This window comes from Pinus tabuliformis, chromosome X (assembly GCF_031772625.1).
Source record: "Pinus tabuliformis cultivar Carrire ecotype Pingquan chromosome X, CPIR1, whole genome shotgun sequence".
NCBI lineage: Eukaryota > Viridiplantae > Streptophyta > Pinopsida > Pinales > Pinaceae > Pinus > Pinus tabuliformis.
In genome coordinates this window covers 415,081,981-415,154,069 of record NC_142308.1, presented here as the reverse complement: position 1 = coordinate 415,154,069, position 72,089 = coordinate 415,081,981, and the positions used below count along the sequence as shown (strand labels likewise).

Here is a 72,089-nt window from a genome sequence, read left to right as displayed (position 1 = left end):
TGGTTAGCCGGCTAATCCTCATCAAAGCCATACTGCAATCTATGCCTCTTTATCTGTTCTCTATCTTAGTAGCGCCCAAATGGGTCCTCAAAAAAATCAAAAATCTCCAAAGGAACTTTCTATGGGGTTCGGCGGGACAGAATCGCAAATGGGCTCTGGTCAAGTGGGATACCATTTGCCTCCCAAAAAACCTTGGGGGAATCGGTCTTCAGGACCCTCAACATAGTAACGCAGTCATGGGCGCTAGAATCTGGTGGAAGTGGCTTTCAGCCCCGCACACACCTTGGGCGATCCTTTGGAGAGAAAAGTATGCCAATCACAGATCGAATGATGAACTAATTAGGCTTACAGACACAGATAAAGGCTCCCTAATCTGGGACTTGGCTAGAATGCACAGAAATATGATTCACCAGCACAGCTTTTGGGAAATCAAGGATGGCAATCATGCTCGTTTCTGGAAGGACTCCTAGCAGCAAAGACCCAATCTCCACAGCTTAATCTCACCTCCACCAACAGAGGAGGAGGAAGCACATAGCTGGGAAATGGTCAACCAATACTGGCTTCCCACCCTAGATCAGGGATACAGACAATGGCGCAAAGCAGAATACATTATCAGGAATGGCACAGAAATAATGTATAAGGAATTGAACACAGAGTTAACCAATAGGCGGATCAGATACTCTGAAGAAAAGGACATACTACGCTGGGGATACAAACCATGTGGCACCTTTACCACACAAGAGGCATACAATCTAATAATCAATCCTCCAGCCAATAAGGACCCTCTTTGGGATAAAGTGTGGCACCCCAAAATTTGGCCCAAAATCTCAACCTTTCTTTGGTTACTCTGCCATAAAAGAATTCTCACCTGGGACAACTTAAGGAAAAGAAACTTCCATGGCCCCTCAAGATGTCCCAACTGTGAGCAACAGGAGGAAACTATACTGCATCTCATGGATTCTTGCACACTAGCTAACAAACTTTGGGAGAAAACAATTTTCAGATGTCAAAAAGATGGCAGAGATAGAGGAGACACCACCAATACCATTCGACATTGGGCCAAAAACCCATACAAGAGTCCCCTGCTCAATGCACTATGGAGAATAGTACCAGGCCTCATCATGTGGACAATCTGGAAGGAGAGGAATCGGCGTATATTCAGGAATCAAACCACTCCCACATAAATAATATGGAATAATCTGTGCAACAACCTTCAAGAAACCCTAGCACTACAATCTTGGAGTAAGGAGGACTTCCCCACTGAACCGCAAGAATGAAATATATGGATGAATTGGAATCTCAGGCCCATCTAGGTTCAGGATCCACTCACCAAGTCCATCTCTGCCCATCAATCTCCCAGCAAGTGGTGCCCTCCACCTGCAAGACTCACCCAACTCAACTTTGATGGCGCTTCTAAAGGCAATCCAGGTCAAGCCGGGTACGGAGGAATTTTCAGGGATCATTCTGGAAATCCTTTACTACTTTATCTGGGCACTTCAGGATGGGACACCAACAACTCAGCGGAATTGGAGGGATTGTGGCAAGGTCTTATTCTCGCACAGCAGCATAGCTACTTTCCCTTAATCATAGAAGGAGACTCTCAAATCCTCATCAACATGGCTCAACAAATCATACAGGGAACTCTAGTTAACAAACTATCCTGCAGCTGGTGACTTGCAGCTCGACTACAACACATTGAGCAAGTGCTTGCAACTAATAAAGCAATCACTTTCAAACACATTAAGAGAAATGGCAACAAAGTGGCTGACCACTTAGCCAATCTTGGGGTGATGAGCGATAGAACTATCCACAAAGGTTTGCTCGAAATTATAAAAGATGCCTCACACCAACAGGAATACACCATGTTGGTGCAAATGGATGCAGCACCCCCGGATGCGGGTGGTAGATAAGAATTTAATGCTCATTGGTCGCCGGACAAGCAGGTGGCTAATCCGTATGACTATCTGCACTTTCACTTGTGTGATCTTATGGCAAGTCCTTGCTCTCAGGCCGGTGCCATTAACCAAATTGGATAATCAAGATATTCCATACAATTCCAGAAATATGGAGCAGAGCCACCCTCATTCCCCTATTTGGCCTCTCAATTTCTCCTGCCATGCCACAACAATAGAGCCGAGCCTTCGAACTACCACTGGAAGACGTTGCAGACTCTTCTATTGTGTCGACCTGGGAAATGGTAACCATTTCTCTTAGTCCTTACTCTACCACCTACGTTTTGAGGTCTCGGCCACTTCCTCTGATCCAGATGTGAATTCCCCTGCTCCCCTATTCATTCCTTCTGTCACTCTTGGCCTTCCTCCTGACCCTGCTTTTCACCACTCATAGCAGCCTTCCAATCAAAGAACCATGCACCATCGTAATAGAATGAGGAGCAGGCGTGGTGGCAGTCGAGGAGGCCCCACTCGCCCTCTGTCCCATCCCCCTTCTATCTCAACCTCCTCGTCTGTCTACCCTCCCCCAATCCCCTCTAATTCCCACTTCCTTGGCAGGTATCCGGACACTCGTAGCAGCCTAGGAAGATTGGGCTCCAGTGAGGTTTGTAGTTCAGTAGGATTAACCCAACACATCGCTTCTGTTGCTCACTCCCAGCAAGCACGATTCCAGTTCCGTTGCACCATGGACAAGCCGCTCATAATTGCCACCGTCACGGTGGATCTCAGAGAGGTCCCTGCCTCCTGTCCCGTACCAACGATCAACCGGGAAATTAACCAGGATCCTCCATTCGACATCTTTCCAGGGGAGCCGAGCTCCAACTACCTGCCAAGAGACTTGGACAACTCGTCTAACAACAAACAACAAACACTGGGAGGCGAAGTCACCTGTAAGGACAAAGGCATTCAAACGGGGGACACTGCAGGTGGCGGCGATGCAAAGGACATGGGTTCTAAAGAATTTGGCTAGTGTCAGATCATGGAGGAAGAGCCAACATAAGCCACCTTGCAGCTGCATGCCAGGTTACGTGGCAGGCCCTGAGTCTGATTGTGATTAGTTTTGTTCATGTCAATTTTGAACTTCGTTTAATGTTGGGTCAATTTCTGAATTTTGTTTCAAACTTGGGTTACGAGAATTTTGAATTTTGTTTCCACTGCCGTTAAACTGTGGAACATTATGAGTTAAGTTGTAGATGTATTAGTGTAATTTACATTCTTTTGGTTACAATTTTTGAATTTTGGAACTGTCGCCCCTACGAGGGTAGAATGAAATTCCCTAATTTCATTCTTGGACTGGTTTCCCCATCTGGGGTAGTCGCGATTTCAAGGTTTGATGCGCAAAATGGTCACACAATTGACCCAGTACCGCTGAGGCCAGAGCCTCTTTGTACATTATGTCTTTATAAATAGATCAGTTTTACTTAGAAAAAAAACAACACTATTGTTTACATATTCATTTATAAGGAAGTAAGAAAATGGAGGAAAATAGACATGAATGGGAGGTAATTATCAAAGGCACCAAGCAAGTGTTCACTTGTCTTGTTGGTGGCTGTGTGGGGATCTTGAGTTGATCTAAGCTATCTAGCCTTAATCACCATCGCGCTATCATGCACAATCTCCCACCAATTCCTCCACGTCAAAGAGGTCAAGTAAGAGATGCAAATGCTAAATGGGCTGTCAAATCAACAAGTGCAGTTAAAAGGCAAAATGCAAAAATACAATATGATTTAGATGCAAGGCTATGTCGTGCACGACAACAAGCATATAAAAGATTTGTCAATGAAGAAATTCTTTCAGCTGTAAGTATTTATTAGTATTTATTTGTATATGTTTTTTATTAATATTGTCAATGAAGAAATTCTTTCAGTTGTAAGTATTTATTAGTATTTATTTGTATATGTTTTTTATTAATATGAATTTATTGTTGTGGACTAAATTCATTGAAACTTGTTTTCACAGTCAGTTGTTACATTTGATCAGCTCAATGATACTTCAAAGCAAAAAATTTGTGAAAAAATTCAACGTTGGGATCAGAGTCTACCTCGTAGACGTATGGAAACAATGAAGCGCATAGATATTTCTTTAAAAGAGAAAGTAAGGATTGAGGTTCCTGATGATGTGGGGGAAGAAGGATTAGATGGGCACAACCATATATTAAACTTTGATGAAACTAATCATGACAATGACAACACAGTTGAGTCCATTTTTTTGCATATATTAATTTTTTAGACATTTTAACATTAAATAATATTTATATTTATTATAATTGTATACTAATTTCTCATTGTTATTGATATGCATAGCCTAATCAACAAAATTCCCTAAATTCAAGCTACCAACTATTACGACGCTCGCCTAGATTTCAAGGGTTTCAAGGGGTTATTGGGCCAGTAAGTTTTTAATCCATATAACCTATTCCACAAAAAACATTAATATATAAATTGTTATGTTTTACCATAATGATGGGATGAGAAATGGATGTTCTATATTCTGTATTGTTATCCTTGATTTTTTTTTATTATATGTGTGTGTGTGTGTGTGTTATTTATTATTGATGGCGCAGGTGTTCCCTTTGGAACCATTGCAATCAATGAAAACCCCTAAAGATTGTCGAAGCCTTAAGAAGAATGGAAATGAAATGGTTCAAATTCTACAACCATCTTCACATCCAATGTCACAATGCAAAGTAAGATTATATTTATTTATACTCTTATAATTTTATCATATTTTTACATTTAATTCTATTTGAGTCACATACTTATATCTATGTATAATCTAATGTTCAGAGTAATGAATATACATCTCCTAAAACACTTTTGCACATGTATGATGGTGGACATGATAGTCAACAAAAATCACATTCTCCTCAACCATTGCGACATTCATCTAGACTTCAAGATAATTTAAGAGAGGTAAGTTATATACCATATATCTTAGCTCATAATAACATTGACATATTTTTTTATGACTAGTTAATGCATTGTCTTTTCATATTCGTTACATGTTCCCCATATTTTCATTATATCTATATGGATTTTGATATTTATTGATAGCTAGTTAATGCATTGTCTTTTCATATTCGTTACATGGTCCCCATATTTTCATTATATCTATGTGGATTTTGATATTTATTGATAATGTTGTAATTTCCACAGAAAACAAAAAAGATAAATGTTGATGCTATGGTTAAAAGGACCAAAATCATGCCAAAGGACTTGAAAGCACGTGGGTTCAAGTCACACAAACAATACATAGAGCAACATTGCTCTCACTAAACCCACTAGGTTTGCTACTTTGAAGCCTAAACATTCCAACAAGTTTAAATGACTTAGGCTACAATAATAGAACTTTAGCCATTGTTTTGTCTATAAAGGGGCTACAAGGACAGTTTCAATATATTAACTTTCTTTTATTTTGTTTTAAATGTTTTGAATACCAATACTTTTGGCACCTAAAACACGAAAGATACATTTTGTTTAATGAGAACTCGTTTTATTTAGATATATAAAGTATGAGTTTTTGTTTGTGGAATATTACATGTGCTCCCTCCAACTAGGCATATATCTTTATCATTTTTTAACATCAAAAGTTTTGACAAAATCTTGCTAAATTTGATCTTGGGTTAAGTAAAATTTGTTTTATAACAAATGTTATTTAAAAGGTTATCAATCTTTGGAATATTATATATAGTTTAGTCACATTTTTTGTTGGTATTTCTATGCACTATGGATGGGTAGAAATCTATGATATTCAAGATAGAATTTGATTCATTGAAGAGCTAGTGATAAAAAATGCAAAAAGATATGACTTTTATTTACGAAATATTATATACAATTCATGTATTTAAAGATGCATATATTTCTTGAATGCATTACTTTACATAAAAAGTGTTAATAATTGTTCAATTAAATTTATATGTTAATACATGAAAAATATTTTTATCTTTAGATTATAAAATTTCCTTATAATTATGATTATAAAGATAAAAATGTATCCATTTTTTTATTTATTTGAATGTAAACTTTATATATAAAAATGATTGTTATTTTTTTCAAAAGTGTTATAAATAAAATGAACTATCATCTTTAGAAATTTCATATGAATTGAATTTCACCTTAAACCTTCTATTAAATAGAAATTTTTATTATTTTTATGTTTATATTAAGTTTTTTATTATGTTATTTTATTCCAACATATAAAGATGAATCATTTTAGAATAATTTTGGTAGTTTATCTTTACCACTCCAACTAAATACAACCAAGTAGCTTTTTTTAATATAAATACTTAAATATCAAACCAAATTAAAAATTGATAAATAAATAGGAATACATAAATGTATAATATTATACTATAAATTTTATATAATGGTAATTATTGTTAAAACATTAATGAATTACACAATTACGTCCCTATTATCAATATTTTTATTAATATAAAGTATGTGTATGCATAGTTAATAATTTATTATTTATTATCAATATATTATCAAATATAAATAAATTTTTATTATAATGTTAATATATAAAGGGAATATATGAAGTAATCATGTGAGTGTTGAAAAAATTGATATAAATTCATTCTATTTATATAATTTTTTATGGGGGAAATATCTTCCAAATCCATTCAAAAGAACAAGAAATATTCATCATATAAATGCTTAGTAAGAAAAAATTATATGGAATGAATTTAACCATTCACCATATAGCTATAACAAACCACTTATATAAGACTTTACCTATTCTCAAAAAATCATAGTAGATCAAATAACAAATCCTAGTGAACTAGAGTAGTGCATATATTACCACAATGCTGACATTGAAATTCGAACAAGAATGAAATTTCAAAAAAAAAAATCATTCCATTTCATTGGAAAATTGTTTAAAAAAAATAATTTTAATGTTTGTAGGCCTTGAAGCTATTCTCTCCTAAGTTTTCTGCCTGCTTCCCTATCAAAAACATCTACACATTGTCAAATGGTTGACTCCATCATCCATAAAATCTAGAGAGTCTCATAAATTGTAGGGCAAAGATTCATTTCTATTTAAATTTTAAAAGTCTCATAAAAAATTGTGGGGTGGAGATTCATTTCTAATTAAATTTTAAAAATAGCACGGTTGTTTATACTCAATTTTCAAAGTTTTTATTAAATTATATTTTAAAATTTCTTCCAAATTTAAAATAAAAATTTATTATAAAACTATTTTTTCTAGCCTTTTTTAACCTTTTAATAATTTAATTTTTAAAGACTCTTTGGGAGAGCTCAATTGAAGTTTTGGGTTCAAATATTGTGCTATCGGCGGATTGGGGTGAGAAGTTGGACATGATGAAGATATAATCCAACCAAGCTTACCAAAAAAAATTGTAAAATTTTAATTTTAATTTATATAAATTTCTATGGAATTATTATATATAATAATTATTTTCATCTATCCAATATTATACATTTAAAATTTGTAATAAAAATTATATATAAATATAAAATAAAAATTATATAATCAAACCTATATAATTAATATAATATATATAACTTACAATTAAATCAAACATATATAAAATTTAAGATATGTTATTAATATTAATTTAGATATTATATGTAATCAAAATTGTATGTACTCTAAATAAAATCTACTTTTGCATCTCATATATAATATTAAAATAAAAAGTACTATTCATATTATTTATTAAAATGAATATTCCAAAATATGTATATTACATTATTTATTGATTTCAATACAATTTTATTTATTTATTTATTTATTTATTTTTCACATGTGGTTCACAGATACCCATGGTCACTGGGTAGCCACTACATCCACGGTTCAACACTAAGGACACTAGGGTGGATCCCACCTGAAGGCGATCACACCCCTCTGCCTATTTACTGACCTGACTCTAAGAGCTTTCAGGAATTGACCTTGTGACCTCCCGATTGGTGAGGCACTGGTTTGACAGATTGAGCTAACTCTTGGGGCTCAATACAAATATTATATGGTGTTGATGTTCAATTTAAAAATAAAATAGAGAAATTTTATTTAATTTATGCTTTAAAGTTTTTAACATTCTTCTCAACTTTTAAAAACATTTTAACTATTTATTCATTATAATGATTATGGAATTTTAATTAAGCTTTGTGTATATTTAGATGAAAGTCTTGTATATAGACATGGTTTTTATTTTTGAAATATTGTATATAATATATGTATTTGATGCAGGAGCATCCGACCAGGCATTGGCTTAGTGACTTGTTTTTAAGAGTTGCCATCCGACCACCCTTAATCAAAAGTCAAAGTCAAAGCTATGGAGGAGGAGACGTGGACAATCATGTAAACTGGGAGCAAATTTCTGTTAAAAACGAGCTAATTTGATGGAATTGATAAGTCTCGAGAAGACTTAATTTAATGTAATTATCTACCATGTATGTGTGTTGAGAGATTTAGGGATTGTTTGAACGATTTTAGGAGAAGATCATGGATCTGGAATGATCCATGATTCTATAGTTATTTCTATATATTATGAACCTGCGTGTTCTGATGGGGAGCATAGACAGAGAGGGTGGATTCAATGTAGTCGAGAGGAGAATTTGTGACTAAGACTGAAATGCCTTAGAATGTAATCTAATTCTGTGTATAATATAAGATATACGTGTTATGTGGATTTCTGTATGCCTGTGTATAATTTACATATATATTCTTTACTGTGAGTTAAATTCTGTGTCACGAGATTGTTGATCGACCATCGATCACTGTAAGGATCGATGGCGATCCAATGTTAACTCGTTAACTATTGTATGAGTGTTGTGAGTGTTTAAACAAAGTGTGGCAGAGTGAATCTGGGTGGAAAGGTGAATTCCATCGTAAGCAAACAAGCACAAAGGGAGCCATCGCATAGTTTAGATCGATGGATATTAACGGCGGAGGAATAGACCGCGGGGGATAGGCGTGTACGGGTGTCTTGATCGCAGTTGAAGGCCCGCACTCAATCACAACCGTCGATCTAAATTTCAAATGCTTATGTCACAGTCAACTACGGGGGTTGAGCTGTTGGTAAGCCGCGTGCTAGTTGAAGGGCCACAGACCATCAGATTGAATGTAATATCAATGGCGGAGATTGAAGCCGATAGGGCTTGGGCCTGAGCGGACCCGAGAAGTGTATGGACGCAAGTTTTATTTTATTTGAGATCTGGTCTTATGCATTCAGGTGGGACCGACGTTAGTTGACAGATTATGTGTTATATCGTTGTTAGAAGATTGGTGGGGTTTTTTTGTTTAAACCCACAATGTAACGCTTCTGATTGGTATAGATGGGCCATAACCCACAGGTTCACGGTAAGGTGATTATGAAAACCAGGGAAATTTCCTTTTGGTGGTTTTTCCTGCGTCAATATTTAAAGATGTATATTTTGTTTGATGTACTTGTTTGATATAAAAAGTATTAATAATTGTTAATTTAAATCTAAATGTCAATACATGAAAAAAGTTTTTATCTCTAGAATATAAAATATTCTTATAATATTGATCATCTATATTATTTGCTCCCTGTTTATAATCAAAGTTTCAAAGTTTTACACATCTCATCCATGGTTGGTTGTAATATCAATTACATTTTAGATATTATATAATCTCCATGTTGAGTGGTGAAGGTTACACATCATCTTTCTACGAAAAAGTAGAAGTAGCACATATGGATGAAATTAAAATATTTTAGTGCGAGTTACATTATCTATCTAATTATGTTATCTACGATGGGCATTGAAGTATTTTGTTTATAGGTGATATTGAAATGGTTTTTTTTATTATTATTAATATTTATGTTCAATATTGAATAATTTCCATTATTAAATTTTTTATGTAATTATTATTTTATTTATCTTAATGTAACATTACATGACGAAAGCAATAATTAATATTAATATTAATACTTAAAAAAAAAATTACTATATAAAATAAATATATAAAGTAATCACATTAATGTGTAGGTAAAATAGATTCTTTTTATATTGATCTTTTAAGTGGGAGGGGGGGAATATCTTCCATATCTATTGAAAAGAACTAGTAATTTTCAACATATAATTGTTTAATAATAAAAATTTACATGAAATGAATTTTCTATTCGTCTTAAATAGATAACAAACCAAAGAACAAACCATAATACCATTTGACATCAATGTTGAGATTAAAAGTACACCAATATTTAGTACAAGAACTGAATTTTAAAACTAGGCCTCCTCTAAGAATAGTTCATTACATTTCATTGGAAAAATAGTTCATTTCATTTCAAAAAATAGTTCATTACATTTCATTGGAAATTTTGTTTCAAAACTAAAGACACTAATACTTTGTAAATGGCTCATAGGCCTCTGAATTTATTCTCATCGAAGTTTATTCCCACTCCCCTATCAAAAACATCAGCCTTGCTGCATCTTCAATGTCCAGAACTGCATGACAATAAAAACATTAACAAAGAAAATATTTAGCATTGTTAAAAAAAAATCTAAATATTACTAAGAAAAAATTAATTCCCACATATTATGAGTGTAAGATCAATCGAACCCATATATGAATTTAAGATATGTTATTAATTTGAATTCAAATATTATAGAAAATGATAACAAAAGGAGTAACATTTTTCCCCAACTAACATCATGTAAGTGTGGTTAGAGGAATCTGACATTTGTCCATGATTATTCTATCCTTGCACTAGAATTATTAACTTCGATATTAAATTTACCTTTCATCAAACTTCACATGTTCAAATCTGGAATCAATAGGCTTGTCGGCATGTTTGTGCCAATTTCTTGAATTGCTACATAATTTGATTGATATTTTATCAGAAACCACGTCCTAAAAAAATAAAGTTAGAGTTGATTGCATGACATAGTGCACTAAATATTTAATTAGAGAAGAATTCATTCAATTATATAAATAAACAACAATAATTTATAAATGTGTACCTGTTGAACCCTCAACAATATCATCAGAAAATAATTGTCGAACATGACTTTGTTGATTCTGAGATGTAGATCCCTCAATATTTCCATGTTTTTTTAAAGAAAGTAATTTCATTTGTTTTTCCATGCTCTTCCTTGACTTTGAGCGAACTCGCCCAACCTTTTCAAATTGTGGTTTTTCCTTCCTTGAATTTCTTTCATGACCACGTCGTATCTTTTTACTTTGTGGGCTCAAAAAACTATGTTTTCTCTTAGTCATAATTCTTGATGGAGACATCACAATAGCAAAATTTTTATTTGTCTCTTCACTAAATGTGCTACACATCTCATCAATGCCATTATCAATTTCTTCTAAACTCTCCAATTTTGTAGGCAAATTGTTTAATATATCCATTAGCTTTTTGTTGATTGATGCACGTACAACTTTTGATCTTTCAATCTCAGAGATTGAATTTGTGAGTGGCGTAGTTGCAAAATCAATAGGTTCTGATAAAATAGGCACATGGTGAATGCTTGATTGGTCTTCTGACAACGAGCTCATTGTACCTGGTTGATTTAAATCAACTAAAAATCTATGACTTTCGGTAATTGGACTAGAAAAATTTGGCAACATGTTAAAGTCCAAACCATGTTCATTGGCCCACATTTGAACTTTGAAGATAAGATTACAAAAATTTCCATTCAATGCCCAATCACAACTACAAAAATTAAACTCGGACCCTGTGCATCTGACATTATACTAGGTATGAGGAGTATCCTTATTTTGGCTACGAACCATAAATTCATTTATACTCTTAGGGTCATGCAGACAATCTTCATCTCATATCTGATTTGCTCTAGACTTTGAGAGAGTCTCTTGTTTCTTACACTTTGTAGGCCTTATAACTCCTTCTTTTAAACATTGATTGTGAATATAATATAGTTCAACTTTTTTCAACAACACAAATATTAGCCAATCCACATGTTTGTGGCAAGCATTATTTGCCTCATATAAGTACCTATACTTTAGATGCATATGGTAGGACTCAATTGAATTATTTGTGTCTTGATTAGAATGTGGAAACTTTCGATAAGCTTTTGCCCACATATCTGCAAAAGGTAATGACCACAAATTATTATCAACTATAAGATAATGACTGAAAACATTCAATTACAGACTAATAGTCATGATATGATGTTGCATAACACTTACATATTTTATCATTAGATATACAAGCGGTGTCAAAATATTTCAAAAAATGTTCCTCTTCACTAATTTCAGAAAATATTCCTTCAACAAATTTTCGTACTGACTCATCATCCTTGCATGAGTGCATGATTTTCCCTAAAGAATGTAAAATGTTGACTTTGTTTTCTTTGCGTTTAACTTTGCTTCCAACATTTTTCACCCATGCTCGATGGACGTGCCATACACATAATAGGATGGAGGAATTAGTTAGACACCTGAATGGTACAACATTAGAATAGAGTAAATTATGAATGAAATATGTTTTTCATGTTTCTTTTGTAAAAAAAGAATATGGTACCTTAATGCTTGAATCTTAGCAGCAACATCATCTATGATAAATGCTTTTACATTCCAATCTTGACGCTCTTTCATTCCCATTGCAAATAAAGCTGCCAACCATTTTTTAATATCATCTATGGTATTGCGTGAAGAAATCACCCAAGCCACCGGGACACCATTACGATGTTTGTCAAATACCATTAAGGTATAGAGTTGATACTACATTCAAAACACATTATTATAAGTATTATGTTAAAAAAAAGACTTCTTTTTTATCACTATAGGAATCAAAAGATTGATAATACGCACCCCATACATATTTGTGCTAAATGTAGAATCCATTGACATAACATTGTTTTGTGAATATGTCACCATCATGGAACGCATCCAATGTGTTTGTATGCCTATAATAAATGGTATGTTTTGCACAACATCCTGTTTTTGATAGAAAAAGAAACTATCTGGAAATTGATTGTACCAACACTCGACACTTGTTAGATCATTGTCATCCTTCATATATTCCTTTTGTCTAATATTATTGTAAATGTTAGAAATATCCATCCTAGTCATTAAAGTGTCCCGACCCACCCCTGTAAATAGCTCGCCAGATTGGTTCTCCACATCAGACATTAATTTGTCCCAAATCATTGTGACATTAAAACCATCTTCAACCATACTGCACACACTAGCTCGTAAATCGAAGGATACATGTGGCGCATACTTGAACATTTGAGGTCTTCCCACTGCACTCTTTCCATGACAGAAAGCACCAGATTTATCAAAATGTCTACACTCAGTGTATGTTATAATAGCATCATTTGGACGCACATAAAGGCGATGCATGATGAAGTGACATCTACAACCAACTTTTATGCTTTGGTGTGGACTCCATTTTTTTGTTGTTGATCCTTTTCAATTCTTTGTATTTTCATCATGTACATATCTAGATGTTGACTCAGGACCATATGCACACCAATAACTAAATAAAAACAATGATAAGAAATTAGAAAACATGTCTACACATTTTGACTTCATTTGAACTTGAATTAGATGTATCTAATCAATTGAACAAATAAAGACTCACATGGTATATTCAATATATGTGTTAATGCGAGCACATATAACATCCTCCACCTTTTTAGATCGATTTGTACTAACAACAAATTGAGTGGGAGCATCTTCATCTAATTTCTCTCCATTTATAAAATCATCCAGTCGACTATAAGGAATAATAGCTATTTGATCCCCTTCAATTTCATTCCATGTTAGATCTTTAGCAGAAAATTCTATCATATCTTCTGGGTTTTCAGTGTCCAACTCCATAATTTCATCCCACTTTCCCATTTATAGAGTACCTATAAAAATTTGAAGTATTAGGAGAACAAAAAATATGACAATAAGCTTTTATAAATATTTTCCTATATGTGCTTCCTCATCTACATGTGTGGCTTCTAGATATGCATGTTGATATATCTTTGTGCAATTACAAAAGTCACACATATAGAAAAGTCAAAAGTGCATTTATAAAATTTAATTTCTCTATATATGTTTGTGTATCTATTTGCATATACAGAAGCACTTGCATATACATATGGCTTCTTGCATTGAAAATAATTGATTTTGGGGGAATTGTTTTATAAAATAAAGGAAAATAGGAGAAAAAGAAGGTGAAAGGTTAGATTGCATGAGGAGAAAATTGAAGGAAAAATAGAGGAAAATGAAGAAAACAGAGGCCTCAATGATAAAAAGGACTCTGAGGAGCAGTTCACAACCTTTTATCAGTTCAGTTTTGGAGCTCTCTATCTATTCTCTCATTAAACTCTTGCACACCTAGAGTTTTCTTGCAGCACTCTTGGAGCTTCTTGGCATACTTTGGATTTGGGGAAAGAAGGCAAAGGAAGGTAGGAAAGCATCAGGGAACAGGTGGATCAACAACTACAGTTGGATTGTTTTCCATGTAACAGGTTGCATGTATGCTTTTCTTAATGCATGGTAAATGCATGTGGTTTCTTGGTTATGATATGTCATTGACATGGAGGATTTCCTAGATAAATAGTGGTTTTAGCGTTTCCTTTCCATTTCGTGGATAACCATGGTGTTGTGGGTTTTCCCATTTGTTATTTCAGATTGGTGCTCATGTTCCTTATGGTTGTAGGTTGAGTTACTAGTTAAATGTGGGAGGAGTCGTTACATAGGTTGTACGATAGGATGAATAGGGACAAGGATGCTCCTAATAAGTATGTGCATACCAGAAACATTGCTCCCATTCGAAATTGTATGGGGGTTAGAACTAAGCAGAGGGTTCCAACCAAAGGGTCCTATTATAGACAAGGTTGCCATTGAATCTCAGGTTAAATGTGAGGAAACATAGTAGGAATCATATCGACTTGTGTTGTCTTCGTCAGCAAAGGTGGCTAAAAAATTTAATTTAAGTCTTGACCACATTCTTCATAGCATACATGTATATTTTCCACTCAGGACCATGTCGACTGAGGAGTAAGTAGTGGCTCCAACACCCCGCGTGGTGATGTATGATGTAACGATGTGTCTTCGAACTTTCACTTAATTTGGAAGCTTGCTCACAGGCCAGCACATTTTCAACATGTATTGTAACTGTTGTAAGACTAATATTTAACAGAGTTGGGAATTCTCCCAACTGACTTGAGACTCACTCCCACCCTCTCCCTCTACGGTGAAAGAATCATTAACACAAGAGATACTTATAATCACCAAGCACGCGAACCTCACTTCTCGCAAGACAAAGAAGACCACTCTCCTGTGCTGACAAGCAAGAGTTGAGGAAAGTATTTAAGATAACAGCAACCAAACCATCATACCAGATGGGACTCCCACACCAAACTGTGTGAGGTCTATTTGGGACTTCATACCGGTGTGATCTCGTAAATGTTGGTGGGTCCAACACCGTCAACACATACAAAACCCGTATAAATTTTGAAGGATTTCCATTTAATTTCTTTTATTAATTAAAAGAGAAAGGCACTGACGAATATGTTTATTTATCTTTGTAAAGGGTTTGGTTTCTTTTATCGGACTAATTATTTCGAATAGAGAGATAATGTAGTAACTGTCAAAAAGTTTGTTCCTCAACTGATTTTGTTTTAATAGTTAGTTTAGTTAGGCTAGGCAGCAGAAATAAAAATCCAGGAATAAGATTTTGGGGGGTTCCAGAATTTTGTCCCTCAGAGGAAAATACAATATTGTACTTTCACTTTTCATGTGTTGATGAATAAATTTTTCACAGTGATTCCAGAATTTGTTGGGGATGATAAGTGTTTCCTGTTTCATCTTGTGTTAATTTTTCTTCTTAGAAAAGAGTAATGAAGTTGTTGGGATTTGATTTTACAGTGTTGTGAGTTTGAGTTTTTGTGAATTAAAGTTAAAAACCCTTAATGATGCGCTCCTATTTTCTAAATTTCATTACACGCTAGTCATATTTATTCCAAAGTTGAAGATAAAAGATTATGTGAAAAGAAACTTGTTATTTAAAACTTTCTACCATCACTTCTTTCTTCTCTTTCTTCATTTGTATTCAACATCAGAAGGCCACTTTGGAAACATTGTTCACATATGGAAAGTTAAAGGATTTTAATCAAATTTTTGGGGTTTTATGAAATGATGGGAAAATCAATTAATTCTTTTACAGTCCTGAGATAATTGTAAAAATAAATATATCACGTACATAAAACAAAGCAAAAATTAAATGATTACTTTCCATTTAACTTTAGACTATGTGATCAATCAAACAAAAAAATGGTTTTCATTTGTTTTTGCGTAAGAATAAAGATCCTATGAATACCTATTCGTCTTTCCACTCTAAAAGTAACGGGGCCTTGCGAATATATCTTCTGATGGGTACTAGGGAAACGTCCCAAAAGAACTAGTGACACCTTCCAGCAGCCAAACAATTGACCAAGGTAACAGATGAGGCTTTGGTGCTGCCTGCACGTCCACCTATAGGGATGGAAGCCCTAGATTTTGGCCACTAAAGTACCTTTGTCCCATGTGAGCATTCGATTCTTTAGCTTCTTGGTAGTCAATTACCAGTACCAAGCACTAGATGGGTCGGGTAGCCCCAAATAGTACTGCACGCACTGGACCTAAGCCAAACCCCCTCTGAATCGGGTCTCTGCCATGCTCAGGTATTCTTTTCTATGGGATGATTGAAGGATTTTAAGCTCCCTAAAAATTCAACTGCTATGTTTCAAAGATGTAATATGACCATGGCAGCTTATGGAATACCTACCACTGATGGTCCTAACCTGAACTATAAATTCTTTAGTGGCCACTGTGTGGAATTTAGTTGGTTAAATTTATGGTAGTTTTTAAGGTCTTACATTTCTTTAGGGTGTGAGATGTAGGCTAAAATAAAATAAGTATCAAAAGCTCCAAAAACTGGATGCCTTCTAATACAAAGATTATAGAAGCTTAGTGTGTGATGTGTAATTCTGTGCAAGTGATCATATGAGCGTGAAAAGTGTGAAAAGATGTGGATATTTGATGATCCGTTACAGTATCTTCCTAATTACACTATATTTCAATTGTTCCTTGCATGCAAAAGAAATGATGTGCAGATAATGGGCCGCTTACTCTTTCTCCTACTACAATATGTGTGACTAAAGGGAGGTGAAAAACACAAGTGTGTTAAGAAGACTTTCATATGCTAGCCCAGGTTCGCCTACAAAACGCAAGGGAAGCAAAGATTACTTGCTTTTTGTAGTGACACTTGGCCTTAGTCCCAAAACTAATTAAATGAATAAATTTTTTGGTTAGTGACAAGATTTGTGGATGATAGGCCACTTACTCTTTTACTAGTTAAGCTATGTTATTTGTAAAAACTAGAAAAATAGATTGAAAAATATGTGTTGAATTTGGCCACTTACGTTTCTCCCTAATTAAGATATGTGAGAATTTGCAAATAAAAATAAAAATAAAGATAATCTAATTTCTAATACAAAACTTACAGAAGCTTAGTGTGTGATGTGTAATTGCATGCAAGTGATCATGTGAGCATGAAAAGTTTGATAAGATGTGGATATTCGGTGATCCATTACAGGATCTTCCTAATTACACTATATTTCAATTGTTCCTTGAATGAAAAATAAATGATGTGCGGATAATGGGTCGCTTACTTTTTCTCCTACTACATTATGTGTGACTAAAGGGAGGTGGAAAACACAAGTGTGCTAAGAAGACTTTCATATGCTAGCCCAGGTTTGCCTACTAGACACAAGGGAAGCAAAGATTACTTGCTTTCTGTAGTGACACTTGGCCTTAGTCCCAAAACTAATTAAATGAATAAATTTTTTGGTTAGTGACAAGATTTGTGGATGATAAGCCACTTCCTCTTTTACTAGTTAAGCTATGTTATTTGTAAAAACTAGAATTTAGAAAAATATGTGTTGAATTTGGCCACTTACGTTTCTCCCTAATTAAGATATGTGAAAATTTGCAAATAAAAATAAAATAAAGATCATCTAATTTCTAATACAAAACTTACAAAAGCTTAGTGTGTGATGTGTAATTGCATGCAAGTGATCATGTGAGCATGAAAAGTGTGATAAGATGTGGATATTCTGTGATCCATTACAAGATCTTCCTAATTACACTATATTTCAATTGTTCCTTGCATGAAAAAGAAATGATGTGCGGATAATGGGCCGCTTACTCTTTCTCCTACTACATTATGTGTGACTAAAGGGAGGTGGAAAACACAAGTGTGCTAAGAAGACTTTCATATGCTAGCCTAGGTTCGCCTACAAGACGCAAGGGAAGCAGAGATTACTTCTGTATATGCACATCTCTTTCGTATATGCGCAACTTTCGTATATGCACATCTATTGTATATGCGCATCTATTATAAATGTGAAACTTCCAAATATGAACATATACGGAAGAAATGAACATATACTAAATAAGTGCATATATGTGCATATCTTCCGTATATACACGTCTTTTATGTATCTGCATCGTATATGCATATATGGAAATTGTGCATATACGGAAGATATGCGCATATCTTCGGTATATCTATAACTTTCTTATATGTGCATATCTTCTGTATATGCACGTCATTTATGTATCTGCATCGTATATGCGCAAATTCCATATACAAAAATTGTGCATATATGGAAATTGTGCATATACAGAAGATATGCGCATCTCTTCCGTATATACATAAATTTCGTATATGCGCAAATTCCATATACATAAATTGCGCATATACGGAAATTTTGCATATATGCAATATATGCACGTCATTTATGTATCTGCATCGTATATGCGCAAATTCCATATACAAAAATTGTGCATATATGGAAATTGTGCATATACAGAAGATATGCGCATCTCTTCCGTATATACATAAATTTCGTATATGCGCAAATTCCATATACAGAAATTGCGCATATACGGAAATTGTGCATATACGCAATATATGCACATATCTTTTGTATATGTGCATCTACCATATATGCGCAACTTCCGTATATTTGCATATCTTCCGTATATGCGTAAATTTCTTATATGTGCATATCTTCCGTGTATGCACGTCTTTTATATATGTGCATCTACCATATATGCGCAACTTCCATATACAAAAATTGCACATATACGGAAATTGTGCATATACAGAAGATATGTGCATATCTTCCGTATATGCGTAACTTTCTTATATATGCATATCTTCCATATATGTACATATTTTATGTATGTGCATCTACTGTACATGTGCAACTTCCATATATGGAAATTTTTCATATACGGAAATTGTGCATATACGGAAGATATGCGCATATCTTTTGTATATGCGAAATTTTTCTATATGCACATATCTTCCAGGTATATGTGCAACTTCCGTATATACACATAACCTCCATGTATGTGAAACTTTAGTATATATAACTTTTGTATATATGCATCTTTTGTATATGCGCAACTTTCATATATGCACATATCTTCCGTATATGTGTAACTTTCTTATATGTGTATATCTTCCGTATATGCATGTCTTTTATATATGTGAATCTACAGTATATGCACAACTTCCATATACAGAAATTGCACGTATACGAAAATGTGCACATATAAGAAAATTATGTATATATGGAAGATATGCACATATCTTCCATATATGCACAATTTCCGTATATGCGCAATTTCCATATACAGAAATTGCGCATATACAGAAATTGTGCATATACGGAAGATATGCACATATCTTCGGTATATCCCTAACTTTCTTATATGTGCATATCTTCCGTATATGCACGTCGTTTATGTATCTGCATCGTATATGCGCAAATTCCATATACAAAAATTGCACATATACGGAAATTGTGCATATACGGAAGATATGTGCATATCTTCCATATATACATAATTTTCGTATATGCACAAATTCCATATACAGAAATTGTGCATATACGGAAATTGTGCATATACGGAAGATATGTGCATATCTTCTGTATATACATAACTTTTTTATATGTGCATATCTTCCGTATATGCACGTCTTTTATGTATGTGCATCTACCGTATATACGCAAATTCCATATACAGAAATTGCACATATACGGAAATTGTGCATATATGCAATATATGCACATATTTTTCATATATGTCCATCTTTTGTATATGTGCATCTACCGTAAATGCACAACTTCTTTTTATGCGCATATATTCCGTATATGCCTAAATTTTTTATATGTCCATATCTTTCGTATATGCACCTCTTTTATATATGTGCATCTATTGTATATGTGCAACTTCCATACACAAAAATTGTGCATATATGGAAGATATTTGCATATCTTCCGTATATGCATAACTTTCTTATATGTGAATATCTTCCATATATGTACGTCTTTTATGTATGTGCATCTACTGTACATGTGCAACTTCCATATATGGAAATTTTGCATATACGAAAATCGTGCATATACGGAAGATATGCGCATATCTTCTGTATATGCGAAACTTTTCTATATGCACATATCTTCCAGGTATATGTGCAACTTCTGTATATACACATAAACTTCTGTATATGCATGTTTTTTATATATGTGAATCTACAGTATATGCACAACTTCCATATACATAAATTACGCGTATATGGAAATGTGCATGGTTCTCTTGGGTGTATAGGAGGGTAATCAAGTCACTTTTTCATGATTTTACAAGTAAAACCCCTAAACAACTTTACTTGAGCATTCATCTAGGCCAAAGGTCATAAGATGACCTTGAAATAGTTTTAAAACATAACATAATACCAAAAATAACTAAAACGTGTTGGAGAAGAATGGTCTCCACCATGACATCATCCTCCAAAGTAGGCAATAATGCATCAAGGAACTGATGCAAAGGTACAAGAGTGATCCTAACTCCAATAAAGTCCCAAAGTGCATGTGTACATCTCCAAAAGGTGCCTCCTTCATTGTGGCATCATCCAAAAAAGGCCCTACATCACCCTTTTCATGCATGCGGGAGCAACGTGGCTACAATGAAACTTCAAAGGTATATAGAATCTATGTGCCTGGTAAAAGAGAAGTGGAGTGTCATTATAACAAAACTCAACTTGAGTGAAGGCTTTATCCCACTGCTTGGGATGACCTCCAACCAAACTATGCAAAATATTACCTAAAATTTTATTCACCACTTCAGTTTTACCACCCATTTGTGGGTAGTATGCTAAACTAAAGTTCAATTATGTGCCCAGTTTCCTCCACAACCTTCTTCAGAAATGTCCCAAAAATTTGATGTCTTGATCAAAGACGATACTTTTTGGAATTCCATGTAATCTTACAACTTCCTGAAAGAATAGATTAGCAACAGGAGTGGCATTACTAGTTTTAGCAATGTAAAAATTTCCTTAAATTGTAGCAACTATAAATTTATTCTTCTGGCTAATTAAATTATGCAGCTTATTTTGTTACGAAAAAATAACGAATAAATCACACCGCAAATTTTCACACATAAAGTACGTTGCGGAAATAAACTGGACATTGAGAAAATGATAGCACACACAATAAAATTGACACATTATTTTTGGACAGTTGTCCATAGAAGAACCCAATGCGGGAAAACTAGTCCAACAACTGAGGGTTTTATTATTATGCAACAATGAAATTATGACTACAACCTCTAGATGCCCAAAACTAACAATCCTCTACATGATAAACTAGCCACAAAAATTAGTGAGACAAATATTGCCTCACCCAACACTGATCCAGCTCCAAATCTGGCACAAATTGGGCTGCTCGAAACCCCTACATCAACCTCTGTGCCAATGTTGTGTAGCCCCTCACATGCACTACCTAGAAGATCCTCTTATCAAGACGTCCAACCCAACTCAACTTCCAAGAATTACTTGTTGGCCCTTATAAAATTTCTCCTGGCCTCCAGCAACTAACGTGACCCTCACTCCAGTTGAATCGAACTCCTTCTTTGAAGCTGCTTACGAAGTCCCTACGCAACCTCACTGAGGAAAACTCGGCCCTCTTATAAATGACTCTCCAGAACTGGAATCTCCTCTAGAATCACTGTCTTTTCCCCTCACTGAATTTGTGTCCCCTCTTTGACTCGAACTTCCCCCTGCTCAATCACTATAATTGGGAAACTCGATCTCTGCCAAGGAAATCATCCTTGCTTGTGTTCCTCCTCAACCCCATCAACCTCCTCTTATAATCTCCAGTTGGATCACGGATGACCACGATTAAGTCCTTATAGAATAATATCATTTATGAGTTGATTCATGTGAGTTTTTAGACAAATCCCACCTTTATCAATTAATTACTATTAATTAATCATTTTCCCTAAGTTAGACGTAGGAAAAATTAATTACTGACCAATTAACTTAATTTTGTTGCTTCTAGGTGGATTTTCCAAAAACGATTTCTAGGTTTTAGATTTATAGTGTTTCTTAACCTGTCTAACCAAAGTCAAGAGTCGGACACCATTTGATGCTGCAAAAATTAACACTTCCTCTTAGACAAGAAGGTGTTCACCCAATCTCCATAACATACTCCATACACACTTCTGATGACTGACAACTGTGACAACCTGTCACTTCCCACCAACTACTACGTAACTCTGAGAATACTACTTTCCATTCTCTCCTCCACTACCTCCCTCCACTCCACTCTCTTCCCTCCTCTCACATTATTCCTGCTAACATCTTCATCCCTCCCTTGCTCACTTAAAATCATTTGAAATACTTATAATACATTATACTATTAAATTATTTATGACATGTTATACTATTACATTAAAATAAAATTTACAGCAATTTAATCAAAATATTAATTTATTATTACTTTTAACAATTTAAAATTAAAAAAATTCTAATTAACTTTATATTACAGTTATTATTTAGTTAATTACTTAAAAAAAATACCAATAACATAATTATATAGAAAACAGCCATATTTTTTAAATTTTCAAATATTAAAAATTAAAATAATATTAGGATGAAAATGTTGATATTACAGTTTTTTAATTATATAAATAAATAGACATATTCAAGCCTATCATATTAGTAAGTGTGCATAAATAAACTATATTTACATTATAATAATATTATAATAATTAAAATAGCAATAAATAAATTATATTTTTATGATAATAATAATAATTTTAGTAACTAAAATAATTTAATATTATATTAAATAATAGAAAAATATATCTATTCAATAGAATAAATACATATTTTAATAATTAAAATAATAATAAATAATATATATATATATATATATATATATATATATATATATATATATATATATATTAATAATATTTAATAATAAATAAACTCTTATTCTAATGAGATATTTTACTTTTTGAAAAATTCCTACCCTAATTGGATTTAGATTTAAGCAATAAAAAATTTACAACTCAAATTTATTCTAGCTAATCCAATTTTAGAAAAATTCAATCCAACAATAATATCCAACAAAAAAGGCTCCTAACATACAATAGTTACACTACGGCTCTTCTCGAATTGAGAATTGAGTGGACCTGACATAACTGAAATTACAAAATATCACCACACCACACCAAAATTACAAATTATAAACTTAACACCACACATATCAATAATACATACTATTATCCAATATATTCTAGCAACCCAAATAAAAATATTATATTTTTTATTTCCCATAATTTTTTAATATACAATTCAACTTATCTCTCTTTTATGCAATTGCAAGGTATGTTTCACAATTATTTACCATAAAGTCCATATGTTTTTCTTCTCCCACAATTATCTTCATCTCTTATCCTTCACATTCTTATTTGGAACATCTTTTTATTAAGACGAGAGGCTCATTCTACAACCGAGTGTGATGTGTAACATTATCCATCGGTTATCAAAGTTGAGTGTGATGTGTAACGTTATCCATCCGTTATCAAAGTTGAAATTTTTCTGGTAGACCCAAATATAAATTAAAAAAAAAAAAAAAAAAAACTATACAAAATATTTAATGTAAATTTAAAAAAGAAAATATTTAAAAATAGTTGAAAAAAAAAACTATACAAAATATTTAAATAATGTCCGTTCATAAAAAAAATTTACACTAGAAGAAATTGAATCCCTCGTTAAAAAAATTTGCACTTAAAGAAATTGGACTTAAAGAAATTGGATCCCTCTCCGCTCATGCTATGATGGTTATTAAAATTTTTCAATATTCAAGTAGAAGATAGTCTAGTGTAAAAGTGATATAATACCTAAAACATCATAAAAATAATAAAGTAATCTTGATAACTCATACATTAATACATCCATTCTCTACCACGAATATCTTTAATTAAATTTAATCCAAAAGCCTATATCTTTTGCTGGTTAAATAAATCATTAACCAAGTGAAATTCACACTTAAAAATCTATTAAATTTCTTAAAGAGAAATCTACCCTGGACAATGTATTGGATTTTTCTCGAGAAACACAGATTTAAAACCTCAACTTCATCCTATCGTTCATTAAGATCAGTCATGTATTCCACAAATTAGATTTAAAACAAACTTATCACATTGTTGTTAAACGCCAACCAGGTCTTCCACAAATTTGATCTACAACCATACTTCTATAGACTATGACAATGGTCAAGTGCCTATCTTCTACCAGAATTGCTCAACCCATAAGAACTTGCTAACAAGCTCTTCCTTTTTCGAACTCTGATAATTTATAGAAACGCAAGAATTCAAATTGTTTTGAGAGTTGAATCCTTGCAACTACTCCATGCAACTCCTAAGCTTAAATGTTCTATTTCCTCATAAATGAATTGGGTTGCGCAATAGATAGCTTCGCATCTTCTCTTGTGTATAGATGACTCGAACAATCATATGGCTTACAGAAATGCACTGAGATGGACTTCAAATATCTATAACTTTTCATTTACGCGAGGTTTCGTTGCAATGTTTCAATTTAAAGTTAATTTGAGTTGAGTTTATAGTGATTATAGATTTGATATATCTAATAAATATTTTGTTTAATGGTTTGAGACATGTTTTAGGCAAATATTACATCTAAATTTATTTGTCTATGAGTTTGGAATCAGTAAATGTAAATGTGGTTGGTTTTGAAACCAACAAATATGATTCATCATTAAAACAAAATTTTTTAATTATTTATAATTTAATTTACTGAGTTTGGAACCAGTAAATGTAAATGTGGTTGGTTTTGAAACCAACAAATATGATTCATCATTAAAACAAAAATTGTTTAATTATTTATAATTTAATATTTTAATTCAATTTACTTAAATTTGTATTGATTATACATTTCAATATTAAAAAAACATTTACTTTGTAACTAGTAATCCATAATAATTAACCCATGATACTTGAATTCCTACATTTTCTCTATGACCCCTGATCGCTGAATTCTTAAAATCATCAATCCATATCGTTGAATTCTTAAAAGTCTGCAATTGATTTAAGGATGTTTGTTACTTTTGAAATGAAACCAAAAACGTTTGTCAATTTTGGAATGAAACCATAATGCACTAGGCATGGTATTTCGTTCAAGTCCTCGACTGCAACACTACAGCCTCTACTTTCGAGCTACAATCACTGTCTGGGAATCTAAAACGCTCTCCGCAACTAAACATTTAAATAAGACAATCGAAATTCTAACAGAAAATGGTTTTGACAATCGAAATTCTAACAGAAAATGGTTTTGATTGATGCCGCTAACTTTGACTCCAGAGATGGTAATATTTGCTTTGCAACTTGCAGCAATTAACCACAGAAAAATCATACAACACCAGCCTATAACTACCATGCTGACCAAAATGGCTTGCCACAAAGAAAACTGGAAATAAAATAACAGAAACCATGATAAAAACACTGTCAAGTTGATGGCTCAAAACTGGAAATAAGATTACAGAAACCATGATAAAGACACTGTCAAGCTGATGGCTCAGAATCTGGGCAAAGACCAAAAACAAGTCACTACAGACCATGGTAATGTTGTATGGAGTAATAATGGCAGACGAAGTATCCAGTTGATTTCAGGACTGATTGGGACCGGGCATCTAATAACGATTTTCACGGTAAAACAGCAAATCAAATCAGAGGAGGTCCGCAGTTTCTTGCCATTCAAGCAAAAGGCTTAACAGCGCTTAACGCGCAATAATCATTCAGAAGTCCAACGACTGATGACCGCGTGCATTTCAAAGGAGATCGAGGGAGAGGGCGAAGGCGAGGGCGAGGGCGAGGGCGAGGCTCCGTTATGATCATCAATGCATCAATAATTCTGCGACTAAGGCTACCAAATGCAAGGCACTCGAATGTGGCGAATGATCAGTGAGTGCTTTAGATTTGACTGTTTCTCGTGTTATATAAGCCTGGCATCACCAATTCAACTGGGCAAAGACTAAAAACAAGTCACTACAGGGCAGGCTTCATTTTGAAGGAATCATATTTCGGCAAAGGAATCATATTTCGGCAGAAACTTACCTGTGAATTTGGAGCAACAAAGAGCAACCTCCAGGCACAGGAATGAAATCGAAAAGTCTGGTGTCCACTTTCTTGATCTCGAACGAATTCTGCTTCTCCACCTGAACAATTCGGGAATTCTCTCTCCACCACGCAGGGGAACAATATGCGAACAAGCAGGGGAACAATATGCGGACAAGCGAACAATATGCGGACAAGCGACAGCGACCATCATAGTTAAGTTGGGTTGGTGGTTCATTTAAGATTTTATTTAAAGCAGCATGAATAAGTACCCTCGAATAAATGGATCTCCATGGATCTCATTAATAGAGCTGCAGCAGAGACAAGCAAGCGTCGAATTGTACCACAGAGACGGCCAATTACATCAATCACGCTTTCAGAAAACTTATACTCGTGACTGGATTTTTTTTGGGAATAGCCTGCCATAGCATGCATGCCTGATGGACGTATTCCGTCACTAGACAATCATTGCCTTAGTGACTAGTTTTCAATCTTTGCCCATATACATCAGTGTCAGGTCATATTGATCCCTCAAAACTCAGGTGTGTTGGGCATATGTATTGCAGCAGCGTCGGTGCAGGAGAACTTTGCAGGGCCGAACGGCCACACGACAAGAGTCATCAAGGTCATGAGTTTCCACGGCCGTGGGTTTCTATGTGTTCCCACGAAAGGCGATACATCATACAGATGGCCACAATCCTCTTCCAATGTCGTCACTCTCGGAGGCAAAGGATTTACAGTAGTTTAGCTTGCAGCTATTATAAACTAAGGAGAGATCGAGGGACCAATCGCAGGAGGTTCAAGACCGTGGGTCAACGCACAGTTGTTTGAGCGTCATTCATACGTAACGCTGGGTTGCATATGTCGAAAGCATATGCACGCTGACATGACTAGTGCGAAGGATAAGTGTCATATTGAAGATTAAGGACCGAGAGAGCCATTGCGTCGAAGAATGCGATGTTGAGAGGATAGAACTATCAGTACCAAGAATCGGAGGCTAAACAGTCTGGCTGTGAGGCCAAGAAGCCATCGGCGCTAAGGATCATCGTGAGTGAAAAGAGGTAAACTGATCTCGCCACATCAAGATCGGTCACACATCACTCATCATGGCGGAGCCATCGTTTTTTATTTTTGTTTTGAACTATTAAGCAAATCTGTCGCACCACTCAGCAAAGGTCGATTTTGATATTTTTTTTTTTAAAGGAATCGGGTAAACTATATTTTATCAAAATTCAAAACATTTCTGGTGGTTGGGACAATCAAGTTATTTTTTTTGGACTTTTCAGTGTTGGAATTTGGTTAAAAATTTTGAAGTGAAATCTTGATTTGTGTTATTTAAACTGGTTTTTTGACTGTATATATGGATTTGGCACCCTCAAAAATCCCCAAAGCACTTGGATTGTGCCGAAGTTACTAATCAATGTTGTGATTTCAATCAATTCTTGCAAATTTCAGAAATATTACACTTGAAAAAAACTTCTAAAAAATCTCAAACAACTCAAATAAATTAATATCATGCCATTTTGTTATAGTATGATGCATCTCATGGTTATTTGGTTTGAGAAATGTATTAAGTGCCTTTTCCTACCTCCATATAAAATAAATAAAAGTGCTTATCCTAGTTTTACATAAAATAGAATGAGATAAAAAGTTGGGTGTAAAATAGCTGAGAAGATCTTTGTCATATTTTTTTGTCCCAACCCTTAGTGCCATAGCACATTGATGCTTCAAAATAATTGGAGTGAGTCCCAGGAACAAATTGTTACCTTTAGGAGTTTAATGGGTGAGATTATATTCAAAGGCCAAACCATAAGTGGTAAGAATGCTGATTTAAGCTAAGCATTGCTATTTTAACATGATTGATCTTAAATATTTATTACATGGTAATTATTTGACATAATGTTTGTATGAAAAAATGTTTGATGTAATCTAACTATAAAGAAGTAGTGTTTTGGTATCTTACAATATCTTGTATATGGAAAGATGAGCTTTGAAGAGTCCTTAGAAAACGCCAAAAACATTCTTGATGAACTAGAGAAAAGATGGGGTCTTTAGGCAACAATACCTCCTTAGAAAAAAAAGAAAAAGTCAAAGTAGTAGACCCTTCTCAAAAATAGTCCATGCTATTTTGCAACAAAAGCACTAGTGGGAGATGAAGGAAGGACCCAGAAGAGGGAATAAGATTTTCACACTTGGATCCTAGTGGCAACGAACAAAATGAGTAATAGTCCACCATAAATTGGAGGATTTAGACACATTTTTATCCAAGGTGCAGCAACTAGAATGGAAGAAGCTAAATTGGGCTCTGAAGTCGTCCATGCTTGCTCTGAAGTCGTCCAAATTCTAGGAGCATCCTTGTGAAGAGATCAAGCTCACAGTTGCCTCCTGTCTAAGGAAGATCATAGCTATTACATCGCCGCTACCACCTTACAATAACGATATTATAAGGGAGATATTGCAGTTGATGGTAGAAACCCTTTAAGGATTGGACGACTTGAGATCCAAATTGTTGGCCATTTGGAGAAAGAAACTAATTGTATCACCATATGTCTATGATCTAGGTGAGAAATTGGTCAGGTGAAACATAAAATTGCTCACAAGGGAGTTGACCAAGAAGGAGTTGATGAGGATTGATGGAGAAAGCAAGAACAAAGGAAGTAAAACTAACAACAAGAATGAGCTAAGAAGGAAAGGACTATGCTTTATCTACAAGGGATCTTGGGCACCTAACCATTCATGCCCAAGTAATAGGAGGGAAGCAACAGGGGAAGAACAGGAGGATATTCCTTCTGATCATGGGGATTCTTCTATATTTTGGTTTGTTGATCTTCAAGAAAGCACACATGAAGAATCTGAGTAGTCAAGTCTAGATGGTGAGCAACAACATGATGTTATTCAAAGAGACTTGCAAGATAAGCCAATAATAATTAGCCAGCATGACAAGCACTTAGAAGTGCATGGAGAAGGGAAGGAGGAAATTCTTCCTAATAGTATTGATGAGGTAGACTGGTCCACAATAGAGTCCATAGAATTCTAAGAGGATGTCAATGAACAATCAAGTGTAGATAGCAATCCACTAGTGCATCTGTGTTCAACAACTAGAGAGGACAGACAACAGATAGTCTCCACAGATGGAGAAGGTGAGGAAGAAGAAATTCAAGGAGACTTGAGTGAGGAGTCAACAATAGTCAACTGACATGATGAGCATGAACATGAGGAGGAGCATGGCAAACATAGTGTGCAGGAGCAGCCATTTCCAGAGACTCGTGGGTCAAAGGCTCAAGTTTGGGCTATGATAGTGAGGTCTCTGGTGCAGACAATTATAGAGGCATTCAACAGGGCACCATAATTTCCAGTAGAGGAATTCTAGGGGAAGATTAAGCATTTCAAGACAAATCTTATGATGTTGAAGCATAAAATCTAGAGAGTCTGAGGCATGGTCTTATAAGAGAACATGAAAATTGAGGAACTCATAGGGCTATGTGCCGAGTCAATGACTAAGTTGTCTAGCATTGAGGAACGACTCAAGTCCCTCACAAGGTAGCAAGAGGGATATACTAGGGAGTGAAAAAGTAACCCTCTTATGGGATACATCGACAGGGCTTGGAAATCTATCAACACACCTATGTACATTTGGAAAAAAGGGGAAAATTTCTCTAAATGGATCTTATGGGAGCCCTCTAGATGTATTTCATAGGTGGGCCAAGACTGAGCAACGATTCAAAAACTTAGGAGCATTGCAATTATAATCGGAGTAGCACATCTTCAACATGATGGGATTGTTTCTCATACGTACAAATAAGAGATTATGAGTTGGTACTTGGTTGATGAGATGATTGCTGGGAGGATATTCATAGTTGGGGACATATTATAGTTAGAGCCATGGCACATGGGCTATGAAGTTGGGTTATGGTGGTGTTGGGATTTAGGAGGATAGAATGAAAGCAAGTTGAGTCAGTGTTTGGATTGGGATCTAGGTGGAAGTTCACACACTAGTGGATATATTGATGGGCAGTGGACTTGAAGGTTGATATGGGATCTAGTCATTAGGAGATCTATCCTTTAATGGGTGATACAATGGCATATTGTGGTGATTCAGTGGTTCATATGGGACCCCGATATTGGTACTCAGCTACTTTAGACAACCATATTGACAGAAAATTGTGACTTGCTTGAGGGAAAGCAATCTCAGGGAGGGAGGATTTGTAATATTCCTTTTTTTGATATGGTCAAAATGGGTGATATTTGACCATGGTATTTGCCTTCGTATTTTAGGGAAAATAATAAAAAAGGCTTCTAGAGAGTCCATCAAGCCTATAAAAGGGTAGAGGAGCAAGGCATTTGGGCATCTTGAGTTTGTCTATCCTATTGACTTTTTGTTGAGAACTTGGTGTGGCTAGTTCGACTTTGATCCCTAGGATGAAAACCTTGTGGTGTACTTTGTTTGGTCGATCCATTTAGGGTCCACATGTGTGCTTTAGTTGGTTCAATCATTTGATGAGAAACTGTACATGTCATTGGCAGGGGCTTCAGTGTAAATTTTACGGGCATGTATCTTTGTTTTCAATTATTAATATAAATAAGAGGTTGCATTTCAGACCCCTTTTGTGTTCAGTATTTTTTATTGCAAACATTTTAATTAGAACACTAAAGTGTGCCATATCTATTAAAATTTTTTATGTTTAGGATCTTACAAGCATGTATCTTTGTTTTCAATTATTAATATAAATAAGAGGTTACATTTCAGACCCCTTTTGTGTATTTTTTATTGCAAACATTTTAATTAGAACACTAAAGTGTGGCATATCTATTAAAAAAATTTATGCTTAGGATCTTACAATTTACCCTAATGGGTTTTTTAATAGAGCCTCTGTGAGTGGTTTGTGTGGGTGTGGTGCTATTGTCATCCTCTAACCATATGAGGCCTACCATTTCTTTTGGTTTGCAGGTTTTGGCACCAATGTTAGAGTAGAGGAGTTAGCTTTATGGGGGGTGATGCATTGTGCATCATGACATGTTGTAGAAGAGTTCTCGATTGTTGGGGACTCGAAGGCAGTCATTGACTCGGCCAAGGGGCATTTCTCTCTTCTAGTGCCATCTTTATTTCACTGGTTGGAGAAAATAAAATCCATGATGGCATATTATAATTCCATGTCCTTTTGCCACTCTTCAAGGAGCAAAATTCTTTGGCATATCAACTTTCCAAGCGAGGGGCCTCTGTCTTGCTCAGGAAGATTAGGTGCGAATGCCTACGCAATGACTTAATCATTAGCTCGGGGGCATTCTTTTCCTAGCAATGGCTTTGTTTTTTGTTTCTTTTTTCATACATGCCCTTTTGGATTGGTCCTGCGGGCATTTACATAGGCACAATTAGGGATGCAAGGCACTTTTCTATGTTTTTTGAAGATTGTTATTTTTCTCTGTTTTGGATATTTTTTATTAGTTTCCAGCCTCTATAAGCTCAAATTCAATAGAAATTTTAGTAAGTGTCGATAGCTAAACAAACTTGAGGTAAAAATACTTTTAATTCTTTTGGTTTATTAGGGATGAAGGAAATCTATTTGCAACTTCTCATATGCTTGTAATTATTTCCCCTATTTGATTTCATTTTACCATTGCTATAACATTTCCTATCCATCATATGACCATAGCATGAGAAATAGACACATCAACTCAAGAACGTGATTCTTATCTTCTACTCACTGGATTTCATTTCTCTGAAATGAGTGGAGCAAGATGTCAAAACCATGAACACAAGCAATAAAAGATATATCTACAAGAAGCTATGCAAGATAACAGAGTAAGGACTTAGTTTGGAAAAATCTAGCATGGAGAATAGAGGGGTGAAATCAAAGCTAGCCTAGGCATTGAACTATTAAGAAGTTGCAAAAGTGCTTTTGCTCGGGACAACAAATGAAAGTTGTGGGAGGAGAATGAGTTTTGTGCCTTTGGGATGGATGATTATAAGAACAATATATCGAAGATTCGCAGGTGATTGAGTGGATCCCAAGTTCCAGGTTAACCAAGCTTCTAAAGGTGGGGAATCTATGGAATATTGTAGACCTCAGGTTTATACTGATGAATATGAGATAGAAGACGCAAATGGAGACCAATGTGAATATGCTAGATGAGGTCCAAGCTCTGAAAGATAAGTTAGCCAAGAAAGTTGATGGGGTGGAAGTGCTACGAAAGTAGATTGCATACTAACAAAACTACGTTCAAATTTTGTATAGTAGTCTAAGTGAATCCAATACTGCAAGTTGGAAGAGTGAACAAATGTCCAGACCTCAATAAGCCACCAGAGAAAAATGATGATGATTTCAAAAGATATATGCATTGTTGTAATTTTTTTCTTTTATTAGGAAGTTATTTTTGGATATATACCTATAAAAATGTAATAAATTTTGTAAAAATCCATAGTCCCTTTAATGTTTACATAAGAGAAAGAATGAAAAAATGTAATAGATTTCTTAAATAAATGTTGTGACTAAACATAAATTTAATGAAATATTTGTAATAGATTTCTTAAATAAATGTTGTGACTAAACATAAACTTAATGAAATATATTTACTCATTATTATATCTATATCTATAACTATATTTATAACTATATCTATATATATAATTTATTTATTTTTAATTAAAAACAAAAAAACAAAAAATGAAAAACATTCAAATTTAAATTTAAATATTCAAAAATATTATTATTGTTAAAAAATTTAAAATTTTAATTCCTAATTGCGATAAATATTGATATGCTTTAACTTTTCAAAAATTTAATAATCATTTTTCTTTGATTCTACCATTTTAATATTTAAATTTATAAAAATATTATTATTATTCAAAAATAATAAAATTTTAAATTTAATTTCTAATTATGATAAATATCAATATTATGTAACTTTTCAAAATAAAAACATTTTCCAAAAATTTAATATTCATTTTTGTTTGATTCTACAATTTTAATCTTTAATTTTATAAAAACAAAACCATTCAATTTTAAAATTTCAATATTATTATTATTTAAAAAAAAATGAAAATATAATTTTGATTTTTTATTATTATACATCTTCTGAATTACATAATTTAAACATTCGTTTATAATAATAATAATAATAAAATTTAAATTTTCCACCAATCCAATTTTAATTAAATAACAAGTCAAATTTTGAATTATCAATTTAATAACAAGTCCAAGTCCAAGTCTCCATAGCAGTAACAATGCTTCAAATTTATGACATTTTAATTTATCTTTCAAAATTATAACAATTTCTTTCACTGTTCTTTCTGCAATGTATCGAGTGCACGGAAATCAATCTAATAAGCAGATGCCATCATAACTATCCACCACACAAGCTGTAATAAACTTCAGAAAAATTCAAATATTACAGTAACTGTATGTACGTTACACTCGTATTAAACTTACGACTTCCTCTATCCCATTTAATTACCAATCACTTTAATCACACATCTCAGACTCTCTCCTTTAATCATGTAATCAAATGCCTTATTGATATCGGCAAATGAAACCTCATGTGTGATAAATTTCTCCAATTCAAGCTTCTGCAAAATATAAAACAGGAAAGGATGTTAGACTAAAAACCTAATTACAGACTAGTGGTTAAGTAGGCGGAAAGGAAATGAGCAGGCATGGTGTGTGAGAGATATTTTTATCAGAAAATCTAAGCAGATAAAAAGATCACGATGGAATTCATAAAAAGTGATTAAGTGATTATTTTTGGAGTTACTTTCACAGTAGTTATTTTTGAGATGATGTTTTGAGTCTACAACAAGATTCATTATCAGGAATTTGTCCCAATGATGAGATTTACTATGAGGAATTTATCCGGATGATGAGTCTTGTGTAAACTCAAAACATCTACTCAAAAACAAGACTTAAAACATCTACTCGAAAACAAGACTCATTATCAGGAATTTGTCCCAATGATGAGACTCATTATGAGAAACTTATCAAGAATTTGTTCCAATGATAAGACTCATTATAAGAAACTTATCCGGATGATGAGTCTTCTTGTAAACTTGAAACATCTACTCAAATTATTATAGAATTAATTCCGAACTCCCAATATAATCAAAATACTCACCACACAAATTTTAAAACGATCAAATCTTACTCTATCAATTACAATTCTACAAGGCCTGGCAAATGAGAAAAAGCTTTATAGTTTCTGGAAAAATTCCTTGCCCTAAATAAATAATATACCAGTTTTACCTTATTCAAATACATTTCTACAAGCCCTGGTAAATGAGAAAGGGGTTTATAGTTTCCAAAAAATGTTCCTTTCAATGTCCTCTCAGAGAGAAAATTCAAAGGATTCGTTGCAAAGACTGCGTCTGAAGAAGGGAACCCTGAAAAGTAGAACGTTTATGATACCAAATTCAGTTTTACTGAGCAGTACAAGCATTTGCGTGTATTTGGTGAAAAGAAATGAATGAGCTTATATTTACAAAACTACGTTTCAGGGGAGGGAAGGTAGAGGAAGTACAATATGGCAGGATTCGAAGGCTTGAATCATGGCCTTAACATTCCCTGTGCATTCGATGCTGTAGTCCACCCCTCCATCAGTTTTCTCAGCTATAACCTGTGAAAGAATTTAATAAAACAAGTTTTCATAAAATCAAAAATCTAATTAACATTAGATTGATAGATCTGTTAAATATTGAGAGGTAACAAAAGAATTTAATGATACAAACTTCAAAGTTTACGTGCAAGATTGGAGAGATGTGTGAAGTGCAGAGTAAAAATGAATAAATATTGAATGGTTTAAACACATGTTAATTTAAACTTAAAAATTGGTTAATATTATGTTATCTTTTTAATATTATTAAACCAAATTTTAATGGATTTATTTTATGGTTTTAGTGGAAAATAAAATAGATGTGTTTTTTAATCACTAAGTTATATATATATATATATATATATATATATATATTGGGTGGGGAGAATTACTAATTAAAATGTAATATTATTTTTAATTTTATAGTTGAGTTTGTTTACTTTTAAATTTCAAAAATAAAGAAAAATTACAATAAAAAGTGGACGAGTTGAGGGGAAATATTAAATAAAATGTAATATTATAGTATTATGATTTACCCAATGTTTCTCTAGTAAAAAGTGGATGAAGGTAGCCAGAAATATAAGATAAAATGTAATAATTACATTGTACCTAATATTTCCCCCACCTGCTCCCCTCACCCTAGTTCACTTTCATAGTTAAGCTTATTCATTTATAAACTTACTAACCTACATCCATCCGGGCTCAATTTCTGTAGCACATTATTACACATAAAAATAAGAGAATATATTACATATATTATATTAAAGTGATTATCAAAAAATAAATAAGAATAGCATACCTTTACAATAATGAGTTGGTTTATTTATACTTTATTTTCTCTAAAAATCAGCAAATATTTGTTGGAATTGCAAGTTTAAGCTATATACAATCTATTAAGCACTAAGCATCCAAAAAGATCAAATATCTTGAAATGCAAATATTTTTTCAAGTTTTACACTATTAAAATGGCTTGCACCTCAAAATATTTGATCTCTCAGCACCTAATAGATCTATAGTTAATATGGGTTTATATTGGTATAGAATAATTGTGTATGTTGTAATGTCAATAAATGATGAGTGTAAACATTTAAATGTCAATTATATTTAAATAATAATAATAATAATAAATTGGTTCAATTTGTTATATTCTAATGTTTTTTTATTAATAAAATTACTAACGATCTTTTCCAAAAAAATAATATTCATATCACATTAAAATAAATTTAAATAATAAGTATTCACATTCATAATCATGATATTTCATAACATATAAGTAATAAACTTATAAAACATAATAGCTTTAACTAATAAACCTATAACTAGCTTAGATCTATCTTAATTCCACATCTACCATGTACCCAGAGAGATCAAATCTCTTTTCACTCTAAAAGAAGTTTGCATATCAAGAGATTCGATCCCTCTCCGCCCTTTGTAGATCTGGAGTTAAGATGGATCTAAGTTGGTTTTGTAAAAAAATGCTGCCAATATTCATCCTATTTCAATGTAACAGGTCACTGCCAATCAGACCTGGAATTTTGTTTGTCAAATGAAAATTTGATGACAATCATTTCTTTTTTATGCTTGTCATTATACACTTTTATGTAAATTTGCAAGCTTCTAATTTTGATGTGTTGTTATATATAATTTTTTTATAACAATAAGAAAGTAGACTTTAATGTAGTTATCCACAATAACTCACTAAGATATGAAAGGTAAGTCAACCATGGCCAAATAGACAACTACTTTAAGCTTTCTAACATTTCTCATTCTTCCTTTTATTGTCTATAAGAATCTCATTTGCAGCCAATCTCCAAAAATGTGGTGACAAAAAATAAGTGTTTTAACTAAATAGAGAGTCAAACTTAGCTTTGGTCTATATCACTCCTTAAAATTTATGATGAGAAATTTAAAAATTTAAACATCAAACTGACAGTTTCGAAATATTTGTACCAATCAAGAATGACATTTCAAAATCTTTTATCCACCTCAAATACTTTTAAAAACAAAAAAAACATTGGCATGTTGTCAATATTTTGGTGGTGACAGCCGCCAATAAGGATGGAATTTGACGAACAAAATCCTATTACAGAGTGATTCACTCGTAAAAAACAGTCAAAACAAATTTCCAGACCGTCAACACTAGCTATATTAAAATGTTTGAAACAGGAATTAGAATTCCTGAAACCATCGGGTTTGAAATTTCTAACCTGACAGCAAATATTCATCCCATTACAAAGCATTTAATGCTGCAGTGTAGCAGGTGCTGTGGAAGTCATTAGATTTGGAACCATCTGACGGACTTTGTACCACCCCGCTGTAATGCTGTGTGACAAGGCTGGCACATCGGGGAAAGAGCTAACCAGCCATATATTGGGTATTTAATGCAGAAATATATGTGCGCAAGTTAGCCCGATAACACGGGAGCGGGAAAATATTATTTAATGCCGAAATTGCCTGCTCCCGTGTTATCGCGTTAACTTGTGCGCATATATTTCGGCATTAAATACCCAATATATGGATGGTTAGCTCTTTCTGCACATCAGGCTGAGTGTTCGTGGCATCTGCCCGGACGAAGGACGTCAGGCCGCAGCACTGCCACCACATGGGTAAAGCTGGGGCGTACAGAGAAGAGGACGCTAGAGGCTAAAAAAGGAAAAGTAAAGGGTTAAGGTGGCACATTGCAAAGCCATTTTCGTCCATAAGGAGGGTCAGGCTTGGAATTTGTATTTTGGATTTCAGAAAGTATTTGATAGTTGCTGATAGTTGTTGGAAATTTTTCATCATCGGATTTGAAGTGTGTTATGATAGATAAACTGTCAAAATGACTTTCAATCTCAAAGTTAAACGGTCAAAATCCATAATATTTTAAATGCGAGTAAAGATAGCCTACAATAAAATATTATGATACCTCATTCCACAAAACGATTGGTACAAATTACATTACATTAACTTTATGTCAATAGATTGGTGAGAACATCAAATGCTGACATTTTAACACTGTATTTATGCTCCTATTTATTAGGATACCAAACCCCTATGAACGGAAAATGGTTGGTATATGTCTGTAATTAGTATTATTTTTCCCTTTTTGTTATCAGATTCTCATTCTGAACTTTTGGGGTTCAAGAGCTTGTTTAGTTTTTTTCAAGACGAAAAAGCATGATGTATTTATATAAGAAATATAAACAGGGATGAAAGTACATTCATTTGGAGTATCATCTGACTCATATAGCCCATATAGTGTTATTCCCTCCACAGAAAATAAAATATAGATCATATAGGTCTGACACATTAAGTCATGGAGGGATAAGACCAAAAAAGGCAATATAATGCCATGAAAACAACAGAAAATTAAGCTAATAGCCATCATCAAAACTCATTAAGAGGCAGAGGAGAGACATTGAAGGATAATCCTGCAACCACAAAAACAAAACGAAGAGACAACATCATATGTACATAAAACCGATAGATTGAAGTCCAGAATGAGAAACCAAAGAGATCAGAGGGACCAAAAGCGAACTAGAAGTCTGGAGGATAAAATTCCTGAATGGAAAGGAATTTCTCCCCATCAGCCACCTGCAAAGACCAGAGACCTGGAGCCACCTGAAGACCCTTTTTAGATAGAACATCTGCTTGTTGGTTGAGTGCCCTGTTGATATGATGAATAGAACCACCCGCCAATCTATTCCACAGAAACCTTATCCTGTCTAACCACCCAACAAGCTGAGGCTTGAGAATTTTATTTTTCCCAAGGACATAATCCACCATAACTCTAGAGTCTCCAAAGATTGAGACATTCTGTAAATTAAGAAAGAGACAGAAACTTAGAAGGCCAGCTAGGGCCATAGCCTCAGCTTTACTGTTGGAACCCCTTCCCCCATTCCAGTGAATAAGAAAATGATTGTTTTCATTTGCAAAGATGTGCACCCCACAGCTGCAAATTCCGTCCTGTTCAGCTCCATCGAAAAAGGCTCTTGGCATAAGAGAAAGCTCCCGAGGGGGCTCGATGCATACCTGTTTCATTTGCTTAGGAGGCTTCTGCGGGATCGATTCATAAAGAAGAGTGATGTTGGAGAAAATATCCAAAAAAGGGACTGATTTTCCGTTGAAAATGTAACTATTGCGCCATTTCCATATGAACCAAAAGGTGATAATGAAAACCGTTCTCCAAGACTCCTTTTGCATACTGCACCATAGAAACGCTTCGCTAATAGACACATGGAGCATATGTTGTATCCCATAGAAATCCGCCAGGGACTTCCATAGCTGCTGAGATATATTGCAGTTAAGAAAAAGGTGGAAATTATTTTCCTCTGCTAACTTGCAGATGGGGCAAATGCCTGGACCCTGCCATCCTCGCTTCCTTAAATTTTCCCAAGAGAGATTTCTATTGTGAAAAGACAACCATGAAAATAAAATCATTTTGGATGGGCACCCGGATTTCCAAAAGATGAGAGGAAAGGAAGGGCTGAGAGGAGCTTTCCTTAAACCACACAGATTCTGGTATATGTCTTTAACTCGAATAAAGTTTATCCCTTTTGAGTTCCTCCATATAAGACTGTCATAATGCACCGAGCGAAAAATCCCACAGTTTCTGAGACGTGTTCTGATAAGTTCCCATTGCCGAGCGAGATCACCTTGTAAGCCCAAACATCCTGCTTCCTTCCAGATAGGAATCGGACCCTGCCAACCTGCAATTAAGCTGTCCCAATAGAAAAATCCTTTTCTGTGGAGGAAAGACAGTAATGATTCAGGAACGTCGATAACCTCAGCACCACTCAGAAAATGGTCTTTCCCAATAAGAATCTTTTTGCCAGAATGGAACCGCCAGACTAAGTTCTCCAGGAAATAACTTTCAATCTTGCGAAGGCTTAACCATATTGAAGATCCAAATGGAGAGTCGATCCTTCCTTTCCTGAACCAGAAAGATATGTCTTTCTTACGCATATATTTCTTTTGAATTATGTTGCTCCATGGCCCTTCTTCATAAATCCCTCTCCACAGGGTCCTACATAACAGAGCCTTCCCGAATGTCCTCAAATCTAAGAGGCCCCATCCTCCCATGTTCTTCGGCAGAGAAATGTTTGATAATTTCGAAAGGTGATATTTCCTTTTTCCTGCTTGACCACCCCAGATAAAGTTAGCAGTAAGCTTATTCATTGACTGGATAATGCTCGCTGGAAGGAAAAATAAATGAGACCAGTAAACTGCTAGCTGATTTAGGACAGATTGAGCCAAGATCACCCTTCCTGCCAGTGAGAGGCATCTATACTCCCATACAGATATCCTCTTATAAAATCTATCTGTAATCCACTGCCAGTCCACCTTTGAATATCCATTTGCTCTTAACTGGTAGCCCGGGTATTTAATTCCATGACTGAAAGATTGCGCCTCAATGCCAAAGAGAGCCGATAACCATTCAACCTCCTCCTGGCAAATATCATTGTGATAGATGATTGATTTTGTACTGTTTATCTGTAAACCTTGCTTTCTGAAAATTGAAAAGGATTTCAAAAAAACATAACCAAGTGTATCTACATAGTATTCCAAACATTATAATATCATCAAAAAATAAATTATGAGAGATAGAAATGTTCCTGCAGATTTTTAGCGGCTGACACCTGTTTTCTATGACTGCCTTGTTGATATGTAAGCTGAGGGAATTCATGGCCAAAATGAATAAGAGCGGAGAAAGAGGACAGCCTTGACGAAGACCTCTGGAAGCAGAGAAAAAGGGAGATGGGATTCCATTAATGATGACCGCATACTGTACCTTCTCCACACAGGCCATGATCCAATTTATCATGCTTGCTCTTAAGCCAACCTTCGCAAGTAAACATCGAATGAATCCCCATTCAAGGCAGTCATATGCCTTACGAAGGTCAATCTTTAGAATGATTGCGTCCCTTTTTTTGGAATGCAAGGCAAAAAGACCTTCCTGTGCAATAGCAACCGCATCCAAGATGTTTCTTCCTTGCAAAAAGGCATGCTGGTCTTTTGATAAGCAATTAGACAGAGTTTCTTTTATTCTTTCTGCAACAATCTTTGAGATAATTTTGTAAGAGATATTGCACAATGAGATCGGTCGAAATTCCCCAAAAGTCTCTGCCTTTCCTTTCTTTGGAATAAGTGCAATATTTGTGGAGGACGTCTTCTGATTGATACTACCTGCTATCCTGGTAGCTTCTACCATCTTTAACAGATCGACTTTGATGATGTCGAAAAAGTGAATGAAGAACTCTATAGTCCAGCCATCCGGCCCTGGACACTTGTCTCTCTTGAAGGACTTCATTGATTTTAGCAACTCCTCCTCAGTTACTGGCTGGAAGATTTGATCATTTGTGTCCTCGTCAAACATCTGAGGAAACACTTCAATGCCCCACATAATATCCTGAAAGCTACATACTTCAGATCTTTTATACTAATTTGCGAAAAAACTCACCGCCTCATTTGTTATTTCCTGTTGAGAGTATAGAAAACCTCCTCTTCCATCACTAATTTTCCATATGGAGTTCTTCTCCCTCCTGGAGTTTGCGAAATTATGGAAAAATTTTGTATTCTTGTCTCCTGCTTTTAGCCATATCGCCCTGCTTTTCAACCTCCAGAAAGATTCCTCCTGTTCTAAAATTTTAATTTTCTTCTTCTGAAGCTGCTTAATGTGACACCTCTCTTTGAAGGATAGGCGATGAACAGACATGGCTTCCGAAGCTCTGTCCAATTCTTTTTGAATTTTGTTAAGATCATTTTTATTGGACTGCCTTTTCTTAAATTGCCAGTCTTTTACCACCTTTCGCATATGTTCCATTTTATCTCTAAAAGTCATCAAAAGCGGAAAGGGACTAGAGGACACCATCTCGCTCCATGCTTTCTTTATATGGTCATTGAAAGTTGGATCTTCCAGGGCTGTTCTGTTGAATTTGAAACAATATCCTTTCCTAAAGCCTTTTTCCTTCCAGCCTAATAAGATCGGTCTATGATCCGAAATGAAGACATTCTCGATCGTTGAGAAAGGCATGCCCATCTTGTCAATCAAACTGGCGTGAAGAATAAATCTGTCAAGTCTCTTTGCTATGTAGGCATTTTCAATTCTTCCATTTTCCCACGTCGGGTGCATTTGGGGAGGGAGGATGTCAATATAATTCCTCCGCAGCAGTAGTTCATTTTTTATTTTTTCAGCAAGGGGGTCCTTCTTCTTGTTGATGCCCCATATTTCCTCCATATTAAGAGTGACGTTTAGATCCCCTGCGATCAATAAATACTCAACATCAAAAATTTCAGAGGCAAAAAGTTTCTCCCAAAATTGCAGTCTATTCCTGTAGGGAGCATATACATTCAAGATGTTAATTGGGAAGTTGAGTCCCCTCATATGCGCCGAGATCAAAATTCCCGCCAAACAGCTATAAGTTTTTGCCTTGATCCAGTTCGGATCCCACAAGACTGCTAACCCCCCCGAAAGACCATTGGCTTCCACAGCAGATATATGCCAGGAAGGAAACATCTTCCTGAAGTATGAGATTGCTACAGAAGAGGCGTGCATAGTTTCCTGGATGAGAATAATTTTGGGGCTTGCAGAGAGAAAAAAATCCTTTAATGCCAAAAAAATTTGGTCTACCCCCAGCCCCCTTATGTTCATGGATATGATGAAATTCATTTTGGAATCTTTTCGGCCATGCTTGCTCTAAGGGGCCATTCTTCAGTCATGTCTATGATAGGAACATCTATAAGGGACAAATTGCGGGCTCCTCTGCCTGCACCTTCACCTCTCCCCCTAAAATGCCTACTTCCCCTGTTGTTCTTCCTCCTTACTGTAATATTACTTGCGGAGTTTGGACTTATTTGCGGGGATTTTTGGACTCCAGGTTTATGAATAGTGAGAGCCCTGAGCTCCAGAGATTTCTTGCTCAGTAAATAATCCAAATCGCTGCCTATTGAATTTGAAGGCGAAGATGTTGGAGAATTTGCAGGGGTGGCTGATATCATTATCTCTTTTCCTTTACCGAGGGGAGAACTGATCTTCTTTGGGGAAGACGAGGAGGAGTGAATGATGTGGACTTCCTCATTGAAATTTTTGTAGGGATGCGGGATCGGAGGAGGATTTGGAACCTCATGATCAGAGGCCGGCTCCAAAAGGGGCTTAGCAGGAGATAAATCAGGATAAGGAGCCTCGTAGTCAGATGCCGGCTCCAAGGGTGGCATTGAAGGAGATATAGGCTCCGCGGGAGCTGGGGATTTACGCTGCAGAGAAGGCTGTTGATGGGTATCATAGTAAAACTTTGCCGAAACCCCTGACCCTGGGGGAGACTGATTCTCTGAGGACGGAGACTTCACCTGTTCCGGGAAAGAAGATTTTATTTTGAAAGACTTTGCCGCAGACTGATGGGGACCATGAAGCTTTCAGAGATTAAGATGCCGAGAGCAATTTTTTATTAGATGCCCAATACGATGGCAAGCTGAGCATCTAAAGGATACCTCCTAGAAATCCAGTCTTTGCCTAATTTTTTATCCCTCCAGAATATGTCGATATGATCCGGAAATCCTCCCCTGAAGGCTTTATCTATTATAATCCACGCAATTCGTTTATCTTTTTCTCCTAAACACCAAGGATCAACATAGATGCATCTTCCAATGGCATTGCCAATATCCTCTAAAGTTTCCTTTTACCATAATTCTAATGGTAGACCGGGAAGCTTGACCCAAATGAAGTTGTTAGATGGGATATTCTTTAAAGGGTTATAGCCTAGATACCATCTATGCAAAGCCATAAAGCTTCTTTTGTACACCCATTGATGCTTCAGAATGATTTCCAGGTCACTAGAATTTTGGAAATGAAAACGATACCATTCCTTTACCAATCTGGCAATAATAGGAACATATCCTATTAATGGTTTCCACTGTTGCTCAAGCCAAGCCCTCATCTTCGAGTCTTCCAATTCCGGAAAATGCCACCGACCGACCAGGGCATTACCCTGGAGACTTACAATGCGCTCTGCCAGATGGGAACTATCAATTTTAATGGCAGCAGGAGGGGGGGCTATCTTTACAGGTTTCTGTGTTTTCAGAGAATATCCTTCCTCCCGAGCCTTTTCTATGATATCTTTATCATTTTGGTCGATAGGGCGGAAAGGTTTTTCCTTTGACCGGACAAAACCATCCAAAACTTCTTGTGGGGCCACGGGATGAATCAACATTTCCTCCAAGGTGGACTGCCATTCACTTGACAGTTTGGCACTTCCATGGGTCGATTCAGCTTGGATGGCCGCTTGTATCATAGCCTCCATGGCAGATGTGTCAGATTGAAGATCCATGCTATTAACCTGCCACCTAACTTTTAGCTCCCAAGTACCATACAATCCACATAAAGATCTATGACGGACACTACGGTCAATGGTAGCAGAAGATTTCTGAACAAGATGCCTAGAGAAAAGGGATTTGAATTTTAAAATCTGACAGTAGTACTAACAAATGAAGCCTCGGAAAGAAAACCGGTCCTTTTTCCCAGGAGCTAAGGAGATTAAATTTATGCCATTTGTCCCTTAGGTTAAAAGGGGTAGCTATGTTGTGAGCTGGGATCTGACAAACAACAAAGATTTTTGAAATATGACGGCTTTGCTTAATTCAGAAACTAGTACCCCGTCCCTAAGGAAATTTAATTTCCACGGCTCACATTACTTGACTCTGCTCGAGAAAGTCCTGAACAGATGGGTGAAATTAAGGCTTGTACTGATGGTCATAGACCGGCTCCCGGACAAAAAATCCGGCCCGGAAAAACCAGAAGGACTCAATGGGTGACAGACAGTGAGCTATGAGCTCCATCGCGTTCCGAATGTTTCACCATAGCAAAACTTCATGAAGTTTCTTCTGGGCAAACTATACAATAGCAGAAGACCTCACAGACACACCACCAAGGACCTAACTTAAACCGGAAATCCGAACAAGGCTTGGTAATAACAATGAAATTCGAAACCTTGAGCATCGATATCCATGACCCGCTTAAAAAAGATTTTCCAGGCATGAGAACTCCACAGAAGTTCGACAAGAATGCTTTAAAGGATAATGACTCTTTTATGCTAAATCAATCTAACTTCAATATCATACTATCCATTTTCTTTGTTCTTTACAAGATTCAGAATTCATTCCAATCTTCATATTGCACTATTCAAAAAGAGAGTGATTGCTTCAAAACTACCTGGAAACATTCCTTTAAGAAGCCATTTTTGATAAGAGAAACAGAAAACAACATAAAGTATTCAATCCATAGAAACTACTAACCTGAAGAAACGCAGGCGAGCCATGAGCAGAGTGCAAGAGGAGGAAGAAAAAGCGAAAATAACCAGAGAAAAGCCCTTATCTAAATGCACAGAATTGTGAAGCTAGGTTGGTCCTTCTTCGCAAAAGAGATAATCATCACACAGCATAATCGAAGGAAATTCGAGGAGCAGAATTGCAGGAGGCAATTCTGAAGCAGGAAGAAAAGACCATGGAAAGAAAACCAGCCAGAGTGCTAGCCGGAGGAAAATGAAAAGAGTTAAGCTAACAAACTGCAAGGCTAAGCTCCGACAAGTGTCATGGACGAGCCGGAAGTCATGAGAGTGCAGGTGTATTTTAGAGACTGCTTCAGAACAGATGACCGGATGGCTCAGAAAAAAGCATGCTCAACAAGAACGTGGCCGACATGCAGCAAAACTACGCACCTGAGTTTAGCTTATTGGCCACATCTCCATCGCGTTCTCTGGTTGGACGCCCCTACCTGCAAACGCCACATGGCTACTGTGCTCCTCAATAGTTCGCTTGTTTAGTTATCATCAACTAATATTGGATTTCAATTTGATCTGGAATGTGCACAGAAGTAGTAAGTTCACAGTTCCATCCTTCTATGCATCCTTGCCACCTTGCGCAGGAAATGGGCTGCTGAAGAAAGCTTATGAGCTCTCTGTGCTCTGCGATGCTAAAGTGGGACTTTTAATTTTCTCCTCAATAGGTAAGTTATACGAATTCACTAATCCCAAGTGTGTGCTAGATGAGTATTTTCCCAAACTATTAGATTTCCATCATGCATAATTCTTTGGAATGTTTGACTTCCCTTTTATTCACTAGACTATTAATGTGTATTTCCTTAGACTGAATGTTTGATTTCTCTTTATTATTTCTCAGCCTCTATTTACATAAAGTAATGAAAGCATTTTAGGGATAATTGTAAAAGGATATACTCTTGGAAAGTCTCGGCCATTATTTTGGATATAACATGAATGACATGTTTGATTATCGTTAGATATATTTTTGATTATCATTTCACAATTCCGCATAAATGGTTCATTGTTCGACTCAAGAGAAAATTTTGGGCTTAACTGTCTAGTGTTGATTGGTTAAAGGTCAAAGGCATTAGCTTTTGTTATGGACTTGTAAAGCTTTAGGTTGATGATACTTCAGAATTGAAATAAACATTTGGCAATTTATAATTATGTGGCCATTGGGCCAAGTTCCAATGGTTTCTATGCCGAAGAAGGCTTTCCTTGCCCTATAACTCGAATAGATTTATACTGGGGTTTCAAAGCAATAGAAATTGATAACTCCTTTGTATCTATTTATTTAATTTCTCGATTAGCAATGTGTGTGGGGAAAATATTCAATGCGCTCAACATCTGTGAAAACGAGGTATTTCTCTTAACTGAACAGAGGTTGTAGTTTTTAGTTGGTAGAGGCCGCAGTTTTTAGTTGGCATCTTGCATTTTATGAAACAGTTTGGAAAGTGGTTGTCTAATTAGGGAGGTTGACATTTCCAAATTTACTTAGAACGTAAAATGAAAGGCATAGAAAATGTAAAAACGTCATGAAATTTTTGTTTGACGGGCAAAAGGGATTTGAAATTCCAGGCCTGCCACTCACTAAGCCTTTCAATCAGAGGATTTTTATTTCATTATAAAATTAATATTATATTTTTTTAATGATTTAAAATATTATGAGTTTGGAGTATGTTTTAAAATTGTTTTTGGTTACTTAAGAGTGTGTTTGATCTGAAAAGAAGAGCTTGTCTTGTTCGGATAAGGATCTGAAAGGAAACATGTTAAAAGTCTTTGCTTGAGTAAAAGCTTGTCTTTTTAGGAAGTAAGGAGGCAGGTTAAAAGTCCAAGACCTAGAGATATCTAGCAAGAGTAAAACCCCGCCCCCTTATAGACCACTAGTGAGTTATTCCAGGTGACCCCGTTTTCCTTGAATAACTATAATGAGTTAACGTGCATTAGGTGATAACAGCCAAAAATAATTCTCCTACTGATTTAACAACTAAATTATAATAAATTTTCCCAGGGTATAAAAAAGATATAATTCAAAACACCCTCAGGAAAAAAACAAGTTAACAGTCCAAGACCTAGAGACATCTAGCAAGAGTAAAACCCTGCCCCCTTTATAGACCACCAGTAAGTTATTCCAAGTGACCCAATTTTCCTTAAATAACTATAATAAATCAACATGCATCATACATCGGCTGATAACAACAAAAAATAATTCTCATACTAATTTAATAACTAAATTATAAAAACAAATATAATTCAAAACACCCTCAATAAAAAAACCATAAACCATACGAATCCAGATCACCACTTCCCAATCCAGATTACACATACTTCACACTTCCAAGATTATATAATAATAATAATAATACATATGGATATAAATCGAAGTACTCTTCCGCGCATAAAAGCATGTACGGCTTAATAAACTTTGTAATCTTCTTTCCCTAATGCCAAATCCTATATAATAACCATAAATATTGACATTACCAGTTGTTGCACGCAGCTCTGATAAACTATATCATTTAATAAAACAGGTATTCGGATCTGAAAAATAGAAATGGAAGAACATTGTTGGAAGCTCAACCAACCTGTTGAATAGATTTCTCGTAGTCCAGAGGGTTTAGAGATTCTGTTACACCGAAGAGTTTTGCTGAAATGATTCACACAACCAATTCTACAGTCAACATATATACACAGGTTATATCCAATAATGGAATAACATATATACACAGATTATATACACATAATGGAAATAACATACATACACAGATTATATCCAATAATATAATGGAAATAACATATATAGACAGGTTATATTCAATAATGGAAATAACATATATACACAGATTATATACACATAATGGAAATAACATATATACACAGGTTATATCCAATAATGGAGATGGGCAATGTACTACCTCTTTCAAATTTGCCACTGTTTAAATCGATTCCAATTATTCGAGAAGTTGTTGGGTATTTTTCAATGGGAAAATACCAAAACCAAACAAACATTAACACCACAGAGGCAATGCTCTGTTTTCACTGTTCCAGGATCTTTGTGCACAGGGAAGCTTTTAATAAAAATTCTCAGAACAGAGTATTATACAGCCATAAAACATTTCTATTAATTAAAATATAAAGCCTGAAACAAAATTCATCCTCTTTCACTCAGAGGGATTTACCAAAAATACATTCAGCCAACTCTGATACATGTTCATCCTCTTTGCTGAGAGGGATTCACCAAAATTACTTTCACCTACCAAAAACAAAAACTATGTCTCCACTTGAGAATTCACTGTGCTGGGTTTACTGCAGTAAAACCCCTTTTACATTTACTGGTGTAAAACTATTTTTACACATACTCAGTAAAAATTTCATTTCATTCACCATTTAAAAAAAAACTTGTGCGTTCTTTTCTCCTGCATTTCAATGCATACCCAATACATAAAAAAATCTATGCACTGCTGTGCAATATCTTCCCCTGCTTCACGTGCTGGTCTTCATTCTGAGCTCTCCCTGCTCTTTCACTGCTGCACCTTACGCCTCTCTCGTGTGCAACAATAACATTACTTCTCATATTCGCTCCACTTCTGCTCTTTTTCATGCACTACTGTGCACACACTTCTTTCGCTCCCCCAAAGCTCTCATATTACAAAAAAAATGGTCGACGCATGTTACAACACTACGCAGCCATCACACACCATTACAATACAAAATGTGCGCAGGCACAATACCCATATATCAAAAAACTGTTGCACGTTGACCACAATAACAATATATAAAAATATAAAAAACACAACGTATGTACTATGGAACACATATGCCCATAACCAAAATTTAATGGGATCCACCTAAATCTACGAACCAACATTAACTCTTTCACCTACGGCGGTCAACCAAAAATCGAACACTCCACGCAAACTTTGAATTGACGCAGGCCCGTGCACCTTCAAGAGATCGACGGCTGACAACATGCAACCAGATCGGACGACTGTGATGAATATCGGAAGCCACTTTAATGCTGAGCTTTAGCACCCGAGAAAATTACGTTGGCTGATGTCAGGTGAGAAACACGTGGCGCCACCACAGTCCATCGGGTTCAATTGCCGGATTATTCCTTCGTCGGAAAGCTGGTCCGAGAAGTTTCAGGCGGGTATGTTGAACGGTTCCAGGCGCTGTGGTATGGGCTTTGTATTCCTGATGCCGCCATTGTCCACCCTGCATCCACGAACTTTGCTGCAGTTGGAATTAATATTCCAACAGTCCCCTTTAATTTCAACTGCTGGGCATTCAATCTTACCCAAACACTTCCTCACATAGAGGGATTCACTAATTGTTGTTACAAGAATATCTTCCTCACATAGAGGGATTCACCAACTGCTTCTGATGCAATTCATAAACAAACAAAGTTGTCTTCCTCTTAATAGAGGGATTAACCTGAAACTGTGCTTAAGAGCACCTTCCTCATGACAGAGGGATTCACCATAACAATGTGCTGAAGAGCACCTTCCTCTTGACAGAGGGATTCACCTGTGACTATGCTGAAAAGCATCATCCTCTTGATAGAGGGATTTACCACACTATGCTGAAAAGCATCTTCCTCTTGACTGAGGGATTCACCATGACACTGTGCTGAAAAGCACCTTCCTCTTGACAGAGGGATTCACCAAGAACTTCACTTCCTCTCACGGAGGGATTACTCCCAAACACTGCTTTAGATGCAGTTTCAAATCAAAACATTCATTGCACTGTTGTGCATACTCATTACATTGTTCTTTTATGCTGCTGCATATTCTCTGCTGCACTGTTGTGCCATCTTCTTTGCTGCGTCTACCCCACACTGCTGTGTCTGCTCCACGCTACTGCGTCTACACCTGCACTGTTGTGCGTTTCACTACTTGCTATTGTGTTGCTGCATTTCTTTGCAAACTCTGCATTGCTGTGCATTCTTCAAAGACAGAATACTTTGTCTTTTTTGGAACAATTACTCTGTCCCACCTTACAAATTTACACTGTTGTGTGTAAATATTTCTTACATTCACTGCTGTTGCATATATTGCATTTCAATTCAATGAACAACACATTCATTGCAGTTACATTTACTGCTGTAAAGAAAAAATTTCTTTTACATGTGCTGTTGTCCATTACCTTTCATTTCTTCAACAAAACTTCATGCTGCTGCATTTTCTTATTTGCATTGTTGTGTGCTTCTCCTTCTTGCCATCATGCTGCTGTCCATAACTTCTTGTTGCTGCATTTTTCATATTCACTGTTGTCCATACCCATAACCATAGACTGTCATCCCTGGGTTTTTATTTGCTGCTGTGTTGCCTCTGCAATTTGCACTGTGGCTGCCTTTTGTTTCATCATACTGCTGTGTGCCCATACACTAACTCTTTACTCTCCATTACTTGCACATAGAGAGAAATCATCCTCACGCTGTTTTGCGCTGCATTCTCCACACAACAAAAAAAAATTAACACTGGCTGGTGCCTTTTCTTTTTACACCCTTGCTTCACACAATCTTAGTCTTCGTTCATTTTTTTTATTTACACAATGCACTGCTGTACATTTCCTTTCATTTTTTTTGCTGCCACACATTATCATTCACCATTGTGCATTAAAAATCTGTTGTCCCTGTTTTTCTTTAGGCATTTCTGTGCATGTTGCATTGCATACAAAAAAATATTACATTTTTCACTGTTGTGTGAAAAATTTCATTGCATTCTCAGCCACTGGGCATTTACGCTCTACTGCATTTTGCCTTCTTCTCATTTTCTTCTCACTGCTTTGCATTTTCATTCCCAATACAAAACATTTCCATCTGCTGTGTATTATACTCACTCTGCTGTGAGTATATTCTCTCATATTACATAAAAGGAAAACTACATTCCATTGCTATGTATTCCAATGCATGTGCTCCATAACAAAAAATTTCAAACTGATGTTTTATGTTTTGTCTTCCCACTGCTGTGAGGGTCTTCTTGCTTTGCATACTTCTTATTGCGCTGCTGCACTTTACATTTGAGCGCTGCCCCTTTTTCTTCTCTGCTTTTATGGCAGATTTGATTTCATGTCTTTCCTTTATGAAAAGGTCTTCATCAAAGAGTGACTGTTAATACAGTTCAACAAAAAAAATTACAAGCTCCCCTTTAGTGTATGCTTTATCTTCTTTCAGCAAGGTTTTCTCAAAAGAGACTTAGATCAGCTAAGGAGCTCAAAGGGCTTTCAGGCTATATTTCTTTCTTTCTCCATACTTGTGTAACTTTCTTCTTTTGCATGGGTCTAGCTTGTGTAAGAGCCCATGTCAAGTTACAGTCACGTGCCATATGCCCAATGTTATGACACTTGAAACATTCAACATTATTCATGAATAAGAATTCATGATTTCTTCTTGTGAAATTATTTCTTGGAGATTGTCGGGGACCACAACATCTATCTCCATGAAATGCTCTACAGTCTTTTGCCATATGACCAAAGTTTGAACAAACATAACAATAACCAAAAAATGAACTTTGGTACCTGGGAGATGGAGGTTTCCTTGATGTACTTCTGAAGCCTTGCTGCCTTGAGATCCTTTGATGATAACCATTCCCTCTTGCCTCTTTAACATCAGCTGCATTTCTTCTTGGAGCTGGCTTTCTTCTTGGAGTAGGATTTCTTCTATTGCAGCCTTCATTTTTCTCCTTGCCTTTGCTGGAACTAGGAGCATCACCATCTCTTTCTGGCTTCTTCACATCTCCTTTTCTTAAAGCATCCTCATGCTTGTTTGAGGGTTCACCTACATACCCAAGTCCTGATTTATCAGATGGAGATCTGTGATAGCTGAGCATGTCATCCAAAGCTTGAGAGCTCTTCATGATCTTGTTCATCCCTTCAACCTTCTTCCTGAGGAGGACAATCTCTTCTTCCAACTTTTCACATACATTATTTTTCTTTGCTAGTTGTCCCTTAGTTTCTTCCTTGCTTCGAGTAGCATCAGCTGCTACTATTTTGAAGGAGATAATATCAGACTTCATTTTGGAGATTTCTGCTTGACAGCTCTCCATTTTCTTTTCAGCTCCTTGTGCCTGCTTCCTGGCTTCTTGTAGTTCAGACTTAAGGGAGGAGACCTCTACCTTGTACTGTCCAATCTCTTCTACAAGCTTGTTCACTCTCTTGTGCCTTTGTTCATGTTGACTTGACAAGGCGTCTTCCTGCTTCTTTGCTTCATTCAGCTGATTTGTCATGGATATGACTTCTTCATGATGTTTCTTCTTGCATTGGTCAAGCTCCTTCTTAAGCTTGGCAAGCTCTTCATCCCTTTCTCTTACTTGAAGCTTGATGAGGTCAAGCTTCTCATTCTCAGCTTCTATGATGGGTTCATAACTTTCTTCTTCACTGATGGTCATGGTCAGTGTTCCCTTCGCATGAAGCTCATGCAGTCTGTCCCATATATCCTTTGTTGATGTATATTTTCCAATATTCCTCTTCACAGAATCAGGCAGTCCATCCAAGAGAGTATTTGCTGCTTGTGCATCATACTCCATGGATTCTTTATCCTTCTTGCTATCATCAATCACTGATTCCCAGATTTCAATCCCCTCAGACATTAGGAAAGCCCTCATCATTATTTCCCATACATCAAAGTTTCCATCAAACTTTGGGGTTTCAAATAGAATGTATTCTAATGGATTGCCTTCTAGTTTAGTAGAGGGGGGAGACACATTTTTAACAGCCCTGGAGGCTTTCTTCTTTGACCTTGCCATTCTTATCTAGGCTTTAGATACTTGACTGTGTTTTCTTTTAAATCATTGATTGTTCCTCTAATAATAACTCAAAAACTTGAGAAATACCTGAATCCCTTTGGATGAGTCTTCACACTGCTGGAGAAGTTTTACTGCTGCTGCAACAAGAGTCTTTCCTTCAGCTTCTTTGACACTTTTAAAGAGCCTGAACCAGCTCTGTCACCATCAAAGAGCCTGGACTAGCTCCGATACCACTGTTGGGTATTTTTCAATGGGAAAATACCAAAACCAAACAAACATTAACACCACAGAGGCAATGCTCTGTTTTCACTGTTCCAGGATCTTTGTGCACAGGGAAGCTTTTAATAAAAATTCTCAGAACAGAGTATTATACAGCCATAAAACATTTCTATTAATTAAAATATAAAGCCTGAAACAACATTCATCCTCTTTCACTCAGAGGGATTTACCAAAAATACATTCAGCCAACTCTGATACATGTTCATCCTCTTTGCTGAGAGGGATTCACCAAAATTACTTTCACCTACCAAAAACAAAAACTATGTCTCCACCTGAGAATTCACTGTGCTGGGTTTACTGCAGTAAAACCCCTTTTACATTTACTGGTGTAAAACTATTTTTACACATACTTAGTAAAAATTTCATTACATTCACCATTTAAAAAAAAACTTGTGCGTTCTTTTCTCCTGCATTTCAATGCATACCCAATACATAAAAAAATCTATGCACTGTTGTGCAATATCTTCCCCTGCTTCACGTGCTGGTCTTCATTCTGAGCTCTCCCTGCTCTTTCACTGCTGCACCTTACGCCTCTCTCGTGTGCAACAATAACATTACTTCTCATATTCGCTCCACTTCTGCTCTTTTTCATGCACTGCTGTGCACACACTTCTTTCGCTCCCCCAAAGCTCTCATATTACAAAAAAAATGGTCGACGCATGTTACAACACTACGCAGCCATCACACACCATTACAATACAAAATGTGCGCAGGCACAATACCCATATATCAAAAAACTGTTGCACGTTGACCACAATAACAATATATAAAAATATAAAAAACACAACGTATGTACTATGGAACACATATGCCCATAACCAAAATTTAATGGGATCCACCTAAATCTACAAACCAACATTAACTCTTTCACCTACGGCGGTCAACCAAAAAATCGAACACTCCACGCAAACTTTAAATTGACGCAGGCCCGTGCACCTTTAAGAGATCGACGGCTGACAACAGGCAACCAGATCGGACGACTGTGATGAATATCGGAAGCCACTTTAATGCTGAGCTTTAGCACCCGAGAAAATTACGTTGGCTGATGTCAGGTGAGAAACACGTGGCGCCACCACAATCCATCGGGTTCAATTGCCGGATTATTCCTTCGTCGGAAAGCTGGTCCGAGAATTTTCAGGCGGGTATGTTGAATGGTTTCAGGCGCTGTGGTATGGGCTTTGTATTCCTGATGCCGCCGTTGTCCACCCTGCATCCACGAACTTTGCTGCAGTTGGAATTAATATTCCAACAGTCCCCTTTAATTTCAACTGCTGGGCATTCAATCTTACCCAAACACTTCCTCACATAGAGGGATTCACTAACTGCTGTTACAAGAATATCTTCCTCACATAGAGGGATTCACCAACTGCTTCTGATGCAATTCATAAACAAACAAATTTGTCTTCCTCTTAATAGAGGGAATAACCTGAAACTGTGCTTAAGAGCACCTTCCTCATGACAGAGGGATTCACCATAACAATGTGCTGAAGAGCACCTTCCTCTTGACAGAGGGATTCACCTGTGACTATGCTGAAAAGCATCTTCCTCTTGACTGAGGGATTCACCATGACACTGTGCTGAAAAGCACCTTCCTCTTGACAGAGGGATTTACCAAGAACTTCACTTCCTCTCACGGAGGGATTACTCCCAAACACTGCTTTAGATGCAATTTCAAAACAAAACATTCATTGCACTGTTGTGCATACTCATTACATTGTTCTTTTATGCTGCTGCATATTCTCTGCTGCACTGTTGTGCCATTTTCTTTGATGCGTCTACCCCACACTGCTGTGTCTGCTCCACGCTACTGCGTCTACACCTGCACTGCTGTGCGTTTCACTACTTGCTATTGTGTTGCTGCATTTCTTTGCAAACTCTGCATCGCTGTGCATTCTTCAAAGACAGAATACTCTGTCTTTTCTGGAACAATTACTCTGTCCCACCTTACAAATTTACACTGTTGTGTGTAAATATTTCTTACATTCACTGCTGTTGCATATATTGCATTTCAATTCAATGAACAACACATTCATTACAGTTACATTTACTGCTGTAAAGAAAAAATTTCTTTTACATGTGCTGTTGTCCATTACCTTTCATTTCTTCAACAAAACTTCATGCTGCTGCATTTTCTTATTTGCATTGCTGTGTGCTTCTCCTTCTTGCCATCATGCTGTTGTCCATAACTTCTTGTTGCTGCATTTTTCATATTCACTGCTGTCCATACCCATAACCATAGATTGTCATCCCTGGGTTTTTATTTGCTGCTGCGTTGCCTCTGCAATTTGCACTGTGGCTGCCTTTTGTTTCATCATACTGCTGCGTGCCCATACACTAACTCTTTACTCTCCATTACTTGCACATAGAGAGAAATCATCCTCACGCTGTTTTGCGCTGCATTCTCCACACAACAAAAAAAAATTAACACGGGCTGGTGCCTTTTCTTTTTACACCCTTGCTTCACACAATCTTAGTCTTCATTCATTTTTTTTATTTACACAATGCACTGCTGTACATTTCCTTTCATTTTTTTTGCTGCCACACATTATCATTCACCATTGTGCATTAAAAATCTGTTGTCCCTGTTTTTCTTTAGGCATTTCTGTGCATGTTGCATTGCATACAAAAAAATATTACATTTTTCACTGTTGTGTGAAAAATTTCATTGCATTTTCAGCCACTGGGCATTTACGCTCTACTGCATTTTGCCTTCTTCTCATTTTCTTCTCACTGCTTTGCATTTTCATTCCCAATACAAAACATTTCCATCTGCTGTGTATTATACTCACTCTGCTGTGAGTATATTCTCTCATATTACATAAAAGGAAAGCTACATTCCATTGCTATGTATTCCAATGCATGTGCTCCATAACAAAAAATTTCAAACTGCTATTTTATGTTTTGTCTTCCCACTGCTGTGAGGGTCTTCTTGCTTTGCATACTTCTTATTGCGCTGCTGCACTTTACATTTGAGCGCTGCCCCTTTTTCTTCTCTGCTTTTATGGCAGATTTGATTTCATGTCTTTCCTTTATGAAAAGGTCTTCATCAAAGAGTGACTGTTAATATAGTTCAACAAAAAAAATTACAAGCTCCCCTTTAGTGTATGCTTTATCTTCTTTCAGCAAGGTTTTCTCAAAAGAGACTTAGATTAGCTAGGGAGCTCAAAGGGCTTTCAGGCTGTATTTCTTTCTTTCTCCATACTTGTGTAACTTTCTTCTTTTGCATGGGTCTAGCTTGTGTAAGAGCCCATGTCAAGTTACAGTCACGTGCCATATGCCCAATGTTATGACACTTGAAACATTCAACATTATTCATGAATAAGAATTCATGATTTCTTCTTGTGAAATTATTTCTTGGAGATTGTCGGGGACCACAACATCTATCTCCATGAAATGCTCTACAGTCTTTTGCCATATGACCAAAGTTTGAACAAACATAACAATAACCAAAAAATGAACTTTGGTACCTGGGAGATGGAGGTTTCCTTGATGTAATTCTGAAGCCTTACTGCCTTGAGATCCTTTGATGATAACCATTCCCTCTTGCCTCTTTAATATCAGCTGCATTTCTTCTTGGAGCTGGCTTTCTGCTTGGAGTAGGATTTCTTCTATTGCAGCCTTCATTTTTCTCCTTGCCTTTGCTGGAACTAGGAGCATCACCATCTCTTTCTGGCTTCTTCACATCTCCTTTTCTTAAAGCATCCTCATGCTTGTTTGAGGGTTCACCTACATACCCAAGTCCTGATTTATCAGATGGAGATCTGTGATAGCTGAGCATGTCATCCAAAGCTTGAGAGCTCTTCATGATCTTGTTCATCCCTTCAACCTTCTTCCTGAGGAGGACAATCTCTTCTTCCAACTTTTCACATACATTATTTTTCTTTGCTAGTTGTCCCTCAGTTTCTTCCTTGCTACGAGTAGCTTCAGCTGCTACTATTTTGAAGGAGATAATATCAGACTTCATTTTGGAGATTTCTGCTTGACTGCTCTCCATTTTCTTTTCAGCTCCTTGTGCCTGCTTCCTGGCTTCTTGTAGTTCAGACTTAAGGGAGGAGACCTCTACCTTGTACTGTCCAATCTCTTCTACAAGCTTGTTCACTCTCTTGTGCCTTTGTTCAAGTTGACTTGACAAGGCGTCTTCCTGCTTCTTTGCTTCATTTAGCTGATTTGTCATGGATATGACTTCTTCATGATGTTTCTTCTTGCATTGGTCAAGCTCCTTCTTAAGCTTGGCAAGCTCTTCATCCCTTTCTCTTACTTGAAGCTTGATGAGGTCAAGCTTCTCATTCTCAGCTTCTATGATGGGTTCATAACTTTCTTCTTCACTGATGGTCATGGTCAGTGTTCCCTTCGCATGAAGGTCATGCAGTCTGTCCCATATATCCTTTGCTGATGTATATTTTCCAAGATTCCTCTTCACAGAATCAGGCAGTCCATCCAAGATAGTATTTGCTGCTTGTGCATCATACTCCATGGATTCTTTATCCTTCTTGCTATCATCAATCACTGATTCCCAGATTTCAATCCCCTCAGACATTAGGAAAGCCCTCATCATTATTTCCCATACATCAAAGTTTCCATCAAACTTTGGGGTTTCAAATAGAATGTATTCTAATGGATTGCCTTCTAGTTTAGTAGAGGGGGGAGACGCATTTTTAACAGCCCTGGAGGCTTTCTTCTTTGACCTTGCCATTCTTATCTAGGCTTTAGATACTTGACTGTGTTTTCTTTTAAATCACTGATTGTTCCTCTAATAATAACTCAAAAACTTGAGAAATACCTGAATCCCTTTGGATGAGTCTTCACACTGCTGGAGAAGTTTTACTGCTGCTGCAACAAGAGTCTTTCCTTCAGCTTCTTTGACACTTTTAAAGAGCCTGAACCAGCTCTGTCACCATCAAAGAGTCTGGACTAGCTCCGATACCACTGTTGGGTATTTTTCAATGGGAAAACACCAAAACCAAACAAACATTAACACCACAGAGGCAATGCTCTGTTTTCACTGTTCCAGGATCTTTGTGCACAGGGAAGCTTTTAATAAAAATTCTCGGAACAGAGTATTATACAGCCATAAAACATTTCTATTAATTAAAATATAAAGCCTGAAACAACATTCATCCTCTTTCACTCAGAGGGATTTACCAAAAATACATTCAGCCAACTCTGATACATGTTCATCCTCTTTGCTGAGAGGGATTCACCAAAATTACTTTCACCTACCAAAAACAAAAACTATGTCTCCACTTGAGAATTCACTGTGCTGGGTTTACTGCAGTAAAACCCCTTTTACATTTACTAGTGTAAAACTATTTTTACACATACTCAGTAAAAATTTCATTACATTCACCATTTAAAAAAAAACTTGTGTGTTCTTTTCTCCTGCATTTCAATGCATACCCAATACATAAAAAAATCTATGCATTGCTGTGCAATATCTTCCCCTGCTTCACGTGCTGGTCTTCATTCTGAGCTCTCCCTGCTCTTTCACTGCTGCACCTTACGCCTCTCTCGTGTGCAACAATAACATTACTTCTCATATTCGCTCCACTTCTGCTCTTTTTCATGCACTGCTGTGCACACACTTCTTTCGCTCCCCCAAAGCTCTCATATTACAAAAAAATTGGTCGACGCATGTTACAACACTACGCAGCCATCACACACCATTACAATACAAAATGTGCGTAGGCACAATACCCATATAACAAAAAACTGCTGCACGTTGACGACAATAACAATATATAAAAATATAAAAAACACAACGTATGTACTATGGAACACATATGCCCATAACCAAAATTTAATGGGATCCACCTAAATCTACGAACCAACATTAACTCTTTCACCTACGGCGGTCAACCAAAAAATCGAACACTCCACGCAAACTTTAAATTGACGCAGGCCCGTGCACCTTCAAGAGATCGACGGCTGACAAGACGCAACCAGATCGGACGACTGTGATGAATATCGGAAGCCACTTTAATGCTGAGCTTTAGCACCCGAGAAAATTACGTTGGCTGATGTCAGGTGAGAAACACGTGGCGCCACCACAGTCCATCGGGTTCAATTGCCGGATTATTCCTTCGTCGGAAAGCTGGTCCGAGAAGTTTCAGGCGGGTATGCTGAACGGTTTCAGGCGCTGTGGTATGGGCGTTGTATTCCTGATGCCGCCGTTGTCCACGCTGCATCCACGAACTTTGCTGCAGTTGGAATTAATATTCCAACAGAAGCTCCTGCCATTCTTGACCCTTCAGCAGCTTGTGTGGTTATGCCCAGATCAGAGATCTCACAAAAAATTAAACAATAAATTCTTCATATTGGTTCCCAAAATAAGAAGGAAAAAAACAGAAATAGAGATGAACTGTTGACTAATCATAACCATCTTTGAAAAATTACAAATAAACCGTAAAAAAACTCTGGTCATTAGTACATACGGCAAGCCCAACAGTCCCCAGGCCAAATATTGCTACTGTTGAACCCTGCTTGGGTTTGGCTACATTCAAAGCTGCACCCATCCCTGATTCCACAACAAAATGAATTATGAATGAGAATTCTGATCAAGGAACGATCCTGGGTGATTTTATTAACAATCCAGCAATCCAAACTTTTAAGAATCGAATCACCCACTTTATAAAACACTGTATAATTTAAACAATGTAAATTATATCATTTTGACTCTATTTCACTGCAATCATCAAAAATTACATATAGAAGTTTCAAAGAGTCCAAAATGTAATGTACCTGTTGAGACCCCACAACTGAGAATGCAAACTTTGTTAAGAGGAGCCTTTGGATTAATTTTGGCAACACAACCACTGTGCACAACAGTGTACTCACTGAAAGTTGATGTACCAGCGAAGTGGTAAATCGGTTTCCCATTGATTAAAAACCTTGACTTTCCACCACTTATCATAACCCCTGTCTCTGTATTGACCCTCAGCAGATCACACATGTTGCTCTCCTCTGACTTGCAATGTCTGCATTCTTTGCATTCTCCAGTAAATACAGGAAGCACAGTGTCACCCTCCTTGAGGTCAGTCACCCCTTCTCCAACACTCTCTATAATTCTGCAGCAGCCAGAGCAACAAATCACCATGAAATTCCTTTATTCCCTCCTGAAATTCTTCATGCTTGTTACTATGACTAATAATTATTTTTGCAATACAGACTTCATAGGCAAGAACAGAGTGTATACCCAGCTGCTTCATGTCCAAAGATGCGGGGAAAGAGAGGAGTCTGGCCCTGCAACCAAAGCACTATCAGTCATTTCATTTTACTGTGATCAAAATTTAATCATCAATATTTTGCAGTAATTAAACGTTCTAAAAACCAGTTCGTGCAGTATGGGAAAGATTTGTACTTTTGTAAATATTTAATAAAGTTAGTTCTAATTATTCATGACAGACCTTTGCTTCCCAGAAAATAAGGTCTGAGTGGCACAAGGCGGTATAATGCACTTTGATTCTCACTTCCATTGACTGTGGCGGATCTACCTCCACTTCTTCAATCTTCAGAGGCTCCCCTGCACCCCACGCAACAGCAGCTGCAACAAAATTACAAATCAAAATATCAGAGTTTGATATGATATTAAGGATAACTTTTTCCGCATAAATCCAGATTAACCCTAAAAATTGATCTTGCACTGCAGTAATATATATGAATTAGAATGTGGCCATGATTCCTTGCACTAAACTAATTACCTTTGCATTTGATAACCTGGCCTGCAGTAGAGCTCGCCATTTTCCTTTCTGCGCAAATGGTATTTTCTTTTGCAATCGTAGTATGATGGTGAACAAACAAACTTTTGGATTGGAGTTGGAAGCAGATAAGGTTCCTGAATTTATATCTCACTTCCCTGGAAACACTGACGATCGATTGCGGTGAACACGTTGCAACGTCACGGGTGCCATATTTGTCGGCACTAAGACATGTGATTTCTATTTAGGGATTGTGGCCTTCCGCTGGATGATCAAATTTGAAGGGTTGGTCTTAATTTTATTTGGAAGGTTATATATTTATCTAACTTTTCAAAGATGAAAAGTTAAAACAAAAATTGTACTTCTATTAACACGTGTATATTAAATAAACCTTTTATAAAAAAAATTCCAAAATGAAATGGTGTCCTAAATCTTTAAAATTTAAAATGTGGCTACATTAAAACACTATAAAATCTCAATAGAACTTGGTAAATAGGCAAACATTTTTCTCAAATTCTATTAAAAAAAGGTAAATATATGTTTTTTCTATTCATTAGATGATCTTCAAAAGCATTTGAATTTACATCATTGAAAATATAAATCTATTTGCACAATGGAAAAGGTTGTTTTAGTTTCCATTTGTTTCTAATTTACACTGTCTATTTTGTTAAGTTTGAAGCAATTTAAAGCAAACCAAAGAAACAAATATATACCTTCAACAACAAAGGGAATTGAACTTTTCTCTTAACATTTCTAACACTATCAATAGACTTTCATCTCCATTAAAAACTTCAAGCTCTATAGGTTCAAAAATTTATGTAATTAATAAGAAAGTTTTCCATATCTAATAGGGAAATATTGTAATATGTAATACACATCTACAATGTTGTTGTTGTATGGCTTGGTTGGTCATTTTTCTTCTTCTTTGAAAATGGTTTTCAAATTTGGTCCTTACAATGAATTCAATCTTGGTTGATGTCTTTTCCTAATAATGCGGTTTCTTTTTGTTGATGTTTTTTTTCTAATAATGTGGTTTCTTTTCGTTAACAATGTCGTTTAATTTTTCTATGATTTCAACATTTCCTTAAAGACCCTTCATAGCTGCAGCTTCATGGACAGCCACAGGCACTCCTTATTTCCTAGATGCTGAATGGAGAGAATGAAGCGGGGACACAATAGTAGTTGTATCTATAGCTATTGGCATTCTATATCTTTTGGGAAGACCAACAGAGGAAAAATAAAACTAAGTTGTAACCCTGTAGGCAGACCAATATTCAGTTGTATGGTTATTAATAGAGTCATGGAGTTTCATTTTAACACTTGAGAGTTCTCCCTAGTTCAAAACTCTACATAATTTTATGGGAAGCGCACTTATTATTTCTCATTTTTTTATAGTATTAATTTGTATGCTTTCAAAAACTAGAGAGTTAATAAAGAAAAACGATTTTAAGATAAGACAAGAAATACAGGGTTTTAAATAAAGCTTGATTTTATAAATGCTATGATTAATAGTAAGCTTGATTACAGTAAGTTCAAATGGCAGCAATGCTAGGCTTTTGTAAGCATTCTGGTTGTCAGTCATGAAATCATCTAAAAATATAAAAGAGATGGTAGTAGTTATTTATGATAGTATAAAAAAAATTCGTGAATCACTAAGCGTAGTTACCACCATCTAATGGGGTAATTTCATAATTGAACAATCTTGTTTGAATGGTTGGTTGACAAGAAAGAAAGAAAATTTTGCAAATTAGGAAAGAAAATGAAGATATAACAGAAAATGTCTATAGTTATGATGTAAAAATGTCAATACTATCACTTTAATCTATTTTTAAGCTCGATAAAATTACATCTTTAACTAATCTATTTCATTTATTACTATAAAATGAAAATTTATTCATTTAGGGATTGTGGGCGCCTTCCGGTTATTCAAGTTTGTTTTTTTTTGTTTTTTTTTTCAGAAAGAAAAGCTGAATTGTATTATAATGAGTGTGTATAATAGATCATTCATACAAAATATGAGGAATATAATCCATAGGATGAGTCTGAACAGAGCATATAGCCTGGACACATTAGCAGACCTTCCCATCACCAGCTGGGACCAAAAAAACGGATATAGTTGTGACATAAAACAGATACAAACATATGCCTTGACAGATCTTGACGACATAAACAGATGTAAACATATGCCAGGACAGATCTAAGGAGATAAGCAAAAGAAAGGCACAGAAGAGACCAAAAAAAGGAGAGTCAGAATCCCGGAATACAAAAGTCCTGTATGATATAGGATTCCTTGCCAACAGAAATTTTCAAGGACCATGCACCAGTATCCATAAGGAGCGCCTCCTTAGATAGGCAGTCCACATTCAGGTTCCAAACTCTGTAGATATGCTGAATTGTAGACCCCTGCAAACATCTCCAGAAAAACATAATTCGATCCATCCACACAGAGAGGTGAGGGCAGCCGACAAAACCTTTTCCATTTACATGATCCACCATTGTTTTGGAATCCCTGTAAACATAGATGGACTTGATGTCAAGAAAGCAACAAAAAGCGAGGAGAGCCGCAAGGGCCTTAGCCTCAGCCAGACTATTTGTGCCCACACCTGCATTCCAAGAGAGATAATATTGAAGATTCTCGTCCATTTGAATGAACACACCTGCACCACATGAATTTTGTTGGGATGCGCCGTCGAAAAAGGCCCTTGGGGACCTGAACGAAGGAGGTACCTGCACATTTCTATTGACAGCACTAGAATTTGAAAGGATTTTGGGGATAGAATCATAGATGAGAATTATACTTTGACAAATATCCTTCAGAGGTTCCTTTGCAGCGTTAAAAAGTTTGTTATTTCTCCATCTCCAGGCACACCATAAGACAATTAAAATGATCGGTCTCCACGATTCTTTTTGCTGGCTCCACCATATAAAAGCTTCTTGGGAAGAGGCATGAGAAACCAGAGGGAAGCCATAAAGACTTGCCAAAACCTGCCATATTTCCAAGAGAGAGTTGCACTTGAAGAACATGTGAAAATTTGTTTCTTCGGCTGATTCGCACATACAACATCTACTCGGCCCATGCCACTGCCTCTTCATCAAATTCTCCCAAGATAAATTTTTATTATAAAACACCAGCCATGAAAAATATATCATTTTGGGAGAGCAACCCGATTTCCAGAATGCCGATGGGAAAATAGCTGAGAGCGCAGGCTTCATACTGATCATAAGAGCATAAATATCCTTTACACACAACTGAGAATTTGCAGATGGCATATTCCATACCAAATAATCCTGTGGTCTAGATTGGAAGAAACCACAATTTCTCAGAGAATTCCAAACAGGGGTCCAAAGGCATTTTATGGACTGCGGAAGGCCAAGGTCATCAGCGGATTTCCAGATAGGAAGCGGGCCATGCCATCCCGCGATCAATTTATCCCATGTAAAAAAACCTTTGCAGTGAAGGAAGAGTAAGATCCTTTCAGGAATAGAAATGCGTTCACGTCCAGACAAAATGGGGTCTACTCCAATAAGAATTCTACTGCCCGACTGAAGACACCATTTCAAATGCTTTAAGAAAAATTTCTCCAGCTTTCGAAAGCTGAGCCATATGGCAGATCCATATTTTGTTCCAATCCTCCCCAAACGATACCAATATTCTAGGCCTTTACCTCGCATATATTTCACTTTGATGATATTGCTCCATGATCCCTCACCGAAGATGCCCCTCCATAAAGATTTGCATAGGAGCGCCTTTCCAAAGGTCCTCGAGTCCAGCAAGCCCCAACCACCTGCAAACTTCGGTCTCGAAATTTTATCCAGGGTAGTGAGGTGATAACTTCCTTTTGTTTTGTCACCGCCCAAATAAATTGGCAGAGATCTTATTCATTTTTTGAACAATGCTAGCCGGGAGGAAAAAAATATGGGCCCAGTAGACAGCAAGTTGCGAGAGGACTGCCCTAGTTAAGACGATTCTTCCAGCCAAAGATAAGCATCTGAATTGCCAAGCGGATATCCTTTTATAAAACCTGTCAATGAGCCATTTCCAATCATCCTTTGAGTAACCCTTTGCCTTCAGTTGAAAACCAAGATATTTGACTCCATCCTTTATAGATCTCAGACCGACACCAAACAACAACGAAATCCATTCCACTACTTCCATATTGACTTCATTATGATAGAGTATGGATTTGGATTTGTTTATTTGAAGACCGGTGGCACGTTGAAATCTATCTAAGATTTCATTTAGGCAAGTCCACGTAACCCTGCATAACATTGCAAAGATTAGCACATCATCAACAAATAAATTGTGCGAAATGAAGTTGTTCCTACATATCCTCACAGGTTTGCATGTTTTTTCTGTGACAACCTTATTTATGTGAAGGCTCAAAGAGTTCATCACCAGGATGAACAGCAGCGGCGATAGTGGGCAACCTTGGCGCAACCCTCTTTCTGCTGAGAAAAAGGGGGTCGGGAATCCATTAATAATGACTGCATAATTCACGTCCTCAATACAAGCCATGATCCAATTTATGACCATCGATTTCAAGCCAATCTTTACTAACAAACATCTGATAAAACCCCAGTCTACAAAGTCGTAAGCTCTTTGCAGATAAATTTTTAAAATAGTTGCTTCTGTTCGGTTTGAGAGCATGGAGAACAGGCTCTCCTGGGTTATGGCAACTGCATCCATTATATTTCTCCCTTTTAAAAACGCATGCTGATCTTTTGTTAAGAAAGTGGCTAAAATCACTTTGATCCTCTCTGCTATAATTTTGGTGATGATCTTAAAAGATATGTTGCACAAAGAGATCGGCCTAAAATCCTTAAAAGAGTCCGCCTCCGATTTCTTTGGGATGAGAGCTATCAGCGTGGATGAAATAATGTGATGGACGCTGCCCGACATTCTTGTTGCTTCGACCATCCTCAAGAGATCAGATTTGATGATGTCGAAAAAATGGAGAAAAAATTCTATTGTACAACCATCCGGGCCAGGACATTTATCCTTCTTAATGTCCTTCACAACTCCATATAACTCCTCTTCTGTTATGACCCGGAACAGAACTTCATTTTCTTCGTCATTAAACATTTGGGGGAACAGATCGATACCCCATAGGATATCTTGAAAACCACTATATTCCTTTCTTTTATATTGGTCCTTAAAATGTCTCACCGCCTCCTTTGAGATTTCTTGCTGAGAGAAAAGAAAATCCCCTTGTCCATTTCTGATTTTCCAAATAGCATTTATCTCCCGTCTGGCACTAGCATACCTGTGAAAAAACTTAGTATTCTTGTCCCCATCTTTAAGCCATAACGCCCGGCTCTTGAGCCTCCATGAGGCCTCCTCCTCCTTTAAAATGTGTTGTTTCTTCCTTTCCAATTCCTTTAATTTGCTTCTCGTGCTGAAAGAGACCGAATCGGCTTTCAAGAACTCAAAGATAACATCCAATTCCTTCTAGACTTCGTTTAGGGCTTGCTTGTTCGCTTGTTTCTTCTTACATCGCCATGCCTTAACCACTTTTCTCATAGCGGCCATTTTATCTCTTAAAGTCATGAAAGGAGGAAAAGAGCAATTTGCAGATAGGTCATGCCATGCTTTAATTATTTCTTCATTGAACGTCGAGTCCTCGAGACATGTTCTATTGAATTTAAATGGGTAACCATACTTGACATCCTTTTCCCTCCAGCTGAGAGAAATTAGCTTATGATCAGAGATAAAGACATTTTCGATGGTCGAGACAGGCATGCCCATGTTATCGATGACACTGTTATGAATGATAAAGTTGTCAATCCTTTTTGCTATGTAGGCCCCCTCAAGTCTACCATTATCCCATGTGGGCATTAATTTGGATGGAACCACATCAACAAGGTTCCTGTGGAGGAATTCAAACATGATTCGGTCTGAAATTAGATCATGCCTACTGCATTTACCCCACCGCTCTTCTGAACTTAGAGTGATATTCAAATCACCTGCAATCATTAAAGAGTCAATATCAAAGATCCCTGAAAAAAAAAAAAAATTCCCAAAAAAGAGACCTGTTTTTATAAGGAGCATAGATGTTCAAAATGTTGATGGGACTCGTCTGACCCCTAATGACAGCAGAGATGAGGATTCCTGCAAAACATTTATACGCTTTGGCTTTTATCCAAGAAGGATCCCACATGACCGCTAGCCCTCCCGAAAGTCCCTTGGCTTCCGAGGCTACCATGAACCATGAGGGAAACATTTTTCTGAAGTATGCAATGGACTCTTGCTTACTGTGCATAGTTTCCTGTACAAGAATGATCTTAGGCTTGGCGGAAAAGAAAAAATCTTTGAGCGCCAAGAATTTGAGGTCTGCTCCCAGACCTCGAATATTCATCGATATGATAAAAGTCATGGAGGATATACACCAGCCGAGCTAGCTCTAAGAGGCTGTTTTTCAGAAATGTCGAAAATGGGGACATCCACCAGAGACAAATTCCTTATACCTCCGGCATCAGCTTTTGATCTCCCAAGAAAATGTCTGCTCCCACCTTTGTTTTTCTTCCTGACAGTTATATTCCTTGCAGAGTTTGGGCTGATGAGCGGGGGGGAAGGGAAACGAGGTTTATGGATGGTTAAGGGTTCGAGTTCGAGAGATTTTTTACTGAGAAGGAAATCTAGGTCGCTGTCGTATACATTTACAGGAGATGAGGTTGGGGAGTTTAAAGGGGTTGCTGTAATCATAGGTGCCTTCCCTTTCCTGGAAGATTGGATGGAGTCGGACAAGAAAACAGAAGGAGAGGATGGGGAATTTAAAGGGGTGGCGGAAGTCAACTGTTTTTTGCCCTTTCCGGAAGAGCGATGGGGTTTATCAGAAGACGGCGAAGTCGATGAGATATGAATGGTCTGAGATCCCACTATGAAGTTCATGGGTTTTGGAACCGATGGAGGAGGAGGGATTGCTTTTCCATTTGAAGGTTCCAGCGGGGGGCGACACAGAAAAGATCGAAACTCTTTGTCAGCAGTTGAAACCGAGATGGGAGATGACGACTTGGAGCCAGCACGCTTGGAGCAGTCCTGTGAGTGAAACTGCAGGGATAAATTGGATTTTATTTCCGGGTTCTTATCCCGCGCAACCTCCAGATCAGTCGGGGACCAACTGGACAACGGGGAAAGCTTCCCTTCTACAGAGGAAAGGGGGGATGCCACCCTGGATTTTTCACGAAAGACCCTTCTTCTGTATGTCGGACGCTGAGGACAATTCTTGATGAGGTGTCCAGTCTTGTGGCAAGCGGAACACCTGAAAGGAATGCCCCAAAAATCAAGCCTTTGCTTTATTTTTAGGTTTCTCCAGGCGATCTCTATGTGGTTCGGGAACCCGCCTCTATAGGCCTTTTCAATAAGAATCCATGCAATGCGTTTGTCCTTTTCCCCCAGACACCATGGATCAACGTAAACAAATCTCCCAATAGAATTTCCTATCTCTATTAAAGTCTCCCTTGACCAGAACTCCAGGGGCAGATTTGGGAGCTTGACCCAGATTAAGTTGTTTGAGGGAGTATTTCTCAATGGGTTATATCCTAAATACCATCTGTGGAGGACAAGGAAACTTCTTCCATAAACCCAAGGGAGGTTCTGGATAACCTCAGCATCACCTGCCTTTAAGAAATGGAAGCAGAACCATTCCTTCATAAGCTTTGATACAATGGGGAAATATCCAATCACCAGTTTCCACTGAGCCTCCAACCATTTTCTCATCGCAGAGTCATCCATTTCTGTGAAATGCCATCTGCCCACCAATGCGAGGTTATGGAGGCTATCTATCCGTTCAGTTAGGTGAACACTGTCTAATTTTAGCGCTGCAGGTGGGGGGGTGGTTTTAACAGGGACCCGAGCACTGTTATATCTTTTCTCTTCTACGTGCAATTCCTTATGGAGCTTGGCTCGGACCGTGTCATCCACATGTCTTGTTGATTGTAATACCACCTCGTCCAGCGTGGATTTCCACCCCCCCTCAGTGTTATCACCACCCCATGCTTTCTCAGCCTGAATGGTAGCACGTATCATGGCCTCCGTGGCCGACACGTCAGACCCTCCCTCCATTCGCTACCAGCTCACAACTCTGAGCACTACCAGAGAAAATTGTCCTAAAAAGATTATACAAATCTGGAATTTAGCCCGGAAATTAATGAACATCAGTCCGGTTTTGAAAGGAAAATTCCGATAAAGGATGGCCAAATCGGAGGGAGATAAGATCCTTCTGTCAGAAGCCTGTCACAATCGACAGATCGGATGGGAAAGATTTAAATAGCTCAGGAATAGAATAATCTCCTTTTGGGGATGAAAGCTAGGATATGGATTTCCAAATCAGGTTTGTACCAAAACATTTAATATTCATCTGGCATGACCCTGAATATATCACCTGGATCGAGTAAGGCTGGAGAGCTGATAGAGACCCATCTGTCAGAGGACACACAGACCAAGGATTGGCTTGGAAAGATAAAAAAAGGAAACAGCTGTCCTTGAGTCCCGAAACGGTCAAGGACCCATAGCTACCATCCTTTTTGAAAATGAAAACCAGAGAAGGCAACAAAAACCAGAGTCCTGAAGAAAACCAGTCCCGAAAGTGGTTTTCAGGACGTAAACAGTGGTGATGGCCAGAGAAATGGAGACTACCCTTTATCCTGTTATCACCCAAGGCAAAAGACTCTGAAGACTTCTGAGCCAGGAAAATTAACTAGAAGAGGGTTCATGACAGATTATACAACAACAGTAAATTTGGAAAATGCACCACCAAGCCCCTAATTTGATTCGGAAGTCTGAACAGGGTTTATAAAACACTATAGACTGCTTCAATTTGTGAAGAAACTGAAACATTCTGTTATATCCAGACTCTTAAGGCATGAAAACACCTGAACTATGTTTATCTCTCCGTCATATATCCTTTTCCATATCCAGTTATGGAGTATCCTCAGGACAATAACAAAACCATTCACATAACTCGGCTAAGAGCGCTTAAAATTTTCCAAAACTATATACCTTAAAAAACCAGAGAAACTTAAAAGAAACTGAAAGAAAGAACTGAGTACTATATTCCGGAAGACAGATATGGCTGAATTACTGACCTCAAACCCAGCTGAAAGCAGAGTGGAGAGCAGTATTTATCCCCAGCAGAAACCAAACCAGAGTCCCGCGCGAGAAGGCCCCGGGAAAAAGAAAGAAACCAGCATTTGAAAACTCCAGGTTGAAAACAGCGCTTGCTATGTTCCGGGACAAACAGAGAAAGGCTAGCCAGAAACCCTGGAAAGAAAGAAAGGAGACAGCACTTGAAAGTTCCAGAGAGAATACAACGCTTGCTATGTTCCGGGAAACAAAGAAAACTGGCCAGAAATGAAACCTTTTTTCCTATGCAAAGGTTAGATTTTGTAATCCTGGGACCTATCAGATGGTGGACGATGACGCTGCATGGAGAGGAGAGGTGGCTAGCAGACGCGCATGTAACGTGCATGCAAAACTTTAAAAAATCCCTGGGAAGGAACGAGACGTGTCTAAAAAACAGGCCTATCCTCGCCAACTCCTCTCACACCGATTGGCTTCGAGTCTGCGTCCATGGTGGCAGTGCGCGACCTGGTTGGTTGCTACTCGGCCAACAGCTCCACTCCGCATCAGCTCCCCCACATACAAAATGCTTAGCCCTTCCGATTGAGATGTTTTAGACATTATTCCGGTCATTCAAGTTGGTTAACCCTAATTGGAGTAGTTTCAGAGCGCGATTTTATTTTTTTTGATTATTAGTTTGAATCTGGTTGAAAATTTTGTGGTGAAATTTTGATTTGTGTCATTTAAATTTATTTTTATTGTATATATATAGATTTAGTATTTTTTAAATCTCTAAATATTTTAATTATATAAAATTTATTTATCAAATTTATGATTTCAATGAATCTCAAAATCTTAACAAATTAAATCAACAGATAAACTAAAAAACTTTTAAAAAATCAACCACCAAAATTATTTTTAGGCCAACCCAACCTCACAATTACTGCACTCTTTTCCAGAGTGGTGGGTAATTCCATTGGAAATTAAAAGTCGCCTTCCGCGGTGCCAATTTATGCGTTTTCAAGTCACCCTCTTTAAAGTCTGTTTTGCTTGTTGGATGGTATTTATCAGTTTTGTTCATAAATATTTTGGGATTTTGGAAAAATTTTAAATTCAAATGTAAGAGTTTTTTAAACGATTATATAGATTAATTTAGAAGTAAAAATAAATATAATTTAAATAAAGTTTTTTGGTAGAAATTATAGAAGAGAAATTTTTGGCCAACGCTTTTCGAACCAACAAGTGTAGTTCACAAATGAGTTTGGAACCAACAAGTGTGCTTCACAAATACTTGTTGGTTCGAAATGCGTTGGCCAAAACATTTTCGTATATGATTTCTACCGAAAAACTTTACTTAATAAATATAATTAATTAATTTTTATTTTTTATTAATTAACCGATCACAATTTTACATTTATAGTTAATTTTTATTATTAGTTGAATAAAAAAATTATTTATATTTATATATATCATATTTTTTTCAAGATAAAAATAAGTTAATAAATGTAATTTCTAAGGAAGTGTGATAATGGAGCAAGGCTTATCGAAAATTTTAAAAATCTAAAATGAATATAGTTCGAGTATTTTTATGAACTTTGAATTCACATGGTTCTACCATGAATTGTTATTGTACTATTTATTAGTTTGAGCATTTTTATGAGTTTGAATTTACATAATTTTACTAATTTTTTTTGTTAGTGTATTATTTATTAAATATAAACATTACTGAATTTTGGAATTTTTGGTTATTGTACCATTTATTTATTAGTGAGTTATTATGTTTTTTTTGGAATTTTGAATATATAGTAATAATTAATATAAAATTAATTTAAATTTTGGATTTATTAAATTTTAAAGAATTAAATTTGTCAATTGTTGTGTAAAATTTGAAAAAAAAAATGTTTATATTTAAAAAGATTTGATTTCTCTTCATACTTGATTAGATTCATAGTTTTCTCAAGATGCAAATCTTTTTTTGAGTTCAAAACTTGTTACACCTAGAAAGATTTGATTCCACTCAGCACTTGGTAGATTCTAAATTAAGATGGTTATATATTGGT

The 72,089-nt window shown here is 36.3% G+C and overlaps 2 protein-coding genes, 1 long non-coding RNA gene and 1 pseudogene across 4 annotated transcripts; 1 reads left to right on the top strand and 3 right to left on the bottom strand.

Annotated features, from left to right (window-relative positions):
* Window positions 1–3,427: 3,427 nt before the first annotated feature.
* Window positions 3,428–5,308, top strand: LOC149140303 (uncharacterized; annotated as a pseudogene). The gene is made up of 6 exons (XR_016264960.1): window positions 3,428–3,751; window positions 3,912–4,145; window positions 4,256–4,342; window positions 4,516–4,638; window positions 4,739–4,864; window positions 5,108–5,308. The product of XR_016264960.1 is annotated as an uncharacterized LOC149140303 (transcript).
* A 28,436-nt stretch (window positions 5,309–33,744) lies between these two features.
* LOC149140302 (uncharacterized) lies at window positions 33,745–34,747 on the bottom strand. Its single transcript, XR_016264220.1, has 2 exons — window positions 34,616–34,747; window positions 33,745–33,945 (listed from the first exon to the last, which is right to left on the bottom strand). It is a non-coding gene; the product is annotated as an uncharacterized LOC149140302 (long non-coding RNA).
* Window positions 34,748–34,862: 115 nt separating this feature from the next.
* On the bottom strand, window positions 34,863–61,139 carry LOC149140301 (alcohol dehydrogenase 1-like). Its single transcript, XM_089450947.1, has 9 exons — window positions 60,975–61,139; window positions 60,681–60,817; window positions 60,470–60,516; window positions 60,016–60,341; window positions 59,705–59,791; window positions 59,505–59,531; window positions 48,169–48,216; window positions 47,839–47,900; window positions 34,863–34,985 (listed from the first exon to the last, which is right to left on the bottom strand). Exons 1-9 carry the CDS (start codon window positions 61,012–61,014, stop codon window positions 34,863–34,865), a joined length of 897 nt encoding a protein of 298 aa, XP_089307073.1. The 5' UTR covers window positions 61,015–61,139.
* A 2,079-nt stretch (window positions 61,140–63,218) lies between these two features.
* LOC149140300 (uncharacterized) lies at window positions 63,219–64,643 on the bottom strand. Its single transcript, XM_089450946.1, has one exon. The coding sequence runs from the start codon at window positions 64,641–64,643 to the stop codon at window positions 63,219–63,221; it is 1,425 nt and encodes a 474-aa protein (XP_089307072.1).
* Between the last annotated feature and the right edge of the window lie 7,446 nt (window positions 64,644–72,089).

What these genes read in the sequence shown, in the direction of transcription:
- LOC149140300 (XM_089450946.1), bottom strand. Translation starts at nt 64,643, where the DNA reads ATGCGAGGTAAAGGCCTAGAATATTGGTATCGTTTGGGGAGGATTGGA.
- LOC149140301 (XM_089450947.1), bottom strand. Translation starts at nt 61,014, where the DNA reads ATGGCGAGCTCTACTGCAGGCCAGGTTATCAAATGCAAAG. An exon ending in CAGTTGTGGGGTCTCAACAG is followed by an intron (nt 59,792 to 60,015) that starts GTACATTACATT and finishes TTGTGGAATCAG; the next exon opens with GGATGGGTGCAGCTTTGAAT. An exon ending in ACGAGAAATCTATTCAACAG is followed by an intron (nt 34,986 to 47,838) that starts GTTGGTTGAGCT and finishes ATTCTTTCACAG; the next exon opens with GTTATAGCTGAGAAAACTGA.